This window comes from Teleopsis dalmanni, chromosome X (genome assembly GCF_002237135.1).
Source record: "Teleopsis dalmanni isolate 2A chromosome X, ASM223713v2, whole genome shotgun sequence".
NCBI classification, from domain to species: Eukaryota; Metazoa; Arthropoda; class Insecta; order Diptera; family Diopsidae; genus Teleopsis; species Teleopsis dalmanni.
The window spans coordinates 90,291,921-90,364,009 of NC_051848.1; the positions used below are offsets into that span (position 1 = coordinate 90,291,921).

A 72,089-nucleotide genomic window follows, 5' to 3' on the forward strand; every position below is an offset into this window, starting at 1 on the left:
AGCTTGCCGTAAAAGATCAAATTATGAGAAATGCCGGGATTGATAATTAGTGTATCAAAGATATTTCATATATAACTCTCACCAAATAATTTAGGATTTGCTATAATCCATATCAAAGCAAAAGTGTTCATAAACTGACTTAATAAGGACGAACTCTAGGGGAGTATCCAGTTTGAGCAAGTTTGAGCATCATATGAACATTTTTGTGGGAAACCTTAACGCAAAGATGAAAGTTATATTGGAACCCACTATAGAAAAGTTTAATCTTCAAAAAAGTTATGATAGTGTAATTAGATCGCTTGATTTCGCTACAGCTAAATGACAGTAGTTACCTGTTTAGTATAACAGCTTAGTATAAAATTTTGGAAGGGAATTTTCTGTGTCTTGGACGTGTGGTCTATTTGAAGACTTCACATTAGCTCAAATCATCACTTCATCATCAAAACCATAAGCAATGGATTTAAATATGTGTGCAAGTAAGCTAATTCTTCCATTCTGCATGTACCGCTATGGAATAGCCGCTGTGCATCACAATCGGCATAAAAAAAGATTAATGATCAAAAGTGTCGTGCTGTTGCCGTAGTGAAATATGCCTTATAACATATAACAGGTCAAACGTCAACTCCGACCCAAATTGCAAAAGAACATGCTCGGCAGGAGAAAGGGGAGGATAAGCAGGAAAAGAGAGGTGCTGTAAGACACGAAAACAAGAAGCCTGAAAACTTGGATGAAAGGAATATGACAGAAAATTCAATTGAAAATTAAGGAGCCTTTTGCATGACTTTAGAAATCGATCATACATTTCGCATTTCGGAGTAAATTGTCTAAAGCAAGTTTTTTACTTTGTCGTACATACTAAGTGATGATTGCACTCATAAAATAATCGTTTGATTTCGCCTCTATAAAGGTAAAAACTGTAACACGTCTCAAGATCAAAAGGACGTATATGGTAATGATTCACGTGCCGCATTCAAATAGATGCCATAGCTCATTTATTACACATCATCGCTCAATCCACAAAAGAAGCGATCCTGCACACTGTTCAGACTATCGCAGAAACTTCTCGTAAGCCACGTTAATGACGTTCTCTCAAATGCATTGTGTGAAAACCTACAGTCCATCCTTCTGTGCATGCCTTCAGAGTTAGCAAGTCTATTAATGATATGTAACGTGTTTCAAATCCTGGAGACATCCAAAGGAAAATAATATGAGACTCATAATTCTGTTTTCGTTTGTGCGACCGCTTTGGGTACTTGGATTATAATTGCTTTCGTACCAACAGACTTTATGCGGTTGTGTGAAATGACATTGAAATATTTTAAATGGGAGAAGCACAGAGAATGGTTGTTGCTGTAGCTTCCTTCAGTAGCTTTTTAAGGACTGGGTGTTTAGAGGCACAAGAAATCGAAGGTTATGCACTTAAAAATTTGGTGGTGGTTTGGACATTTATTGAGTTAAGTGGTTTTTATATGTCAACTGCAGTACAAAACTGAACTGGATCAGATATACACTTTGATATCCTTGCCATCCGGTGTAGTTTGTCTAATCAACTGGATTAGGAGAGGATTGTCTTGACCTGTGAAAACAGTTAAGTTAATATTTCCACTGAATTGATAATAAATGTTATCATAGCCATGTTGGCATCTCATTGGCTGTAGCGCACTTGAAATGTGTGCTCCTTTTTGGCAGATAGAACTTTAATAGTAGTCGGTACTCAGGACTAGTATTAAAATTCTCATGTAGAGAATTTTGGTTCATTTCGCTGTCCAAAACTTCAGTCCAAATTTGCAAAGCTGCAATTCATTGAAAATTTATGGGAATGTATAGCTTAGGCCTTTAATGTGAAGTGTTAGATTTGTTTCATTTGTGCTGAATGCATTGTATGCTGCGCGTGGCAGTAGCGCTGGTGCCTCGGTGCGTATGAGTATCGCATGTGCATGGTCGTGTGAGAATTGTGCAATTTGCAAATAAATGTGCAGATTTTGAGTGCCATTCAAAAGTGAAGCATTTCTCCTTTAATTTGCAGGAGTTTGTTTTTCTGTTTCGAGTTCTTTGTGATTTTTTGTATAGAAGTTTAACTCTGGCTGACAGTTTTATTATTGTTAGTCGTACAGCACATCGGGGGCTGGTAAAAGCTCCGTGTAAATGGAAAATTGTGCCCCCGGGTAGGACAAAACAGACGAGCTGCCAACGTGTGTTCGTTTCGTGTGAGTGTGAGTGTGAGTGTGAGTGCGTGTGCGAGTGCGTAGGGCATACATGTATGCATGACATGGTGAAATTGCGTACTTGCTCTGTGAATTGAGGTTAGCGTGAAATTAGGTTTGCTGTTTACTTATTTGCATATTTAAATGGGTTATTGGCTCGTTTTTCGGCGCATGTAAATACAATATTGCGAGATTTAACAAAATGTTTACCAATTCAAAACGTTGTATGAAATTTATGCATGCGCTGGTACAACTAATGCAATCGAGTGTAAGTGCGCCCATAAGTAGATTGCGAAAATGGCCGTTGAATTGTTTCTAAAATGGTTCTGTTATTATTGCAAATTGAAGATTGAACAATTTCTGAAATACGTAATGCTATAAATATTCATGATAAATAAAATCACATATTTTTTTTATTAATTTCACTGAAATGATCCTTTTATTTCAATACACCTACGTATGATATGAAAATGTTTTTTGTTGTGAAGTGCAGGATATTTTGTGCATGTGACATGCTTAGTACTAGTTGTGATTATAGACTCATACATTTAATTTAGGACACTTTGATATCCTTGCTGGCAACATTCTAGTGAGCGTTTTGTAGCCAAGTTTTATCAACTTAGCAAATAACCACAAATGTAAACCAAATTGTTAATATTGGTCAGGTGAAATGTATATGTGAGTCAGTAGAGTAGAGTTGAAAGGAGTCCTCGCTTTACACCTGATACAGTAAAATGAACGTACTTTATGCAACTTTACTTAGGATTATGCAAATAATGTAACCCTTTTTTCCATCGAAATTGACCAATTATTAGTCGATATTCCTTTGTCAATTTGCATACGATGCCTTATGAATGCTAAATTCCTAATGCTGAGTGGTTAACAGTAAACGGAGAATGTGGCTAGGTTTTTGTCAATTGTCATTTCAGCAAAGATAAGCGGTTCAATTGTGTTAGCAATTCATTTGCAAGCTAACCCATTATAGGGAATCTTCTTTTTTAAGTGGCACAACTGGTATGAATGACAGAACTGGTTATGGGTGTATCATAAACGTGCGCCTTAGTAGGGCTGGTTCTTTTAGTATCGTTTGTATATACACAGCATTACCGTTTCTTCTTTTACTTCCTCTACTTCTCCACTTTGTTAATGTTTCATTTTGTATTTACTTCATGCAGATTTGAATAAATGGCATTTCTTCAATAAAATTTGTTAATACGCAAAGGCAATTCGAAAGCCTACAAATCTTGGAACGTGCATTCGTGCGTATATCCTGGGATGTGGGATGTGGGACGTTCGCTTTGCAAACACAGCCATACACATACACACAACCCACCAACGCAAAGGGATGCCTACATATGTACGCATTTCCTTAGCCAATATGTAAACAATGGCCGCATTGATTAGGGTCCGTTCGGATATGAAAAACACAATATGTTGGCCCGTAAAATGGACTTTTCTATTAGTTTGTAATTTCGAAAACATTCACAAATTTACATTTGTAAGCATTTTATCGCACTGCGAATTTTTCATGTTAAAATTAGCATGAATTTTCCATTTGTTTGATTGCTAAGTCGGCTAAGTTTTCAACTGCCTTCAATGCCTCCAAATCCTTTTAAACTTTTCCAACTGTTCTCTAGCCTTACTTCATGTCTTCCAAATCCACTGCAGAGAAATTTTAATTTTTCGAACACAAAGCAATTGGGTATTCATTTATTTTTTTTTTCAAGGAAATGTGAAACCAAAACAAAAATCCAAAATATGTAAACAATTATTTTACGAGTATGAAAAATTTGTAAGGATTTTTGTTTGTTTGCGAAATTGTTTATTCGCCGTTGTGATTCCTAAGTTTTGGCTTCTTGCTCGCAGACAAAAGATATTGAGTTTATTTGAAGGACATGCAAATTTTTTAATAGGTTACGACGATGAGCAAAGAAGTTACTAACAAAAGTGTGCCAATAACAGACTAACCTAACTTAGGACTGACGAGTTTCATAAAAAAGAAATACATTTAAAATAAACTGACGAGTGAAAAGCAAACAAAACATTGGACAATTGGTAATATTAATGAAAGAAAATATTTGTGATGCTAAGCAGTTTTTCAGAATTCTTACAATGGTCCTTCAACGAGGCTCACCTGATTCATAGACCAGCAGGAAAAATATGTCATCGAACAGCAGCTTCGATGGCAGCTCTTGCTATTGCCAATTGCATCTTCAGGAAGTCTATCTTTCTACTGGAAGCGTTCTTAAAATGCTTTGTTTAAAGCACTTTTATCAGCACTTTTATGCAATGATGTATAGCTTTGTATACCTTAAACTGCATTTGGAATAGACAATAATAACTGATAAAGAAATTATTAGCAATTCATGAAATTTTTCTAAGGATAGATAGTTTTTCATAATTTACGTTGGCAATAATTGTAGGCAATTCGCAAAAGGAATAATGGTAAGCAGACAAGTGGGATTAACTGCCTCTCAGTCTACAACGATCACCTCGAGAATGGTTATGTGTTGCCTAAGCATCGTTAATAAAACTCATCTTATCACCCCTGTAGTATTATTAGGATGCAGGACATAAAAAAATAAAGAGACACGAAAGTAACGTTAAATGTTATTACTTAGTATACATAAAGAGGTTAGATAAGCTCATCACCAACTCTGGGCCCCTCTGCAGTTGTACCCAAATCAATTTTTTAGAAAAAAGGCGGAAAATTAAATTTGCAAATTACTTTTTTTTAACAGTGCAACTGAACTACACGCAGAACCATTCTTTATACCAGCAAAGAGGATGAAAAATACATTACTTTTGCTTAGCGGAATTAATTTAAGATTCAATCTTGTCAGTGTCACAATCCGACACTGGTGCTTATCAGTCTTGTATAATGGACAACGAAAGCTGAAGGTAAATTCTGTATAAATACCTTGCTTGCGTCAGGCGAAGTCGTTTACTATAGATGACTGTGCAGTTATATTTCCATATATACTCTGGAACAACTAAATTTTAAAGGTTGAAAGGTTGAGACATAACTGTGATAACATCGTTCGTGTGAAGCTATCTATTTTATAAATCTAATCTGGAGCTTTTGTGTCAATGGCATGGGTCAAACAGAATGACAAATCCGATTAGTCTAACTTCTGAACGTATTAAACCAATGCAACCTAACTACAATAATTTTCTTCAGTGAAGATGCTCATTTTTTACTTGGGCCAATATATCAACACATAAAACTGTAGCAAATGGGAAAGTGAAAATGCATAAGTAATTGTCCAGTACCATTGCAAGACCACAATAGGGGTCTAACTTTCCGTCTGGAAGTACATGAAAGACCTTGTCTGGAAGTATTTTGAAAGTACGATAAAAAGTGTCAATTCTTATCGCTACACTTAACCTTTATGTGCTCGGTAGTCTACATTTGTAGCATTTTGTGCGAAAAAGTCTTATAAAAACGAATTTTGCACAACGACAGGGTGCGAGATTTTTAGTAGTTTCCTAAAAATCAATTTTAAGTTAATTTTAAACTTAACAGCATCAAAACAATAATTTATTTAAGCCCTAGACCCAACTTTTCAAAATGATCACCTCCTGGCCGGTAGTCTACATTTGTAGTCACCATATAATTTATATGAAAATTCATATTAAATACCTATGTAACTCAATATTTTTTAGTTCCAACATGCAGAAACATGTTCCTTTGTAATTTATTTTATTCTCTGTTTACTTGTACATACTTGTGCTGGATATTTGTACTTATATGCATGATTTTATGGTTTAGATCGCAACAGTAGGAGGATTAGGAAGCGCAGTTCATACTGCTGTAATCAATTTTCTGCTTATGCTCAATCTGATTACAATGTAATGCTTTCGATCCGCTTTCGATTGGTTAATTTGGTAATGAAATAGTTTATTTGAAACATAGAGCAGTAAAATAAAATGATAATATTGGAAAATATAATTGAACGTGCTTCAACTCGGCCACTATGAGTTGTTAAACAGTAAGTGTGTTTGCAGGTTTTCTTTCTTTTGGAAGTGGCTTATGAAAAAAGAATGGCGACAATATATTGACAAATTACTGAGCGAGATTGATGAGGAGGAAGAGGAGCACTAGTTTTTAGCGATGAATGGTTTGATGATCATGTTCCCACTTGACCATCATACAAGTTCCAGCTCAAGCAATGTTTTTGTTGATGCTGTAAGTGTTGCGATTGGTTTATATTCTAAAGAATCTGACGCCGAGAATGAAATGATACTTGGTGAAGAAGGTGATTCAGAAATATGAGCAAGAATAAGGTGTATTATTCGAAATAAATTTTTATTATGTGATGAATGTCAAAGAGACATCGGTCGTTATGCAGCATCTTGATACATTTGTGTCAAGAGATAATACTGTCTGGTTCAAAACTATACCTAATCAAGTAGGTCGCACTACTGCTCACAATGTGTTTCATGACACTATTGTTGGTCCAATTCGAGCGACTAAAGGTCTAATTTTGTACACCGTATTCGATACTTGAATAAATTTTGAGAGGAACAAACTAAAAAGCCAGGAAAACTACGCGAAATATTTGCAGTTGGTGCATAAAAACCAGTGTGTGACGTACAAACAGTCACATATTCTTAGGGTGAATGTTGTTCCTCAAAAGCTACTTAAAACCTTTTTTACCCAAATTTTGTATAATAATTTTCATAATAAATATGTACAATTGTCTGTAAAAGTAAAATAATCTGCCTAAAAGTGTTTTTTTAATGTGTTGGTCTAGATTTCTTCATAACATACTTGCTTGCTACAAATGTAGACTTCCGACCGACAACGTAGGAAAAATATCCCGAGCACATAAAGGTTAATACAGCTTATGATAACCCATTCTTTTTGGATATATAAGATATAATATTCCTTTTATATCTTACAGAAGGTGAGAAAGTGACAAGCCACAAGCAACACAAAACATTCCATTGTATTATGGTGCAGCTATTGTCAGTTAGGCGACGACAAGTCAGGGAAAATCACATTACCAGTGAATTACGGTGCTGTAATATGTCCCATGGAGCACACTTGAATGATATTGAATTTCAAATCTAATGGCAGTATAAGTTCAAATAATATATTGAAACTAGAATCTCAATCATAAGTGCATTTTATTCAGGATTACTTTTGGAACCACAAAATGGCTGTACCTGCACACTCGTCTCATAAGGTCGAACTATGTTTCTTTCTATAGTTTATCAACTTATGTTGATGGAATATGGAGTTTTTATCAAAATGCCTTATTTTTTAAATTAACTCGAATTTTTGAATTAAGTTCATACATAAAATATTTTATTACATTTCAAAATGGATAATATTGTTATATGAAGAAAAAGTGCTTGTCAATAACACTCTGAAGCTTTCTTCTGTCAATACAATGATAATTATTATACAATACATAAAAATAAATTTATTTAATAAGTAATTGATTAAATATTAGGTTGGGTATCCCAAGTATGTTTCATATAAAATTGTTGTAACCGTGAATCATTATTTTGTTATCAATGCAAGAGATTTTGGAATAGTGTGATATAGAAAGCTACTTACTAATAGGTATAAATAAAAGTATTAGAAAAGAAGCAAACTGTTTATTGGTAGTAGTTTTGAAATATTTGAAATCTGCTGAAATAATCGAAATAGAACTTTGTTTTGTATTTCATTCAATGCCGCCATGTGAGTCACCTTATGGGCGCGTCACGTTTAACAAACATTTTAATATTTATTATTACTGATTTACTAAGTACTTACTAACTTCTATTTATAATTACAAATTTCTGGAATTAACATAATGAAAACAAAGAAAAACAAAAACCGTTCACAAAGATTTTATTTTGGGATACGGATATGAACTCTTTGAATGGTTCCTAGGATGCAAGTAAAACACATTGGGTTTAAAATTCTTCTACAGAAAAAATATTATTCCGTATGGTCTTTTGCTTTCCTATATATAATATATATATATATATATATATATATATACATAATATAGAAAGCCTAAAATCTCTGTATGGGTAGCCAATGTCTGGATCAATGTATTCAACAGCGAGGATAAATATAATGCCTTGCATCAGTTTCATGGAGTCTATTGACTTCCGTGAGAATACGAAATACTATCAACGTCTAACTAGATAAAACCGTCAGATTGTTGTAAATAAAGAGGTTTTTAAGGGAATATAATATATAGTCTGGATAAAAAATTAGATATCAGGAAGGCGGATTCGTGAAAATCCATCATATCTCGGTCTTTTTATTATGAAATATTATATGAGCGGCCAGGGGTCATGTAGCGAGGTTTTATATGTGACACAATATACACTTTTTTGTCATGATTTTTTAGTTGATCGGTAGCTTTATTAATCCATGATAGTAACTTCGATGGCTAGTCAGGTTCCAAGGATGAGATATTGCTTTAACTTTCTTGAACAAGTGTGACGACTATAATAAACAACGAAGGCGTCACAACAAAAAATTTACTATTATCAATTAGTGTTTATTAATTATTATCAATAAGTGCATGGCTGCTTGATCACAGACCACGGAACCGAGCATTTCACTACAGGTAATATTCAACAAGGTAACTAAGAAATTTATTAACATTGATTCCCAACATACCAGCGTAGTCGAGTCGGTAACGCTGATTCCAAACAACGTAGCCTAGTCGGTAACGTTGATACCCAGTCTACCAATGTAGCCTAGTAACGCTGATTCCTAAGCAACGTAGCCTAGTCGGTAACGTTGATTCCCAACCTACCAGAGTAGCCCAGCCGGTAACGCTGATTCCAAGCAACGTAGCCTTGTCCGTAACGTTGATTCCCAGTCTACCAACGTAGCCTAGTCGGAAACGCTGATTCCTAAGCAACGTAGCCTAGTTGGTAACGTTGATTCCCAACCTACCAGAGTAGCCCAGTCGGTAACCTTAGATACCCTTCCTAATACTAATCGCATTATCTTATTACAGCAATTATAGTAATTTTCAATATTTGTAATAAACTTCGTTAGTAAATAAGTGTTAAACTAAAAGCAGCCCGCTTTTAAAAATATTATACGACGAGATGGTTTAGGGTTACAAAGAAATTTTCTTGTATCGATCCTGGGATCCGGCGAGAAATTCATTACTCAATAGAATACACATATTGGCTTAAATTAACATTAATGTAGCATTGACAATTTATTCCCTAGTTAAAGATTTATGTCTTTTATTTATATTAATATTAAAAAAGGAATTAAATATGTTCTGAAAAGTAAAAGCTGTTTCTGTTTTATTTATAATGTACGTTTAATTTCCGACTTTCGATGTATTTTTGGTTCTATTGATACGATTACAAACTACCTATGTTTGTATTATAATTTGTATTTATATGCAATCAAAATTAAAAACGTCCATGTACATAAGTTTGAAGTATCGCTACTCTATTTAACAAGATAGAAATAAGGTTGCTGGTGGGTAACGTACGAAGTCTCTGCGCACTGCGTATTTTTTTCGTACTATTAGGCACAAATATTGATGGTTTAATATATTATACATATATTGGCGATAAGGTAAAATATCGTCTACACTGGCTAAAAGTGAATGAGAGTGAATAAACGTCTTATTATATTTTGAATTATTTCAAAGGCTTGGTTATGAAGTAGAACTGATCCAAGAATTGTTTTACCCTTCGGGATTGAAAATGGTTGTTGTTCAGTGAGAGACCTGTATTCAATGCAATATTAACTCATATTAGCATCTATCCGCATAGTGTATACAATTTTAATTAAAATATTTTTTTCAAGAAAAGTAATCTTGTGGTAATCATCAACTTTTCCAGTGGATAAAAAAATAATTCATTTCAGAGGTTGAAGATAGGAAAATGATGCATTATAGATGAAAAATTCATGGAGCAGATATATACCCAAAATTATAAAGAAAACTGCGTTTTGTAAAAATTTTACCGAAAATAAGGTTTTCTGCAAAAATAATTTGAAAATTTCAAAACAAATCAATTTAGAACCCGCGTACTCGTATATTCTACACAAAAACAAGTAAGAAAATAACACGTTTAATTAGCATTAAAGAACAGAACGGTGTTTAATAGATTATTTATTTTAGAGATATAGTGTTTTATATGACTGCATGCTATCTTCAGTGCATTCTTTTCTAAAATTACGATTATTTTTCGTGTCCTATACCAAGGACTTACCTCAGGCATTAATGTCGTATATGTCGGAAGTACCCTGTATACTCGTGTATATTATTTTCTGCTATATAACAGTTGCATTCTTTTACCGAAACTCATAGAATGTGAAATATTTTGTGACTCCCTCCTCACTCTGACGTCCCAAAGCAGGAAAAATCCAATTGAAACTGGAATTTTCATTTTACGATTTTTAAAAATGTTAATACTGAATTGACTGCAGGACATTGCCATTAGAAGTATTGCAGCTATTGAAATTTCCTTTGAGTGACTAAAAAAAAGTTCAAAGCTATTTACGAAATCGATTCTCTGCATTTTTTGAGTAAATCCATTCAAATGTATTCCAAAATGAACTAAGTATTTCACAAATTAGGCATTCAGCTCACCTAATGGGGCAGCATTTCGTCTCTGTTGTTATCAACTTGGTACTGGGAGATTAATGAGTTTCCTCTGCCTGGATACAAAAGCATAGTTACAAAAAAAAAATGCACGGTTGCCAAGGTTGCGGCTTCGAGGGCCATTCCATTTCGGATTCAGTAGGTAAGCCTTTACAAAAGGAAAGTTATTGTAATCCTAAATAAACTGCAAATGGATGAAGTGAGTGTGTTTGTGGCATCTACTTTGTTAGGGTCTTGCTTCATATCGAAGCGTTAAATTCAATAAAAATCAAAGAAAATTGGCAAGAATTCATGTTAATTGAGACGACAACTTCACTTTCGAATATTTGAATAAAAGTGAGCACAAAGACAAGTAACCTAATCTATGCATGGGCCTATCCATGAACGTCATTCATGCACGCATATTTATGCTCCTCCGCAGTGTGTCCCCTTCGAAAACGTTTTATGTGCTTTTTCAATTTCTTCGGTTTTTTCCTTCATTCTAGAAATTTGTCTTCTCGTCTTTTTGCATATTCCGAGACTTAAAAGAATTTTAAAATATTTTTGCTGCCCTGGAATGAGCAAAACGTTTCTGCAATTTCCGTTTATCACTCTTTTGACAGATATTTCAGCTTTTTTCTAGCTCTTGTCACCTTTTTCAATTTCGCTTTATTTTCGCAGTTGGCAATAAAAGAAATAACGAACTCAGTGAAAATATTAAGCAAATAACGGGAATTGAGAATGGAGAATGGAGCATTTAGCATAGGGAAGTTTAAATGTGAAAGGCACCAGCTTGATATTCAATTCCCGTCAAAGTTGTTAGACGGAATGTCATCATTTCCGTTTCCTTTCGGTTGCACTAAATATTGGCGTGCTTGCGGGACTTCCACGTATAATTTATGCGTATTATTTTTTTCGCCTTCACTTTATTTGCAGAAACGTACGAAAATATGGCAAACAGAAGCACAAACAAAAGCATTTGGAGTATTAAATAACGGCAGGAGGATTCCTTTTCATACTTTCTAACTGCTGAAAAGGTAATCGCAATTTTTGATTAAGCAATTGTCATCAAATTTTCGTATTCGACTGCATTTCTCACTTTTATTGAATTTCTGTAGTTTATGTCCTGCAGCTGTACTTTACCGAAATAAATTGTCGGGTCACGTTTGAAACGTTTGAGACATTTGAAAGAAGCAAAATAATTGGTCCATTGCTACAATGCTTTATGGGTAACATCAAGACAAATTCGTATTCTTACTTTGAATGAGAGTTTCTTTAAAAGTGTTATTAGGAATGATGAGTTCTATCTACTTTTCATCGGTAACATCGAAAAGAAACAATGTTGCTAACAACCACTACGTGGTTGTTAAAGAATTCAACCGAGAATAATGATTGCTCGTAGAATTTCTAAATAAAGTATAAGTCACTTCAAGTTGTGAAATATGAAATAATTTTTAAATAATAAAAGTGGCCAATGAAGAGATATAGTTAAGGAATATAATGAATGACCTCGATAAATATGGGATGTGTGGACTTGCATATTTCGTAAGTGAGTATATATTTTTTAAAACAAAATAAGTAAATTAGTGATACTTGAATAAAAAGTAAGACCTACAGAATTCCACAGAGTAAGGGCCATGTTATGCAGAGTGTTCGGGGCATGTTATGCAGAGTGTCACATCAGTATTGCCAATTCTTTATTTTTACAATGTTTTGATACTTTTTGGTTGTGCCTAAATTTAAAAGGAAATTTAGCTATGCTCACTTTCAATTTGCCACCAAAAATAATTAGCAAAAAAAACTCATAGAGGCTGTAATAATGTTAATTTATTATGACATTATCTTACAATAATTGTTTACAGTACTTAACAGTACTTACGCCTTTCTTTAAAATCGTAACAACACTGTTTTGCCTTAGTGCCAGGGCACAAATACGCCGGCTCTCATGCCGGAGTTTAAACGGCCATATTGTATTTTTTCTCATTCTCAAATTTAAAATTTACATTGAAAACAACAATAATTGTATTCATATCGTGCCCGATACACTCTGCATAACATGACCCTAAGAAAATATTTAAAAACATCCCAATAAACGCCTACATTGATAATCTTAAAATGAATTACCTCTCTATACGAATTTTTATCATCAACGCCGTAAACTTCTTCACACCACCCAAGTGAATATCAATAATGAGAAAATAATAAGCTAAAGATAAATGTGGGAAAAACTTTAAAAAACAGTAACGAAAAAAAGTAGATTTTTATGAAGAAGCGTAAAAAAGAACAAAACCATTAAAAAAGTGGAAAATAAAACAAATAAACATAATTAACAGAAGTGCCAGCTAACAACATCAAAAATGAGTCTTAAGTATTTTTGAAAAAAATTGTGGTATAAACCACTGTGTGATGTATAAACACCACTGCTGTATTGAGATATGAAATACATTATAAAACTATGGGTTGTGAATTCGAAATACTTCACATTTCGTAAGAGAAGTGATATATTAATAAAAAAATAAAAAATATAGTAATAATTTATTTATAAATATTATCTAATGTATATGTCAACTTGTTTAAAAATGATATTGAAAATAGTGCAACAAACCGAAAAAATTATATAAACTATATATTTTATATATAGAATATTAAGTTTTTTCATGATTGTCCTGATGCTCATTAATATAACATTATAAGACATGCATATATTAATATTTTCACAAAATCTGGTTACGCGATCTTAATATTTATAGAGATCATCACAAGAAGTACGCTTATAATTTAGTATAGTGTTTCGAAACAGCACTATTTTGTAATAATTGCTAGTTTTAGAAATCCAGACGTGATGCGAGTGTCTTCCAAATGTTCAATTGTACATATATTTTTAGACAGAGCATTGTTTTATATTTTCGGTATGAGAATACAATAATAATCAAATATATCAAACAATTCCAAAAAAAACATTTGTAGAATTAAAACAATATCGACAAACAATCGAATATTGCAAAGTAAGACATCAAATAACTCCAAGAATAATTGCGGTGGTGTAGTTAGGAACGTTAACAGTCTTCAGTGTTAGGTGACAGCTGATATTTTAATTTAAGGACAAAAATTTTAGAAAACAATGTTTGACAGAATGTTTTGTCATTTTAGCTTAATTAGTGTTGTTTACAGTGTCGGACCCAAAAAGATAGAGTAGTGGATATTCAAAACAACAGTGCAGCAATAGAGGTAACTTTATTTTTCATATAACAAGTTTAATTGCACAGGTCACGTAAAATCAGTTCTGCCCTCATATATGTATGATGTGCTAAGAACTTTTTATGTCATGTCATATTATGACACAATCATAAGATCTTGTAAAAGATGGCGCCATATAGATGTTTTCTATTTTGCGTTAGGCAGAATGCATCGACATACACAGTATGGAAGTTTATACCACTAAAACCAACACTGACAACAACACTGGTCACTTTAGCCCTACTTGAACAAAACAGGAAACTCAATTACCACCGAAACAAGCCAACTAAAATGTAATTAAACTTTTACCCGGTTGGCGGGTATAAATATAATTAAAGAAATTATTATTTCGGCACACAATTTTGGGTTTATATTTCTATATATATCACTGAGGGAGCTGTATTTTAATCAAAATGGCCTTGGGTAAATTGTTATCGTGAAAAACTCATGTAAACTATGCTCATTTTTCTGCCTGACATGTTTCACTGCTTCCTTGGCAACTATTAAAAACCGATTTCTTTCCATTTAGCTGAGTCAACAGTTATTAGCTGTGATATACTTGGATTGATGCGGCATAAAATTAAACTTACCTTTGACCTTCGCTCTTCTGCGAAGATATTGCCATTCACCATTAATTGTTATTTGCATACTTCAATTTTATAATAGCAGCAATTTGGGAATTAATTAATTTGGCCAAAGTTTTGGCTTCCCGAAATGCGTAATCATAACGCTTAGGCTCGTTAATGGCGAGGGGAAAACGGAATTATGGCCAACTATCTTGCATGCAAAAATCATGTTTACAAGTCTATAAAATTCAATTAAATATTTGCTTGTTGAGTAAGTTTCACTGCGCTCCGCTGTCGTTTTCTATTGAAATCCTTAATCAATTCATTTGAACGAAACTACATGAAACCGTCGGCTATTTCAACCGTTATGAGCACACCTTCACTTCCCAGTCGCTCGAAGATAGTAAAACCGTAGCCTTTGCGCCTATAAATATACTAAACATTGCAGAGTGCTCCCTTTCTTTTGCCGCACTCATTTAACAATTTTACGCTTCGTCGAATAACCGTAAGCAGAGCGACTTGCTGTTTCAATCAACTTTTTCTGGTAACTTTGAAATGAAATCAAACAAAACCAAACCAAACCAGACCGAACCGAACCGAACCAAACCAAACTTAACCAAACGCATGAAAACCTTTGGATATCCAAAAAGGATAGCCAGCCGCGAAGAGGAGCAAAAAATGGGATTTAAGTAAGCAAAAAGTTTTGACTGCAGGTTGTCTAACAATTCTATTTTCAAATCTATTTTCACTTTCATTGTTGCTTTTCATGTTGTTGTTGTTTTATTTCATCTATTTCATCTTTGTGGGTCTGTAGTGGAAGAGATATGAGTACAAGCGCACAAGCGAAACTAAACCAAACTGACAAGACAACAAAAGCGCCAAAAGAGCTTGAGTGCTGGAGTTAAAATTTAGGCCAAATACGCTACTAAAGCATAAGTGACAATGGCAGCAACACTGGAAGCACTGGCAACATTGGCAACACTGGCAACACTGGCAACAGCTGCCAACCGAGTGAATACCGAAAAGGCACGTCAAGTTCAATCAAATGTCAAGGCGATCTATGCAAATACATAAACACCATTAAGTTAGTTTTCACGTGTGCGTGTGTGTGTGTGCGCGCTTATGTGTTCATCGGTGTGTGTGCGTGTGAATATGGCAATGCAAGTGCTTACGAAAATTCCTTTTGCGTAGAATCGCTTGCCTTGTTTTGCCTCCGGCTGTATCGTTTCGACATTATAAAGCGACACAAAGACTATACGAAACGAAGAAAATGGCTGCGCGGCATCTGCGAGTGTATAATCCAGTAGAATTGAATGAACGCGTATTTTGTTGCGTGTATGTTTCCTTGTTTTTATGAGGTGTGCTCGTGGAACTAGGGAGATGTAACTAGCGAGATGGCATTGCAGGAGGAAGGAACAAATTAAAACGTAGTCTGGAAAAGAAACAAATAATGATGTCGTAGGCGCCGGATATGCTGTTTCCGTATGATTGAGATATCGTTGAAGGTGTCGCTGTTAACGAATCAACGCATCCTCTGGGAATTTGACTCTGTGAATCAGAAAATAATAGGAAGTCACAGAACCGTACGTTTAGAGATATAACAATGAAGGTACTTAACCAAGTATTTGTGATTATATATAAATGGAATTAACTAAGTACTTCATTCCGCGTTGATAATATTTATTTGTTTAAATATAAAATATTTGCGGCTGTTTCGTATATAACATATATCCATTTTTTAACCAAATTCTAGTTTAAATGTATTTGTACTTTACATATTGGCCATTATTATTTCTGGACTCTGGCCATTTCATCACCGCAGAAATTCTGTGATTTATTTAGGCAGAGCTTGGCTACTTGATATTTTGGAGGGACCGAAATAAATAGTAGTCAGATGTTGCAAGTTTCGCGCTATATGGTCGATGCATCAAATTTTTTCAACCATGTTCCATCAATTTGTTTCAAGTGGTAGTAAGGCAATACAAGGTCCGAGCTATATAGTTGATTCATCAAAATTCATTTCCAACTATTTCCATTTGTTCCATTTCATCCAAGATGTATGACTCCCTCTTTGTTTCGGGCTGAAGCAATTTGTGATAGAAAACTTGCCTCCAATCTTACCAAATGCTCAGCACGACTTTGTTTGCCGTCAACTCAGGTTTTAAAGCCATTTGTGGAAGGTCACCGGCCTTTGATCATGATTGCTTGAGATGAATATTTTCGTATTTATTCCATGTTTGATTTCATGCATTTTAGCAACTTTTGATTGATGGTAATTTGATCAATAAAATTTGTTTGCGCTTAGTCATGTGGTACCCACCCATACATCGAGCGGACTCACCTTTTTTTATAGTATTGATGCATCCAATTGCATATTTCTTTAGATATTTCATTGATATTCTACTTAATATAGGTTTCTAACGAGCGACGAATTATACAACTGTCTTTAATAGAGTTTGTAGCGGCGAATTACACAACTGTCCTTAATTGAGATTGTTGTAGATTGACGTCAATTAATGTTGTTAGATATATTGTTACTAACAGGATCTACTGATAAAAATCGTGGATTTTTTTTACATCTTTGTTATCTTTTTTAAGTAATAATTGTGTTGTTCTGGAATACGGAATACTTATTTAAAGCAATGCTCTGTTTGACACTCTAACTAGTTTTCATCGCTTCAGCAAAAACCATTTCCTTAGATATATTTCTTAAGTTTCTAATTGTTTTCATATGATTTTCTTCTGTAAAGGTTACTTCTAATTTTTTTAAACCGAGTAATAAAAGGACAGTATTATGCAATTAAGAAGATATTTTCCAAATTGATCCTTCTTTATGGGCTACTCCCATTTGTATGCAAAAGACACCCACCAAACCTGGTTTTTGAATGGATCAATGACTTCTACTGCTGACGAAGTGTATTGTCTACACAGTTTTCCTAGCAGGCGCAGAAACAATGAATATTTATTTGGCAATAAATTATGTCTGTACGACAGATAATAAATAAATTGGATAATGTTGGATATTTCAATATATAACGTGGGCTCTGTGATCACAACTTTGATATAAAATGTGTGGTATTCTCGTCGAGTGTATTATATCAACTGTCGTTATTTATTTCATTAAATTTATAAAAGTGATTAAAAGCTTATTATAGCCTGAGAAAGATAATCATATGTGTATAATGTTATTAATCTTGTGTAAAGTTTTAATTTCAACAGATAATTTTAGAGTAAATGGAAATATTTCTTTGAGTCAATGTGAGGGAGCTCGTATTATCGTGAAGACAAATTTCTTGTTTTTGGTTGTGGGGTGCTTGTATGTGTAAACAGTTGGTGGAAATAAAAAGTAGTATGCCATTCAGAATTAATCTTTCAATAAAGCTTTAATGATGCTGTTGCAACATAAACGGTTTCTCCAAAAAGATCAGCCAATTAATGGGTTACCGCCGTGTCATTTTCATTTAATATTAAATATATAACTAAATTAGAGGAATTATCTTTCATTTCAGGGAAGAAAAACGCTAGATTTTCTATAAAATAATTCTGTTGAAGATATATGTAATACTTGTGTCTGTGCATAGTTGCCATGCGTTGTCCTCAAGCAAGTACAGAAAGTGATATAGAGAAACTTTAAAGATATTGGCGATGGCAAATTATGAAGTAGTTGATAAAAATCTGGCACTAGTAGTTTTTTGTTTACTTTACTATGTATACGAAATACTCAAAATAGTTTAAATTTCAAAATTCGATCATTTTATTTGATGAAAACTTCATTCTGCTGTCAAATACGCATACTTCTTCTATTGAGTTCTAAACTGCTTTAACATGGTAATTAGTTTTTTATTTGGATTAACTTAATTTCAGAAATCAATTTCTGCGTTAGTTTGCTTTCAAAGTTTCCAATTAATTATGGTTTCCAAAGAAACTAATTCAATTGCCCAGGATATGCGGTATCAGATGCAGTTGCTCACTTAACATTCTTCTTAGAAATTCAATTATCTCTTGCTGCAATTCATTACTGTTTTTTGGGCTAACCAGATTCAAAGGCGCACAAGAAAATTTTAAGAAAAAATTAAAAAAATACGGCTCCCTGTAAAATAATTAAATTTCGCCTAAGGACACAACAACAAATTGATTTTAATTAAATGATTTTTTTCCGAAGTCCTTTCTTGAATGAAAATCAAAAAAGCGAAATTGTTCAAAAAATATGATTACTGTTAAGCCTTTTCGCAAAGGTTGGTTGCTTGTAAATGTTTACCGACTTTTCAATTTAACTCGTTGATACCTTTTCCACATCCTTTCATGAATATCCTTTATTACTGCCCATTCTTTTCCCTTTCGTTTGTTTGTTTTTATCATTTCAATTTTCTTTTTAAACCACAATTGAAGTTTTCAAATTTTACGCCTATAATTGCTTTTGTTAGAACTTCAAATTTAAAAAATATCCTTTCTTTGTTTATACTTTCGTCTTTTTTCCCAACAAATGAAATTTCACTTAAGTGTCAAATATAAAAATAACCAAGTGAAGTGCAGATATTTAGTCAGAAAAACACTTCTCTTAATTTCTACTTTTAGGAATACCACGTTTTTCTAAAATTAGAAGCCCAATAAAGTGTTTTCCGTGCGGCGGTAATATTAGTTCATGGCTCTAATTGAAATGGACTATATTCGAATATTTTCAAAAGAACTTGTATAAATATATTGAGAATTAGAGTTGGTATATGTTGAATCATTATCAGAAATCCGTTGAAGTTCATATCATTAATTATAGAATTCGTTTTCTTTCCTTTAAAAGAGAATATAATGATTTTTACGGCAGACGATTATATTAGTAATATTCATAGGTTATCCGAATGAATCAAGAACTGCTCGGAAGCCATTAGTAAAACTTTATGATAACTTAATGGATCAAACAAAGAATGATGCATGTCAAAAAAAATCTTTCTTTAATTAAAGTTAAGTAGTCAGCTAAGCTAAGTAATATTCATGCAGGTGTGAAATCTCTTGATTACGAGATATGTTGTGATTTAATAGTAATTAAAAGACAGATTAAAGTAGTAAGCATTTTGCTTGTAAGTTCCAAACCTTTTTGTAGTATTAATTTCGAATAAGGCACACCCTAGAAGACTACATTAACTTGTAGTCTTATCTGTCATTATAACTGTTTAAACCAAATGAAGAACTGTTTTTTGAATACCAGAAAGAATCAAAGAAACCTTAAGATCAATTTGCAGCACTGATCAATAAACAGAAAACATATTTTGAGGAGCAAGGCCCATCTAACATCTCAGTTGTGCTACAGGGCACAGAGCTTGGTTGTAAAATGCAACTCAACATCGAATACAAGTCAATGAATACAGTAATTCTACTTGCGCACTTAGTCACTACAATGCTCCCACTAAAGAAGCGAACTTGAATTGGTCAAAAAGCCGAAATTGTGGGTTCAAACCGTCATAGTGCCAGAATTTTACCATCGGGTGCCGCAATTGAAACTCACTCTCTATTATTCACACTCCTAACAGTAGTCCCCTCTTCGGCAGAAAAATCTTGAGAGTGTTATTTTCTATACAACAATAATAATACAAGCAATACTCATCGAAGAGCTAAAAATCATATATCTCAAGATGAATGGGCTTTAGAGAAGTCGAATAACAGTCATTTAGTACTGAGTGTTTCAGTAGAGCATAGCAATATGAAATATATCTACCAATGTTACAGAATGCAAGAGCACATCAACAAAAATCAGTCCAAAAAAATCGTTTGAAGTGCCATCAATACTTAGTTAAAAATATGGATTTATAGTGACCTCATCCATTGGGACTTTCTTGCTTAATTAGGTAGATCCTTTACTGTTGTGTTGTCATTATGTCATGACATTTAGAATACTTATCCAATTCATATTCACCATATTGTAGCATTCTAATCTTAAGTCATTCTGTCTCACACAAGATATTTGTGATATTCACTTGGCTGAATTACGTGTTACCATGTGCCTGGCTTAAGAGAACCTGTTTTTAGTATTGTTCACCTTTTTTTTTTGAACGAACCATATATACGTAACATGATGTCATCTTTTTTGTAGTTTGGTAAGTTGGTTGGTTGGGTATAGCGATCGGCTAGCAGATACCTTTCCGTTTTGACATCACATTTCTCGCAAGAGAGCTTAAGATATAGAAAGATATAGAAGATAAAGAAAGTCCATCTCGTCTCAATTTAGATAATTTGCTACATCTTTCGTCTTATTGTAATTTATTTTTTTTCAAAATAAAACAGCTAAATTGTTTTTCTGTGTTTTGTTGCATTTATGGCTTATTTTACGTGGCTCAATTATATGACTTTATGATGCCTTGAATATTTTGAGTACAAATGAAACACTTCAAACTGAATTTACCTCTTTCCTTCTTTTAGGCACCAGCCATGTTAACAATTATTCTTACATACCAAGCAGAAGTTCTCGTTTTTGTCTGTTCCAAATTGCAAATGTAGTGCACTTTAAAGTGTCGTAAAATGCGTCCATTATTTTGAAGTATTCACAAAATTTATTTAATAGGCAAACCGAATGAGACTTCTCACGAGAAAAGTTTTTCAAGTTTAAGCACAGTTAGTTGCGGAAGAAGTCCTTTCATTTTGTCGTTCCTAGTTTCTTCATTTTCTTTTGTTTCTTCACATCCTTAACTTTCTTTTTGCTCTTCATCAAATGCCAAAATAATTCTTTTCGGTGGGTTGGTTTTAATATCTCTTTTCTTTGATTATTTCTCGGCTTTTCTTTCATCCTTAATGTTATTGTTTTAATATTTCTTCGTCGTTTTGTTTTTGAAATTTTGAATTTAACTTCAAAGCAGCAATAATCTTTTTTCACTTCAAACAATCCCCGCCGTTTTCCGTACTGTACTTTTGCCTTTGTGTGCCACATTTAAGTTAATTGCTATCAAGGGTTCAAAAATATGGTTTAGGTCAGTTGTTGTTATTATTTTTACTGTTTTTAATGTTGGCCACTTTGGGGTTTACTTGCCAGTTTTTCAGTTTTTTAATTGCAAACTAAGTCATAGCGAACCTCTTTGGCTTGTGTATAAAATTTCTTTTTTTAATTTTATGAACATTTTTGCTGTAAAGCTTCATTTCACCAACCATTTTAGTGCTAATTTTTAAAAAAACCGCTTTGATATTTTATTGCTTCATTAGCATTTTTTAGACTGCATAACTACTTGCCTTAATAAAGTTGTAATTGAGAATGTAAAGAACGTAACCACACCGCAGTACTGCAGTTAAAGTAAATGTATCTCAACAGTTATTACAACACTTGCCCACTCGATATAAGCCATGATTGTGAAACTTAATAAGTTAATTTACAAATCGAATGGACTTCTTCTGTATATTCGTCTGAGATGGGCATGTGGGCTAGCCCAACGAAATCAATAATTAAATTGCACAGAATGCCCTGGAATAACGACCACTACTGGGTACTTAGCAACCACTTGCCTCTTAATTTTTGTGTTCGAGTGGTAGATACACTAAACTAAGCCGTAATCGTAAATCATTTTTAATGTTTTGTGCAAGTAAACATTGCACAGCGATAGCCCAAAACTATGCAATAAATATTTGCTTTCGTTATGATTCGTTTGCTTACTCATAACTTGTGCGATTTTTAAATGAAATTTTTAAAAGAATTTTGCATAAATATTTAATAAAAATTCATTTAAAATTTTTGCCACAGAAAATCATCAAATATTTGTTACAGCAAAAACATTTTAACGGATAATCAGCAACTTCCGTTTCCGTTTAATGCGTACACATGACATACTTGTCTTGTGTGCTAGCGCTGCTTGCCATGACACATCGTTGCATGGAATGTCATTTTATATGTCGACACGATGTCGAAGCCTGCATTTGCGTTTGTATTTGTGTTTCTGTAGACAGTGATAGCGATAGCGTTGCTAATGTTGACGTTGGCGTTGGCGTTGGCGTTGGCGTTGACGTTGACTATGAAATTGAAGCAGACATAGCCAACGAAGCTATTTGCACACATATGAATGTTTATTTCATATATATTTAAATAATTGCTCTGCTTGTTGTTGGTGCCGATGCCGATGCTGTTGTTGTAGTTGTTGTTGTTATTATTATTGTTGGCGCTATTGTTGTTATGATTATTGTGTAGTTATTGATATGAATTTGTTGATGTCATTGTGAAGGCAGTAGAGCAGCGCTACCAACACAACTGCAACACCAACAAATATTTAATATGTGATTTCACTGGTAGTTGTTGTTGGTGTTTTGCTTTTGTTATTATTGACAATATAGTTGTTGTTTGTAGTGGTGTTTTTGTTGTTGCTGACATTAATCCTGTTTGCAATGATATTGTGCGTACGTGTGCACTAGGTGTTGGAACATTAAATAAATACACATGGATCATGTACGAGGGTTACTCCCTAAAATGTTTTTCTAATAAATAAATAAATAATAGTTAACTTAATAAGAGATTAAATTTCACTACATTTGGATTGGGAGTGAAATAATGGTACTATTTATATTAATATAAGATGAGAATTGTCAATTTATATTTTAGTTTATTTTGTTTGTAAAAGATAGTAAAGAGAAAATATATGTATTCAACAGGATAACAATAAGTTAAACGGGTTGGCGATTATGCATAAAACACAATGATAAGTACATAGTATATGTTATTATATAATATATTTTCGGTGCAACATATAACGAGAAAATTAGAGAGGAATTAACATAACAACCAAAGTAAAGTTTATTCTTTGTTTTTTTGCCGAAGGTGGAAAGCATTAAACCCCATAGTGAGAGACTTGAAAGCACTAGAATCACTTATCAGGAATGCACAAAGAACAAATGCAAAGTAAATGTTCTTAGTGGACCAGAAAGGGACCCAAACTGGTGTTCAACCTTAAAATAAAACATATAAGTTTTTTGGAAATATGTCTCTTCTTTTGTTGCCAATGAGATTTGGAGTTATTACAAAAATTGTAGAGCATATCATTCTCCATAGATTTAATCCTAGACAGTAGCAACAATTAACTTACGACAGTTCTACGTTATTACCTTTGGTACTAAATACTAAACTATAAGCGCCATGAACATGAATGTACTTCTACTACTTATAATAAATTACTCACTTTTGTACAGTCAAAATATTCGAAATACCTTCTTACATTCTCTGTATTGTTTCAATTACAATATATTATCAGCAAAATCAAGAACTATTTATGCCCTTTTTTTTCTCAAAAATCCTGAACTCGTTTGTCTTACGATATATGTTTGCTTTATGCGCATGACTGAAATCTGAACATGGGATAATTCAAAGCTTTCAAATGATTCCACTGCTTTAAAGTAATTCATACGGCTATTAAGTAGAAGGACCTTGCGATAATAGATGCCTTCTCATATCATAATAGCTCGACGTTTAGTTCTCATATTACAATGACTTTAAAAAAGCTGCTTTCGCCATTTTCTAGAAAACAAAAAATTCGAAATTCTTGTATTTAGAGCCTTTAAATTAAAAGAAAAAACAGTTCCTAAAATCTTGTTAAATTTTCTATCATAATTGATTAGAAAAATTTAAAAGTTGTTGTGCAAATACTAATGAAGCATTATATGAAGCATCAAAGCATGATTTGAAAGTTATTCAAATCTACCATTGTTCCAAAAAACATAAAAAGAAGAGAATAATTTTGGATAAAATTCAAATAAAATTGGTTAAAGTAGTTGCCACCTTAATAATATTAAAAAACTGTGTACTTGTCAATATATATATGAACTTTCACGTCACAAAGCGCTTTATGCAATTGGACGTCATTTGGTTGTAGTGAACTATAAGCAATAACATGGTGAGGATTTAAAGTGTAGCTATTCCAGAGCAAGAAATAGGTACCTTATAATGGATGGTAAGGTAAAAGGTGTGTTACAGTCGACGAATATATCTCCATTACAATACTTCATTAACTAAATCGATTGTCAGCCACGTTTTGACTTTAATACTCGTATCTCGTATAGATGCGAGTTTAGTAGGAAGCTTTGCTCGTCATTGTGGTAATAGACCATGCTACAATTACACAAATTTCAAAACAAAGCCAAAATCAATGCAATTTTATTATACACTGCTCATTCACTGATTTCTCATTATTTTGTTCTGAGTGATTGTTACCTGTTCTAAACAAACAGAAAAAGGATCTAAAAATATTGCTTCCGGAAATAGAGTTGATATTATCAAAGATTTGTTACCAAATTCAAAACCCAATTTACTGAATTATCCAAATGTAAGAGTATTGTATTAGTAGTATTATTCTTTATTAATAATTTAAAAAGCAAACAATAATTATTCACACATTATATATTATTTACTTAGGTCTTAGATCATAGACCTAATGTCGTCAGCTTAACCTAGCGATTGCGTTCTCTTTTTATAGCTCTAGTATTGTAGAGAGTTTGATATTATAATTAGTGACTATTGTTGTTATCCATACATAAGTGCGTCTTAAAGATTTCGTCTATAATTTTTTGTCTACATTTTAAGACTTGGTTAAGACATGCTCACAAAATCAGCCAGTCTATTCCGTTAAAGACACTGTGCAGTTCCGTTCGGCATAAGATCGATTTTATAAAATAATTGCATTTTTAAATACTTTTCCGTTTCCTGTTTATTGCACACAGAACAAACCGATAGGGTACAACTTACATAGGATATGTAATTGAGTTTTAAGAATTCGGTATGAGATTTGAATATTTTTCACTGTATATTTATTATTAAAATATTTCGATGTCCTCAAGGTAACTGCAAGGTAATTCTTTGTATTTTTGTCTGCAGTAGCTTGTTTTGGTCTTGTAAACAAATCGGTCTCTATCAGCTTGATCTTGTTTTAGGAGGATGCACTATCCAAGTCTTCTAAATTCAGATCTTCTTCATTAGCAAAAAAAATGAACTCCTTCTACCTAAAAAGCATGTCGCAAGTCGTTTAGAGAGTATGGTATCTAGTTGGTTTATAACAGCGTTAATATATTGAAAGTGGGATTTTAGAGTGCCGATATGTAGTGTGTGTTGGCGTGTTGGACGGTAGACGAAAAAAACGTTTGATAAAATAAGTCGGCAGTTTTTCTCGTCTTCATATCTTTCAAAACGCCAAACTTGGGAAGCATAATTGATAATTCACCGCAGCTTGAAAAACTTTGTATTTAAGTAAAAATGCTTCCGTATTATTTCCACAATTTAAAAAGTTAACCAGATCATCTAAAAATAAAGTAAATAAATATGGACTTAAAGCACAATCTTGCTTAACACTAGACAGGGTAAGAAACCAATCTGAAACAATATTTTCATCCCATACTGCTGCTTTACTACCATGATGCAAGCTCCAAATAATCCGTATCATTTTTGTTAGCAATCATAAGTTCCCGAGTTTATAGAAGAGCGCATTTGTTTGTATTGAATCGAACGTCGCCTTGAAAAAGACGTCGCCACCAAAAAGACATAGAGTTTTTTGTTTTAGCCAATATACATTTTTGCAATATTGGTTAAAAGAAACATGTTATCCATAGTGGAATACCTTTTTCTCGAAACCATATTGAAATGAACTTAACAATGCTCGGTTTTCCACCGAGTCCACCGAGTCTACCCCTATAATTTACTGGATTTTTCGTGTCGACTTTTTTGTGCAATGGGAAGATAATCGACTTGCGGAAAAAATCAGGTTCATTGTCACTGTTGTAGATATAATTAAATGATGCTGTCAAATTTTCAATAAATATATCCGAATCATATTTAAGGAATTCCATGGGTATTCCATCCTCTCCAAGAGGTATATTATTTTCACACTTGTGAAATATTTTTTTAACTTTTGCTACTGTGATCGAGTTGTCAAGTTCACTCATTTCAAGTATGAACATCTCATAACTTAAACTATCAAAGTGCTTGAAAAGTTTTAGTGCGTCTAGCTCTACATTGTTTGTATAACTCGTCCCGTTTGAATTTTAGCGCTTGCTATTAACACAGTTACCTCATTATAGTGCATCACTCTTTTATGTTGAAGAAGTTCTTTAAATCGTTGTTTTGGTTGACTGTAGTTTGTCAGACCTTCCTTTAATCCTGTTTTCTTAACTATTGTAAGTAGTCGAAATGATATGTTTCTTAACATCATTTACATTCAGAATCAAAGCATTGTTTTTTGCTTTATGATAGTTTTTTGCTTCTGCTGTAGAGACTTTGCTTCATTCTTTATACAATCCATTAAAATCTGAATTCCGTTTGTTGAGCCTATGGTCTCTCTTTTACTATTTTTTATTTATTGATTAAGTGCTAAATTACATGTTTTCTCAAAACTTTTATTCCAGTATAGTTTAGGTAAAAACTAAAGGCCTGTATTTGCCTCAAATATAATTTTCTAACGCGGACACATACTGTTATCAGCTGATGACCTGAGTAAATAAAGTCTTGCACTTTAAAGTTTTTGATTTTGTTAAACCAGATTCCCGCTCGTAAAGCATAGTCAATCGTGGTGGCGATAGTAGCTCTGTGATTTGTATGTTTGCCTTCTTTGTCGCCCTCACTTCTTCCATTCAGCACAGTACAGTATACAGTATTGCAGATCTCTAGTAGTCTGCTGTCATTTCTATCTACTTTGTCATCCATGGATCTGCATTGTGCACTCAGTCTATGGGCTTGTAAAGTTGGGTTAAATTGCAAGCATTGCTTCTTTCCAACTCTGGCATTACAGTCATCTACGACTAGTTGTTACAATTAGTATATGCGGAAATTATGAACGCCACTGTCTCTTCTAATTTTAGCTCAACTTATGATGATCATATTTAATATTTGTGTAAATAGCATTGTATTAGTATTAAAGTAGGCTTCGAATGAATCACTACCCAATTATGATAAAAATTACATTCCTGAACAAAATCGAATTTTGCTCAAAAAAGTTCTTGTAGTCATTCTACGAACCTATTAAGCATTGACTTATAATACATTTAGAAAAAGTTTAAAGAGAGCTCTGATATGGTTTTAGTGGAGTAAAACCTATTTATAAAAATTAAGTATCTTTCCCCGTTTGAACATATTTGCAGGAGTAAAATGCATTTCCTGTTAAGCTGCGTAAAACTGAAATAATTGTGGAGTTACAGTGGAGAATGCAAAGCGTTTTGTCACTGACACTCTCATTGAGGTTCTTTTTGAGTTATTTGTGATGCATTAAAAATTCCAGTTCAAAATCCTGGAATACAGCAAACGTCCTTTGAAATTCATTAAACCATCATTGTTCACTTATTATCACATTTTTCATTGTTTATCATTATTTCTTTTACATCGGTTTATTTTCCAAGTAATACAATTTGCTTAAAAATTGTGGCTACTCTTCGTAGTAGAAAAGGACAATGGGGGTCCATTTCTGACCAGTTTTGAGTTTCAAAATGATTTTTCAACATTTGATTACATTAGCCTTCAAGGAAATGACAACAGTTCGGGCCCTACTTTGATTTTGATAACATGTTTAAAGATACATAATGTAAATAAAAACTACAATAATGTCTTGTCTTGTTTTCCCAGTTTTCCTGTCAAAAAAGAGGATATTTTAAATAAAAATGAGGAAAGAAGAAGAATTTGCGGGAGAAAATACCTAATTCGTGTATTTGAATATAACAATCGTTTCATTAATCCTTTAAAATCTCAATTTTTGAGTTTTAACCCGTTACATATATATGAATTTATATGTTTCGTTGATTGAATCTCCAGATGTTGTTCAGTATGTCGAAAATGGAATTAGCCATATTGATTCATGGTTGGACATATTATTCCATCTCTTTTGTTGGAACGCTGTAGAGCTGAGAAAAGGACTGTGCTACTCCGTTTTTGACTACTCCGTGGTATTTGAATGTGTTATTTGCGATGCAACAGTCGCGTGAATTTATATTAAGATTGCTCATATTGTACTAGAAATCTTTGACAATATATTAGTAAGTTTTCTATTGAAATATTTGAAATATCAATATTATATGATATTTGTTTGAGGACGAACGAATGTAAATAAATAATCTAGATAGGAGTTTCATCTTCTACTTCAGTAAATGAAATATTCATTACTGCATATAATTTGTTGCTCTTTCACAGCACTTTTTTCGAGTTAATAAAATAATGTATATATTTAACAATGTGGTGCTAATGATAGTTATTGGTTTTATTCTTCTAGAAACAATTTAATATATAAGGTGCATTATCCTGATGGTTATAATTAGAAAATTTTTCTTTCACATTGCTCTACTTAATATGTTAGTGCATTTAAACAACAGTTCTATTAGTTTTTTATTAAATCGAACAATTATTTCTTTATTAAATGAAATATTGTTTTCGTAAATATATTTTTACTTCAAAATTGTCGTTATCTAATATTTTATAAGAAAATTTGATTACCATAAAAAATTATTGTCATTTGACTTAATTCTAGGCATAATATAATAAGAATAATTATTAAAGAGTCTCATATATCAAATAAATGCAGAAGGCGATATTAAGTATTAAAAACTTAATTATTAATCCGCAAATCATTCCGCAGGTTAACAATCAATCACACAGTTATCAAAACCCAACTCAAAATCACTGGAAATGCCAAATGCCATAGTGGGGATTAAAGTTTTTAAATTAAATAAAATTTAACTAATGGAAGCACATCGTTATCTGTGCTTATCACTTATTCAGTAAAATATTATCTTCTATGTTTACGAAAAGTTATTAAATCACTCGTTATAAAATTAAACAATATTTAATTAGTTTATAAATATTAAAATAATTTAATGAAGTTTTGTGCTGGCAACAGTCATGAATTAGAAGTCCTTGTCCCAACCACTGGTTTCGTCAGGCGGATCATGATCGTTATCAACACCTGGTGGCCCAAAGTACTGCAAATCTGTATTGCTTTTAATTGGTCGTTTTATGGGTGAAACAAGTTGTTTTGCCTTCAGCTTGTTCCAATCGAAGTTATCGAACCAACTGTAAATTGTAGTAACAAAAAAAACTGCTATTTCACATTTATTGCATGGATGTACTATGCCTCTTACCTGTGTTTTTTAATATCCAAAATGCCTTTACGTTGGTATCCCAAACGCTCTGCTGGAAGCTGCTTACACAAATGTTTTATTAGGCCCTGTGCAGATTTCGGTATTTTCGAGGGCATTTGGATGACGTCGATTCCTCCCAAAATTTGTTGGTAGATTTTTATTTGATTTTGTCCGCGAAAAGGTGTTTTACCAACAAGTAATTCGAATATAAGTATGCCTAAGGCCCAATAGTCTACGGATCTGTCATGGCCACGATCTAGAATAATTTCGGGTGCTACGTACTCCGGTGTACCAGCAAAAGTATTTGTTTTTTGGTTTAGAGGTATATGCTTTGCAAATCCAAAATCAACCTTCAAAATATATATATAATATATATAATATATAATATATATATAGTTTATATATTATATTACATAAAATATGCTTCATAAATTATCCAGTGTTTATATATTTTTAATGATGTTTTTTAAGAACAAATAAGTTATTTGCATACCATTATAAATTGAGGAATCTTTTTTTAAGGTGAAATTTTAAAGTTCCTACCAATAAGTTGCCACAAAAATAATCTTAAAAATTAATCTAAAAAATTATTCTCTTTGTTGGTTAATAGAATACTTTGTGAGTGTTAAACATAAAGTAATATATAGATATTTTGGATGTATAAATAGTACTAAACTGAAAGAGCTTTTGAATCTTATAAAAATGCTTAAAATCTCTGTCTAATATTGTGAGTCATAGAATAGCTCTTTTCGTTAAGGGTTCAAATCATTCGTTCTTGACACTAATAATAATATCAATAATAATCCATCGAATGGATGTATAAGTAATGCATCAATATGTGTTATGGAAATAAGGAGATCGGAAATATTTAAATAAATGTCAGACTTTAAACTTTAATTTGACCGCATTATTGTAGAACAAATGTTACAGAAAAATAATTCATATTCATTTATGCCATTTCGCTTACTTAGAAGCATTTGACATAATATTTAAGGTGATCTGGTTTTAGAGCAGGCTAATTTTTAATATTGTACTATTTGGTTAGGTTTTTCCATCTTCCACACATTTTTCAAGAAAATACCTAATAACACAATTGCATACAGAAAGAGTAACTGGGCCCGGGACAACATTACAAAAACCAGAACTGCCCTGCTAATATCAAATCTACTTGGACGGTCAATTACATATTTTAAAAATAAATTAGGAATATCATCCACCGTTAAGACGTTATCCTTTACGAATGATAAAATTTTGCAAAAACTTAAGAATTCTTTGGAATATATTATAAAAACGGAATGCCTTTCCGTTCTCTTAAGACAAATGGAAAACGCATAAACAGGATATATGGTCACTTTAAGTTTTGAAGTTTTTGTATGAACGGCATTCATTCAATAGTTGTTGATTTTCTGGTATTTAACCAGTTTCTCACCACCCTTTAAATTTAATTTCCCTTTAAAATCAGAATATAATATATTGATATTAAAAGAGCGATCTTTGGATCTTTGAAGACGATTGTTTTTAGAGCAATATCTTAAGAAAATCATAGTATGGTATTCAAATCAAAGATATTCGGGAAAAAAAGAATAAATCACCAGATATATATGGATAATAGGATCAAGGGAAACTCTAAAGCAGTATATTCTTTTAAGAAAACCTAATTGGTTTTTTGGAGTAACAACTACATACCAGTTTGCAGTAACCATCTGTGGTTAACATTAAATTCTCTGGTTTTAAGTCCCTGTAGATAATGTTGTGAGAATGCAGAAAGTCAAATGCTTCAACCACACATCCAGCAACGAAACGTGCAGTTTTCTCATCAAAGAAACGTCGTTGCGACATAATTGTCCAGACGTCACCACCCATGCAAGCCTCCATTAGAAAGTAAACAAATTTCTCGTTACGAAATGTCTTATATAATCTAAAAATAGTATTAGGATACTTTTGAAATATTCCGGCACAGATTTTACCATTTTAAGCTTACTCGATTATGAAAAGTGAACTACGACATTTCATCATGACATGTTTCTCATTGTAGACATGCTCAATTTGGTCCTGTTTCACAACATCGATTTTCTTAATTATTTTCAATGCAAAGGTTTTACTGCCATATGAAACCAAATCAACGCGTCCAAATGCGCCAGCACCTAAAGTGGCGACCTTCTTTAGCTCGGTAAGTTGAATGTTGGCATATTCATTATCGAACTCCGATTTGCGATTACTTTCTCTAGTTTCGACACCCTTATTGCTGGGTTTCTCACGCAATTGCGGTATTGTCCCCAAATAACTGATAAAAGCTCTGCAATGAAATAGATTATATGATTGAAAAGTGAACTTAGACTATGTCATATAAATCTTTTTGCATCATACTCTCGATCCAAAACAAGCACTTCCGTGCCGGGGGCATCAGCAAAGACGCTAGCTTGGCGGCGGTCTGCATTGAGCAATGCTTGCTCTCCAAAATAATCTCCGCGCTTTCTGCGATCCACAACACGTTCAACGTTCTGCGCGTTCTTCTTCTTAATGGTAACAGTTCCGCCGCGTATAATGAAGAACTCGTTACCGACTTCCCCTTCACATACAATGCAAGCATTTGTACTGTAAAATTTCTGAAACAATGTAAGGACTCATATAATTTGGAGGTGCTATATTTCACAATTGAACAAACCCTTTGCAATAAGTCAACAACTTTGTTGAGCACATCAGGCTCGAGATCTCTAAGAAGTGGCGCAGATTTTAAGAAATTTAAGTTCTCTTCTCGTTCTTTTGAGCCAGATATGACCATTATCTTGCGGAATGTTTCACGATGTATTTTCCAAACTGAGGCCTTCGAGGTTGCTGTAGCGTTAGTAAGAAAAAAATAAATTAAAATTTTGTTAAAGATGTAATACTAGAACGAAATATGAATGTTGAATCTTGAAAAATTACCTTTAACAGAAGCTAACCGTTTAGCATTATAAAGTATTGCCAGTTCACCAAAAACGGTGGGTTCATTGAATGTACCCAAGACTTTACTGTCCTTTGTCACTTGATATGAACCTGACTCTGAAACAAAAATTTCAGCACCTTCGTCACCTTCTTTAATAATGCAACAATTTTCCTGAAAAGTTTCCGGTTCCATTGCGTCAATGACCATTTCTTTTCGCTCCTTGTCCATGTAATTATTAAGAAATTCATTTTTCTCAATGGCAGTTCGTATAAGATTTCTTGTTCTAATTTTTGTTTATTTAGTAAAGTAGAGTAGTTCAGTAAGTAGAAAGAGAGTTCAAAAAATACTCTAGCATTAAAAAGAAATTTACTTACGCTTCGTCCTTTTCAATAAACACTAGTTCCACATCTTTGTTTTTTATTGGAAACTTAGGTCGCGCAAAAATTAACCCACCTTCTATGCGATGTGACTTCAGAGACTCACTCGAGTCACTGTCTTTCGGCGAAGATGATTGATCCTGATATATAAGAAGTGTGTATTAATGTTGTAAGATTTGTTCAGTTAATTGTCTAAAAGCTTAAATGAGCTTTACTTGAAAGTTGCAGACTGAAGACCTAACAAGTTTAATATATTTTAATAATAAATGTTTTGTATATTTTTTTTTATTTTTTCTTGTTTAGTAAAAACGTTGACTTTTAATATTTCTATAAAAGAAATTATCTCTAATCCAAACGAATGAAATTTCTTTCTAAGAAAAACAATATATTAAAGCTATTGATAAACTTGATAATACCTCTTGATTCAAGAACCAGAAAATATATACATTTAGGTTGTTAAGAACAATGTGCTCTTTACTAATATCTGAAAAAGAGCTACTATGAAGCACTACTACTTTGTTGTGCCGATATTATTGGGTGCATTTTAATGATTATATTATTCCTGCGTTGTGAGCAAATGACGAATTAAGCTATTTTCGAATTTCTGACTTTAATACCTTATCGATAAATATATATTCTAATTACAAAGAGTCATTCAATATAATTTAATTTATTTAATGAGACAAGCGCAGTGTTAAATTCTCTCAATAGAAAGCAATAAAAAAGGAACCATTTAAAAAAATCATATGCAGTGGAAAGAGTTTGGAGATTTTGAGTAGGTTAAGTGAATAGAAATAAGTCAGTGGAATTTCGGGTATTTACATTTTACTTGACTGAGACTGAGTTTTAAGACTGAGTTTTCTTGTAATTTACAAAACTGAATATCCAGTTAGGGAACAATATGATGCACATAGACCTCGCAGTATTCGGCGATAGCAGTGAAAATATAGTAAATAGAATAGCATTTCTGTCAAACACTGAGTGTCCTATCTGTGATCGGATTCCTTAACTGTCAATAAGGTTCCAAAGCTCCTTTCTCTCAACACTAGTACGACTTGAATTTAATATCTAATAATATCTAATTCTCAATAAAAGAAACAATAAAAATATCAACAGTTTCTTAAAATAGAACTACTTTCATCGATAACATTTTGGCTGCATATAGTGTTTTTGGTAAAGTGGGAAGATCAAATACCTTTACTAGGTACTTTACTCTTGTGTCTGCAACTGTCAATACTAAAAAATTTATATTATTGTTGTTGCTGTGCTTTAGAAAATATTGTGACATCTCTTTACTAGTTGAAGACGAAGTAAGCAGTTACCTCGATTTGCACTCCCGAGTCACGTCCGGTGAAACCATTTTGCGTAGGTAAGACGGAGTCGCTGTTCTTCAGCACTTCGATTAAAGTACACGAAGTCGTTCCTAAATTAGACTACAAGTACAGAAGAAAAGAATAAAAGTGTGAAGAAACAAAAAAAATTTTTGATTAATTGTAGCCAAAATATATGTAGCTAGCATTTTGGAATAAGCCGAAACATGAGCTTTTTGCAGTAATCCTTAAGTATTAGAAAGCAGTGGAAAACGTTTATATATTAGACTAAATACAAGACGACATAAAAAGTGTTAGTATGGAAAACACTGAAAGAACTGTAAGAGTTTTCGGACGAATGGAATAAGAGAAACATTCTCTCGTCCTTAAGTAGTTTAAAATTACTTGAAAGTGAGTACGGAACTGTTTGAGGCACTTAATAGATATGTGGATAGTTAACTTCGTGCAGTGCTACGAGAATCATTTGAGTTCTATTGCAGAATTAGCGTAAGGTACGGCGGATAAATGTTGAAATCGCATTTGCATGATAATTAGTGACAAGTTCATGATCTTCTCTGCTCCTCTTTAATAGCCCAACTATATGTAAATAAGATACTTAAGCTTACTTTAACATTTGTGGCAGCAGTTTCCATAGCGGATTTCCGCTCCACATCGCTTGGTAGCTGATTACTGCTAGCGTCTGTACTTGTATCATGTAGTGCATTAGAACTCCGCCTTGATTTATTGCTTTTGTGTGATACCAGCGAGGCCGAAGATGAGGCAGTAGTAAGTGGTTGCGGCGGCATAGGCGGTGGCGGTGGTATATGTAAATCGTCAACGAGCTGTTCATGTGAACGTCGAGCACCTTTCCGTGTCTTGTTGCTGGAATTACTAAGATTACTGGGAAATTTAAGTTTCATTGTCGTCGACTTCGGTGTGGTTTGTGTGCTTTCTGCACTTAATTTAGCTGCCGCTTTCGACATAGTTTCTGTGGTGGCGGAAATATCACTGGACATAGCATCCTCTTCATCGTGACGAACGCCAATGAAAAATTTTGCATTCGATGTGGCAGATCCAGATGGAGTTGTTGGAGTTGTAGGCGCAGTGCTGCTGCCATTACAGTTCACTTCTATGCTGCTTTTGGACGTGCCGTCAGTGTCATCCTGTTCAAATCCTGGTGCTTCGGTAGGCAAGGCAGTTGGTCGTCGTTCTTTGACCGGCTTCAGCTTTATGTGGGCATGATTGTTGCTTCCGCTTTTATTGTTGCTATAACTATGAGGGGTTGCATATAGATTCACATTGCTGACATGATTACTGCTGCTGCCTTGATTGTTATTGTTGTGCTTAGTTTTGTTAGAAATGAATTTTTTGCTGTTGGAATCATTATAACTACTATTGCTATTGCTATTGGTGTTGCTGTTGTTGTTGCTTTTATAGTTACTGCTAATGATGTTGTTATTACTTGTAATGCTGTTATTGTTACTTAAGGTGTTACTATGTATGTCAGATTTATTTTGTTGTTGAAGTCTCGAGCGCTAAATTTACGATATTTTATATGCGTTATCGGTGTTATCGGTGTTAGCAGTATTATTGTGTTATTTTAAATCAGAAGAGAAGAGAAGAGAGAGATATGTAAAGATAGTTAGTAGATTAAACTAAACAAAGTACAAAATAAGATATTAATTTATTAGTAAAGCAAATTACAGAAAGCAGCAGATCAGAAGTAAACCTTTCCATAAGCACTCACCTCGCTTGATTTAGGAGTAAAAACTGGTGTTTCTTCACGTCTTATATAGAGTCCAATTTGCTAAAGAAAGAAAAGATTAATATGCATTATTTCATGGAAAAATAATTAAAAAATATTTTTAAATAAATATGAATATAAAAATTTTATAAAAGAGTTTTTATTTAATTAAAACCGCTTTTGAAGGCGATACTTCGATATCAAAATTTCAAGAAGAAATATTTTAATACTCATAAAAGATAGACCTGAAAGACGGAATGAGCTGAAAAATTATGAGCATTTTGCTTTCCAGAATTTTATGCGTTATCTCTTTAATCAGCATTTTTCCAATTTTCACATGATTCTGGTTGATGAATATATTTGCTTTATTTTGTTCTATTTTTACAGAAATCCAGGAGCTATTTTCACTGAATTCTTAGAATATTTCGCTTGCTTTTAATTTGTTAAACGCTTTTATTATTTAAACAGAAATAATTTAAATGAGATGACATTTTAATCTTCCAATTCCGCAAACACATGTCATTTCGTTAAGCAAATTTACTTTTGAAATGCAAATCAAGTGTAAAGAATGTTTTCTGTCTGTCAGATGATTGCCACCCCTCCATTTTCCCATCGGCTTGAATTGCTTGGTATTTGACTTTCTATATCCTTCGTTTCTTTCATATAAACGAGCATAAGGTAAACACATAAATGTATAAATAAAAAGAAAAGCCGAAAGCTTAGCGCCATCAATATATTACATTAAATTAAGTGATTTAATCAATGACATGATAAAGACACAGTCAAAGCAAATATTTCACACACAAAAATGTTGTACCCTCTCAACAGTCATTCAAAGGCGCTACAAACTTTCTCTTCCCATATGTATATAACATAAAGTAGGTAAGTTATTTTGTCTAAATGGTTCTTATTAGAACCAATCTGAAAAGATGCACAAGTGCCGCAAAAGCTTCAAGAACCATATCACATCCAGTATAGATAATATGTACTTAGTTATAATTCGGTAATACCAAATGGTTTGTAATGAAATAATTCTGGAAAGGAATTACACCTTTTCCAAAATGTGGTCAAAATACGTAAGAACATATGTATATACGATATTGGACAGTCAGTTGCGATTAAGTAATATAGAACATCTTAGCACCTGTTATAAAGAACATGAACCCACTTATCTAATGTAATTAAAATGGAGTCTCAACAAACATGGCAATAAATTGCAAGATCACCTCTATTACTCCAACTACTGCTCATGCTAAAACTTATTCTTAGCATCTAGAGGAAAGTTTCAAGATCAGAAAGATCGACGATTTTTTGGATAAGTCTATGGAACTGGATGGGTGTAACGATCATTTTTTTTGATGCCCAATAGAATGAATATGAAACTCAGTTATTATGCAAAATTGAAACACATGGATATTCCCATGAATATGCGCAAACGTATGTTAAAACTACATTGAGGAGAGTTAGTACCATTTTTTTGTTTTAAAACACGGTAGGCAAAATAAAATATTTGAAAACATGTCAATTTTTAGACGGATTCGAATCTTTCCAATTAAAATACTTAATTATGACATATGCAAAGCCACCAATAGACGTACTATATTTGGAAATTCTGATCATTTTATGTGCATTACTCATTTCTTTTGAATATTTCATTCATAAAAGTTTTCATTCAAAGTTTTTAAACTGATTTTTCCTATTTTAGATGTTTTTCTCGCTAAATATCATATAGAAAAGATTTTAAATACACAATGGAATAAGTGTTTATTGATTTCGTTGTACATATATTATATTACTTTTATTTGGTTTTCACATAGAGCAGGGTTGTCCAAAGCCAAACACCAAACACCGTACAGGTTGGAGGGCCGCAAAAATAAATATATACGTTCATAGTTGTTTTATTAATTTATCAATTTGAATTCATTTACTAGATATACCATAAACATAAAATAATGTAGTTTTACAAGTACACCAAAAGAAAATTCGCATAATTTCAGTTGACTCAGTTGACGGCATGAATAAGAGAAAACATAAATATATACAAATGTAAAATGGAATGGTCCTCTGTGTCTTAAAGCAAAACAACACACAGAGCTGATATCATACAATTCCATTATTAGAGTCAATTCAATAAATTAATGTTTGAACGACCGAAAGTAGCGGGCTTCTGCTACATTCGATAGGTGAGTTTTCCGTGTTCTTGTGGCGAAAAAAAGAAGCAAAGCAGTGCGAATTATTTGCGTTTTGTCAGTCTCCGCCTTTTATATTAAAAAGATTCTGATCTCATTTTGCCGCTACATAATTTCTTTGCTTTATATACCGGCTGTCAATTTTTTCTGTACTGTTTGTCTTCCTTAAGAAAATAATTTCCAATACAACAGTAAATGACATTTTGCCGCTGAGGCTGTCATTTCATATACAAGTATTGGCGTAATTCAAGTGACATTGCCACATTGCCAACGTATACACCTCCCTCGAGGTTATCCGCTTATGTGGGGAGTCGCAGGGTGACAACTTAAAGTTTGATACATTTTTTGTACTTAAATTTTGGAGGAGAAATGCTGTAAAACGTTTTAGCCTAAAGCAAAAATTAAGCGTAAGCAAAAAAAAATCGGCTAGAAAGAATGAATGTAGAAAAAACAGGAAGAAACCCTATCTCGGAATGAAAAAATGTACGTTTTGACAAAACATGATGAAGCGTTTCCTCTTAGCGATTTTTGGAGAACTTCTTTTTTTTGAAGGATAATCAAATGCGAGGCAGTTACCTACATTTTGTGTGAAAATTGTACGCGTTTATAAATGCGAGTACGTGTTCCAGCTTTTACCTGGGTATTAGCGTAGCTTTTGATTTGGCGAAATAAACAAGATTTGCATGAGAAAATATGTGCTTATCGTGAAACTGCTACTTCCTTACTACAAAAATAGGTTTAACATACATCAACATTTGTGGGTTAAGCTACTTTCCGTCGCTACCAGAGGAAATAAAAGTCCATATTAAAATATTAAAATCTAACTCAAAACGAAACAAAACCAGGGTGTTCTTTACGACTTTTGGAAATATCAAGGTTCATATAAATTTCAGGTTGAATAGTCATTACTTAAACAAATTTGAACAGTTCAGTAAACATGCAAATGTGAAACTGGCGTAATTTTGTTTTTTATCATTTGGGTGTGTACGTATTACATACATTTAAATATCACCATCTCGGTTGAATGGTTATACTCGTATTTACAGTTATACATGTATTTACCCAGAACATCGCGTACGGAGTCCTAGAATAATTGTCGACCATTGTGTCTTTATCATAAAGCAAAGACAATCATTGACTATATGACAGCAGTCAGTCTGCTTTTTAGGCCCCATTTTCTCTGCATTGCGTTAGTTCTTCAAGTTGATATATGCAGCTTATGTAGTTTGATGCATGTGTTTTACGCTATGTTTAGCTTGGTTTATTGAACAATTAGTGAAAATACCATAGTGTGCTAGATAAGAAAATGGTCTTGTTAGCTTGTTTGTTTGAAAATATGATGAGAGCCCATCTTGCGATATTTCCTTTTTTGTGAAAAGTTTAAGCTAGAATGTTTTTGCTACTCGAACCATTTAGCTTCATTGACTGCATAAGTCAGCATATCGGGGATTATTTGATGGTATTTTTGACTAGATAAATACTTTTTTGTATTAAATGTATGAAAAAAACTAAAGAAAAAAGGGCACTGAAGCCATAGTGCATTGCTATTTAATGTACTTCCAGTTTTTCGAATTAATATTCCTCATTTTGTGATGGATTGATTCCAACTTTTATTTTTTAATATGTTTCTAACAGTTATGTAGTATATTGACCTGTACTATATAGTGTGTATTATAATTGAGTTATACTTAAGGTTTACATATAAGTCAGAAGAAAAGTTCCTATTGAAAATGTCTTCAAAGGATACAATTAATAGTATTCAAATAATTTGACAAGCTTAAAATATTAATTCACGATTAAAATAAAGCCAAATCCGAAGCCGAGGCTGAAGCTGAAGCTAAAATCGAAGCGTATTCGCAAATTTGTAATATTATTACAAACTGAGTTATTGAAAATAAATCATTTTACTAGGCGTCTACACCAGCAAGATTTGGACAAGATTTTTATGTTTTTTTATGTTTTTCATATTGGAAACAAAAATTTTCATGTACAGGCTTATGGACCGAGTCCGGCTCGTCTAAGACTTCAGTAAGCACAGTAAAGTCAAGGTTATTAAACATACCAAGGTGGATAATGTGACCGACTCCTCTTCCATAGTGTGTTGTTTCATTAGGCACGTGTAGCTGCAGTGTTTATACCCATTATTTAATTTTTTTTTCATCTGTTTTATTTTTTCAAGTTATTAAAATTATTTTTGTTTATTAGTTTTAGTTGTCAATTATTAGTTGTGCTTCATACCAGATTTCATTTACTTACTCTATTTGGTTTTTGATATTTTTGTTATTTTGTTTAATAACTAATAGTGTATAGCTAAGAGACTTGTTTTCAAAAATCAATAAAAAAATTTTCATGCATTCATCGGAATTCTCTTGAGTAAAGTATTTTAGTTGCGATTTCAGTCTTTGCCTCAGCTTCAAATTGGGTTTCGTTCAAATTTCAATCTAAGCAGTTTTTCTTGATGAATGAAAAACGGAGTAAAATTTTCAGAAAACCTTTATGATTAAAAATTCTTCAAATATTTAAAGTAAAACTTTTTCAAGCTTGGTTTTTTATGGTTGCCAGAGTAAATATTTTTGTAAACTTTTCCTTCCAGCTTTATCAATTTCATTATTATTAACAACGCATATTTTACTCCTTCTATCTCTACATATTTCTTCCGAATTTGACAATTTGATCAGTTAATAGGAGTTTAATATAATTATTTTTTTCTTTTAAGGCGCTGTACAACTCTGGTCAAACGGTTGATATATCCTGCTTTCTTTTGATTGTTGAAGCTATAACATAAATAATCAGGTATGTAGTATTAATATTGCTATCTTGCCGATCTTTAATCGGATTTTCATTTCCTTTGTTAAGTTTAATATTCGAGCATGTCGTTGTACGATTCTGTCATTAGTTGTTTTCACTTAGAACCGTATATTTTATTAAAAAGTCTATAAAAGAGCCATATTACCTTATCTTGTTAGCTCGTTTGTATCAAAGCATCCATGAACTACCCACCAGGTGCGAACGCTGTGTTCATAAATTACTTCATTGTGGCAGTTGATGACTTACTATGTAGGTATTTAAAGTCATTGCTTCTCAGTGGTTCTGCGAAACCTCTTTGCGTTCTGAGACATCTTTTTGCGGTTTTTTTTGATTTTCTAATTAAAAATCAGAAATATTTACAATATCTTTGTTATTTTCCAAACTGTATTATTTTATTTTATAAATTTATTTGTAAAAATGTAGAATTCACTTCATTTTCCACCATCCTCGTCAGACTTAACAAATGGACTTAAAAATCCATTTATTTGCTTCAACATCTGACGGACAAAATATGTTACGCACATTCAGGATAACGAAACCCCCGTCTTTCTTTTGTTCTTGCAAAGCTTCTGCGCCGTCAAATGCTTAAGATATTTCAGTCTGTCAGATGAAATGTGTTATGTGCAATCAGAAATTATATCAGAGTTATATATAAAATATATGGCTAATGAACATTGACTCTGAGCTTCAAATTTGGCTGGGGACGACTCAATCCTTGGTACTTGCAGTCTCAAAAAATATTTACGAATAATTAAATACGAGAAATAAGTTCAGAAAACAATGATCGATATGGGATGCTGGGTCAGACTAAAATTCAATTTGTTGATAAATAATAAAATTATATTGCTATGATTTAGTACCATTCAAAATACCGCTCTATTGAAAACAATAGTTCATAGTAAGAATTTAGTTTCTTTCGTCGAAAAAAGTCAATTTAATACGAATTATTTATGTAATTCCTTGCTTCATGTGTTGTTTAGAATTTATTAGTTGAATCTCGCACATAATAATTCATATATTTTTAGAAGTTTAAATATTCTAAGACTTCGCACTGCCATCAAAACATCTTTTTTTTGAGGATGTCTCTGCATTCTTCTTTTTTAAAGATTTTGTATACGTTGATCGGCGTTCGGTCTGTGAGTCCAATTAGTGCTTTTGCACCTTTTATATAATGCGAAGACGGTAATTGCTTTAGAGGGCTTTTTCTTATATATGATGATTCCTTATTAATTAGGGAAAGAAAAACTTTATGCATTTATTTAGCGGATATAGGAGGTGGTATGGTGTTTCTAGTGGGGTTAAGTAAGAATAAAACTTCAATAAAACGTTGATAAATCCGCAAATCAAATTGGGATATTCTACATATAAGGAGCCTTCTATATTTTTATGTAGCTACTATAATAATATGCAGAATTTTGTTTCTTCTGAAATTTTTGATAGTAAGAAGACTGCGTTCGAACGTGATTAGTGGACAAATCAAATTAAGGCCGTATATAGTTGCTTCGTGGTAAAAAATACATTCAAAAATATAGATTTTGAGATGCATTGAACTGCGAACCAGCCAGCATAGCGGCAGTATTTCGAAAAAACTATTTTATTGACTGAAATCATAAATTTCTAAAAAATCGATATAGTTTATTTGTCTTCGCATTTGGCAAGAATGTGTTTTAACAACGTTTATGGTTGACATGTGAGCTTATTAAAATCAAAGTTCCTATGGTGCTTTTTCATTTCTCCCAACGAAAGTGATATCTTATCGTTCAATATTTTAGAAAATTTAAAAGTTGAAGCGAGAATAATTATTCACGTATCGACAGAGTACGGCGTTGAGCAACAGTTGCAGGTACGAGTCAAAGCGGCTGCATAGAGCGTTCGAAAATAAACAGCAGGAGAATTTTACTTCGGCAGCTCCGTTGGTGCGGACGTTTCGCTTGAGAATGTTATTGATTCTTATCAGTGTGAAAAGTGTTGCGGAAGAAAGAAAAATCACATTATCGGCTAATGTAATTTTTATCTTTTAACATGAGATGAAGGCATACAGGGGGCGTAAACATTGCTGGCGGAACGCATCAGTTCCCTTTGATTGTAAACATGAAATGTATTTGCCAGTAAGAAAGAAAAATACCGGCAAGGCCGTTCAGTTTCAAGTGTATGCAAACAAACAAATATGTATTGTATATGTGCCGTATAACCGAAAAACCGTATGGATAGAGCAGCAAACCATTCCATACAAGTATCGTACGTATCATCTCACACATGTAGTTTAGTATATGTATATTTGACATTTACTACAAGACATTTAAGAAATGTTTATCGAATTTTTTATACGAAATCAAAATGTTTTTATGATTGATTACGGCAAATTTTGTTATGCTCAACAGACTGATAAGCGATAAGTCAGCGAAGGTTTTCCATTGCAGTTCAATGTATGTAGTTCAATATCAAGAAGCCAATCAATTTATTAGCACACCTAATGCGATTTATGTGTTTTCGATATTCTTTCCAAAATATAATCCACTACATAGAGATGATTTCCATAAATCTTGGATTTGAAAGTGAAGTATCTTTAATTTGTTAATAAAAAATAGATATTTCGTAGTTACCACGGAGAAGAGCTGGATCTGTAGTGGAGTAACTAAAATTGGTTGATATGTAAACCAAAACAAAAATGGATGTTTCGCTTAACATCTATTATTACATCATTCAATAAATATTCAAGAAAGGGATTTTTCATTTGAATCGGAGATCTGTTTTTATGTGTTGCATGACAGAACTTGGACGTATACATTCCACGCTCATAATTGTCACAATACCTACGGACATGTTCACCAATTCCTTGGAACCATTTTCAGAGAAAATGAGCTTTTAATTGAATTTCATTTTTATAGTATGTATCATTCAGGGTGTGAGCATTCTTGTGTATAGCTTGTACATAAAATCTTAGATGAATCCGAATTTATTATTCCAATAAAGTTAACTAATTCCAAAAATATAGAATTTTCGATTGAAATGCGATATACAGCACTTTTTCTTTTCTAACCAAGCTGACAGAGCTCATTTGTTAATGAGTAAGTATTACGTAGATTTATCATTTAGTCATGTCGTCTATATTAAAACAGAAATAATTATATTAAAACTAAATAAATAAAAGTCGAAAATGTATGGAAAAGCTTTATTAAACAACATTGAAATGATTCTTGTGGCTCAAGCGTTGGTGCGAACACTTTTGTGAAATCGTTAGCACTTAAGATAAAAAACACAAGTGCTCGGTAATTAAATGTTCACTTTTCTTTGCCGTATATTACTTACATAATCTTTTCTAATTTTCTAATTAAACACAAATAAATACGACAACAACACGCACCGGAACACTGCAGCAGATAGTATCTGCCAGATACTCGTACGTAGACAGGCCGGCTATTTTTATATCAAAAAAAAAATGTTCTGTGTTTTCTTTAACTTCTGGAAATTCTTTGATTTTCCACGAATTCTTAAACACATTTCTAAAATATAAACTTAAGCAGTTTATGCTAGTATAAGAGATCAAAGTTAAGGTTATATATTCCGTCGGTAGTTTTAGTTGTGTTGAAAGTAAAGAAAATATCTAACCTTTTATCAAGTAATTAAAAATATATATTCTCAGTGCATGTATTTCTCTAGAATGATTCAATATTTATATCATTTTATATATATTGAGATTCGAAATTCGACCATTTCCATATCAAATAAATAAGTTTTTAGAACTTCATTCACAGTACCTCAATCGGTCAAATATTAAATCTTAAATCTTAACCCAATAATATTCAAATAGACACTCCAATATGAAATCTCTCCAATGTCATTATCAAATAGATTACTGAAGCTGTATCAATCTTTAAATTTCACTTTAATAAACTGTTTGTAGGATAAACCGAATGGTAATGAACTCAAAACAGGCACACCATAATGTGACACTCATTGGTTTTAACAGAGATGCAATTCTTTCTAAAGAAATCAAAAAAGAACAATCGATTTCAAAAAATAATCATCACCGTACATTGCCTTATTTGTGAGTGCGGCGTTGTTACAATTTTGACGTGTTTGATGAGATTACTGTAAAAAAATATTCTTTGGCTTCAATCCGGGCACTATATTCCTAAATATATCAGTTGGTCTCTTCTTTCAGATATATCGGCAGTATATATAATATTAAAATCATTTTTGATTTATTAATCTTATTTACATCCTGGTATCTTTATAGACATCAATGCATTTGATATCTTCTGATGAATAATTCATACATGATGTTACGATATATATACATATACTTTCGATCTGCTCACTTGATCGCTATATTATATATCGCTATATTATAGCAACGCAGTGCTGTTATCAAAATTAACTCAGAAAGCACATGTCTGAGCACTTGTTCATATCATTGTTCCCCTGGTAAGAACACTAACCAGTACAAAGGCAATCCTGGCAGGTGTGGCTCTTACTGACGTCTTGTCGTATATTATCATGGCTTTCCTCTGCCAGGGTAAAAGAATGACACAAAATAGATTTATTACATTAGACAAAATTAGATTTATTAAATATTACTGATATTCTTTATATTGCTATTGCTATTGCTATTGCTATTGCTATTGCTATTGCTATTGCTATTGCTATTGCTATTGCTATTGCTATTGCTATTGCTATTGCTATTGCTATTGCTATTGCTATTGCTATTGCTATTGCTATTGCTATTGCTACTTGCTATTGCTATTGCTATTGCTATTGCTATTCTATTGCTATTGCTATTGCTAGTTGCTATTGCTATTGCTAGTGCTATTGCTATTGCCATTGCTATTGCTATTGCTATTGCTATTGCTATTGCTATTGCTATTGCTATTGCTATTGCTATTGCTATTGCTATTGCTATTGCTATTGCTATTGCTATTGCTATTGCTATTGCTATTGCTATTGCTATTGCTATTGCTATTGCTATTGCTATTGCTAGTGCTATTGCTATTGCTATTGCTATTTGCTATTGCTATTGCTATTGCTATTCCTATTGCTATTGCTATTGCTATTGCTATTGCTATTGCTATTGCTATTGCTATTGCTATTGCTATTGCTATTGCTATTGCTATTGCTATTGCTATTGCTATTAATTAAATTAACGGACTAAGATGATGACAATAGACTATGGTCACAATTTTGGCGACTGCAATATATATTTTTTAAAAATAGTTTCAAAAAAAAAAGTTTTGTATTATTTAACATTGACTAGTTAGCCCGTTCAGAAATATATAAATTAAGTGATATTATAGCACCAGTTCAGTAGCATAGCTACGATTGTGGCCAGAATTGTTTAGATGGGTATATAATAGAAGTCTTTTTTTGTCGAAGTTCTTCATAAAATGAATTATAATAAAAGTTCGATAATTATGCTGGAGTTGGGGGATATTCTAGTATATATAATTTTGTCGAATATTATTTGCAGTATAGTAAAGTAGTTAGATTAACATTCAGCAGCAATTATATATATACACCCATAGGCATATCAATGCTTATATATTTAAAATAATATTCTTATTGGTGATATTTTCCAGGCTTAATGAATGAAGTCTTACTAAAAACACTTTCGGCTCAAAAACTCAGACTATTTCTTTTATATTTCTTTTTCTTGATAGTCGATTTTTAAAGTCGATAGCTTCCTCCAGCCTTCTAATATTTGTATTGAAATATAAGAAGGAAACTATATCAGAATTTTATTGTTTTTCTTATTATTAGATTATAATGTCACTGAAGCAGACGAGCTATGAGGAGAGAGCTGTAAATATTATTAAGGTCATCGTAGTTTTTGCAGATTTCAATGTTCCAGTAGCTAATGTTGAAACAATACATTCTGTGCGAGAACTTGCTTTATTACATATATTTGTATAAAAGCATAAGAAGGTGAAATAATATGCAGAGCAGTAGAACTGCCCGACTAGCTTGGATACTATGGAGCTCTCCAAACATTTAGAGTTCGATCGAAATGTTTATACTCAAATAAGTGCGATCAATTCGAACATAGTGATGTTCGACCGTCGAACACTTTAAATCACTAAATTTAATTAATTGCTGTTCGAAAATTGCAAAAATAAAATATTAGCCAAAAAACATCAATTTTCGATATTACTAGTTCTTATCGATTCTACTAGTTGAAGGAAGATGAGGAATGCTATAAATTATTTTTATCAGAAAATAGTAGTTATCATCATATCTGGTTCGTATCGAACTAGTTCGTACTAGGTGAAGGGAAAATTCTCAAGTTACAATAGATTCTTCTCTAACAAATAGTTCACTACTTGTTATAGTGAATGTGTGGTGAATGAAAAATAGCTCACTATACTCCTACTCATTATTCATGTCCATCAGAATCAATGGGTCATTCATTGAAGAATTAGCTCTACCATGCTAATTTATTTATAGTTTGGAATTACAGAAACTTTTTCGAATATTTGGAGTAGTTAATTTAGTTGAAAAAATTTCACGGCAAAAAGTGGTTTTTTTTCCGTTCCGAGTATTTTTTACTGTTTTATTGCGGAAAATGTTTAACTCAATTGTGATAAGCTAACAAAATCGGTTTGATACGTCACTTTTGCTGGCATTTGTTGTTGTTATCTTTGTCAGCAGTAGCGGTAGAAGCAACTGTTGTTGTTTCTATTGTTTTCTTTTTTCTGTTTTTTTTTTTTTAACTAATACTTTTGGGAAATTGTCTAAATGCAAGTATTTATGGCTGTCTTTTTGTGATGTTTATTAACTGAATTAAGCAGTCAATAAATTTTATTACTCAATTTCTGCTTTTTGTTTATAAATAATTTTTATCGCTCAGCGTTGTTGTTGTTGCGTTCTATACGGTAGCACACATATGCTTTTATTTGGATTCATTTGTGTGTCAGTGTATATCAGCGAAGGCAAATGGTTTTAAAGTGAAATTCACCATATGTTGAGTTTGTAATTTTGCAGTGTGAAATGCTGTGGGAAATGCTGTGTGAAATGCTGTGAAATGCAGTGCTGTACTTACCACTGGGCTGTCACTGTTGTTGAGTACTGTATCGTCATTGTCGTCGATGGCGGGATTAAAGCTGCTTTTACTGCGGTGAAATAAACGTGGAAAACAAGACATGTTGCATTTAAAGATTCGTGTGGATGGTTGGTTGGTTTTCTTATCACTCGGCTAGATTATCACACTTTATAGTTTATAGTTGTTGTTGTTATAATAAAGTATATTAATAATTTTTGCGCTGCTACTGTGGCGCAAACTATTAACCGATAGTCAAGAATAAATCGCTATTTAACCAGTTGGTTAGTTATTGAAATATACGTTTATTGGACGGACGGACATGGTTTGTCATGTGGTTGCATTTGTTTGTTTGAGTGTGTGTGCACGAGTGCGTGAGAGTAAGCGTGTGTATTGTGTGTTTGCTTAACTTATCAGACTGAATGCTTTTAATTTAATTTATAAAAATTCACTATACATACAATGTGTATTTTAGTATTTAGCCTAGAGAAAGAATCAAATGGGTTATATGTAATTAACATTAGCGGCAACTCTTGCCGCTCTTTGGTAATTCACCACAAGTGTACTTGAAGTTGTGTTGTTATTGCCTCGCCTATTACCGAGTATTTAACACGATATTGATACGTTAATTTAGTTTATCTTGGCGCTTGCCGTTATCAGTACGTCACTTGCTTTTGCTTTGTGTCGATTAGATTTATTAAGATTTATGCTTTATTTAAGAGCATATTTTATATTTTGCATTTATGTAACAAATACAAACACCACATCAATAATTCTATTTTGTTTTTTCAATTTTGTACTAACATACTTTAGTGCCTTCCTAACACTTCACTAGATTTCAATTCCTGTACTATATTTTGTTTTCGAAAAACTTCACGACATTATCGCGTTCTTCGAACCAGCGAGTAATAAAAAACTAATTTTCTGAAGTCTAAATACAAACGATGACTGTTTTTTATCCAATATTTCTTTCGCTGCAAACATTCTTATCGCTCTATTTACATTACAGTTGCGTTATGTGGAATTTACTTTGTTTATAAAGTATTAAATTTAATTCTTTGTATGGCTTATAAACTCATTTTATTAGAGGAACTCAATCAGTTGTTAAGAAATATGTCTTTGGAGGTTTTATTCAGTTGAAGTACACAATTTCATGGAAAATATGAAAAGTATATATGGGGGTGTATTATTAAGAATATCTACACCAAACTTATTGATACATATATTCTATCACTGGACAATGAATCTCACTTTCAATTTAAAAACGTCAAATTCATTTTGCCATTTATTATATTATATAAGTGGGTGAGGTGGCGACCAGTGGATGGAACAAAAAGGTGGGTGAGGAAGTTTAAAAGTAGACGTTAGGTATGATACCTTTTTGGGGTAATGAGACTCGGAAACAACAGATGTACAACTTTATAAAGAAGTTTGGACGGTGTTGAGTCTGGAACAAAGTAAAACGATCGTACTATCTTAATGGGATAGACTTTACTCTATACTAAATCAATAGAGCACAAATTCGTGTATGTTATGAGAATTGAAAATAGATGGGCTACTTTATACGGAGTTCAACAGCAATGGGGCCACACATTGGAAAGAGATATGTGTAATATTTAAAATAATATATATAAAAAACTAAAGATTATCATCGACAGTTACTTTGTTTGAGTTTTACATGATGTGATTAGTCAAATTCATTCATTTGGTAGCTTAATCAAAGTTTTCAATAACCACTTGTATTTGAAGGTCTTATATTGCCTATTTGGAGGCTTGTCAATCATTCATTTATTTAGTTAAACTTTATTGGTAGTTTATTCCATTACAAAACAACAGCTAAAAAACTTGTGGTTTTAAACTGAAAAACCTAAAATAACATTAAATTAAATGTATTTAAGTGTAGCCCCTCTAAATTTAGTTTTCTTTCGTTGTTGTCATTATTATTAGGACATCGAATTCAAGTTTTACATACCTTTAGCTCAAATATTGCTTAAAATTAGTGTCTTGACTAGCAATAAAATAGAGAAGAAGTGTTGAAATGAACTTGTACAATATTGTCGGGATTTTGATTTAGGAGTTCCCGAGATTCGACAACGGGCTTTAATAATTTTAAATATTCAAAATAAATGTTTTAACTACGCTATACATATATAAATGCGTATGATATAGCATAGTTCTTAAAGTATATAGCATCAGAAATCCAAACTGATTTAATGAGATCACATGCATTTAAAATATAACTCACATATCGGTATAATAAAACAATAAATGCCAGATTGGAATTCAATGGAATTCCGCCGATACCAATTAAAGCTATGCGTTTGGAGAAGCGTTTGCTTCTTGGTGGGGAGTTTTTGAGATATAGGACATCCAAACTTGTAGGCTGGGACACGAAAAATATCAGCAACAACTAAAAATTATAATTATATGTTAGTTACCGGTAAATAGCGTAAATGCAGTTACTTGTTAGTCTAATCAATATTTAAGTTTTGAAATTCAAAGAACGATATGTCGAGAATCTAGCTATAAACACCTATATACACATGCAATGTAATGAAAATAGTTATACAAAATTTCAAAACTTTTTAAAATCTTTACCTATATTAAATGGTGGAGTGTGAGAAATCGGAATCTCTAATTAGATGTCTTACTTTAATACTTTTAGTTTTAATGAATTTATTCTTCCATTTGATTAGAGCATGAGAAGCTTTCAATCTAAAGATTTATTACTTTTGAGACGTATTTATGTTCTAAACTTAAAACTTGAGGAAAAGTTATAAAATAAGACTTCTAACTGGAGATTCCGGCGATTGTAAGCAGCATAATTAAGTAATAAATTTTCCAGAGCGTTGAAAGGAAGAGATGATGTTTCTTACATCACTTCTTGAGCATAGAGGTACACACATGTTTCAATAACAATAAAAATAATTACAATAAAAGAACAAGTAATGAAAACGACAAACAAACAAAAAATCTGTCGTTAAGATTATAGAGGGCTTATTTTATGTGATGAACCTCCAATATATGTAATTTTCAGTTGCTTATAATAAAATAATAATTTATTACTCCAAGATGGTCATATCACGGTTTTTAAGTACAGTTTTAAATTCAGTTTTTTTTTTCACATTTGAAGATTCCGCACAATGTGAAACACAAGATGCACTATAACTTGTCCACTTTAACTTATGCATAATATTTATATAGTCCAATTTATTAAATGGAATGCTTACTATTATGGAACGAATAGTGCTGGATGTCAAAAATGTAAAAGAAATTGTGATGCCCTTTGAGAAGTTCTTCTCGTTTTACGTATAGTAGTAACTTGGCTCATGATAAAAGTTAATCTCAATCTTTGAATATAGATAAAGTTGTCATTTACACGACATCTTTGCTGAGTTAATCAATAGTTTAATCAACTAAAAAAGGAGGCATTTTAGGCATTTTTAAAATGTTTACCTATCCTAATCAATTTGAAAATAAGAAATACTTTGGCAATAAACTTGACTCAATCCAATATTAAGTTAATGAATATTAATAATAGTCACGAATATATGGGATAAGATTACGCGAAAACCTTATATCACTATTGTTGTTGTTGTTGTTGATTTTAGTGATCTATAAAACAAGTAACATGAAAGGATAACAATTTTCGAGTTCTCCGTTTTGAACCTAGTTGACTTCGATTTAAATCCTATTCGTCTCCCAATTCACTCTCATTCACAAATAATCTATTAACCACTAATATAATCAATAACAATCCACATCCTAACCCATGCCAACGTCTTGTAATTCCATGTCTGTCATCTGCTTTACAAATACCTGCAGGTCACAGCAACAACCACAACAAAAGAGTAATAAAATCGTATACATGGATTAGAATATGAATAGGTAATCGTAGTATAAGAGAGGAGTGGCAAAATTCTTATAAAATCCATTATGTAAATGAAAATTCAAATAAAGAAAATATTTTAAATACGAGAAAAATTTGTTATTGACGGTGCTGCAAACGTATAAAGATGCATTCTAGCCAATTATAGGACCTTTAGTTTAAGATATTATATTATATAACATAAAAATGTCCTTAAATGGTTTTTTTAACGTTTTATGAATATCTAATAACTTCCACAATTGAATTAATGACATCAGGATCATTTTTCTTTGAAATGGAGATTAATATGGCACCACTTATTAAGTGTGGGTTAATTGGGCGTAGATTTTAGATGAATAAATATTGGACAAGTTTACTAAGGAAATGGTTTAATTCCAATTAATGGAAGATAAAATCTGTGTTAGTCAGAGCGAATTTCATTAAGTGTATAATTTCCATACTGTTTTCTATTCACTTTGGTTTAGATAGATTTTATTTTAATTTTTACTTTTTACTTTTTATTTCCAATTCCAGAAATACACTTTCCAAAAAGAACACTTCACATTTAACAATTTTAATCGAATTATCTTGACACTTTTTTATTTAATACACAAAATACACAGAGTTTTGTCGACTGTTTTGCTAAGCGGAAAGCATCCAGTCAACGTTTAAGTAATTTGATTATCAGTTTTTCGAGGAATTTTAATTCTATTTGCCAATTACCAGGTACCGACATCCACTGAAAGACAACTTCAACCGCGCGCTGTCATCACATCTACGCGTTCGATAATACGGAACGGAAATGATCAAAAACGATAAACAAAACAAATCGAAAGCGAGGTGGGTGAGCCTATTAGAATGCGCGCAAAGGTGAGTAGCGACATCTGCCACCGTGGAAGTTGATAACTGACTACCTTAATGCCTTCAATTAAAATTGCTAATTTGTCGGTAGTCGGTGTGTCGGTGTGTCGGTGTGTAGCATTGAGCATTAAGCGAAATGAAGAGAGGCTGAGAGAAATTTCTTTTTTAATTTAATTACAAAAATGTGTTGAGTCTCAACGCCAACGAAAACAATATCAGCAGCTAAAAAAACAAACAAAAGGCGCTCTTAATTTAAACATGGGTAAAGTATAACTGAATTAACATAGTATATTTTGTCCCATAGTAAGTAGTACGGGCAGCAACGACAATCACAACAACACCTCCAATGCGAAATCAGAAGTGACAACAACAACTCCGTCCGCACTGATTTTGTTGGTAGTTTCGATTTGTTTAATCTTATTAGCTTCGATATGATAGCGAACACAAAAGCATGAAGCAAAAACAATGTAAGAAAATGTGAGTTCTTTTTGCTCGACGAACTCTAACGGATGACAGCGAGCAAGTGTGTGAACATATGTTTGTGTTAGTCACCATCGACGCCAGTGACGGCTTCGATAGAACCAACAACCAACCACTCTATGAATAATAAATAATGATAAGATTCCTGGGATTTGTGAAGTAGACATGTATTGGCCATTATGTCGAACAGAAGTTATTGTTTTTGCTGGTATTAAAATTTATTTCCAACAGTTTTCCAACAGAAAAAAAAATGTTTTCTATCTGCAAATTTTTAAAAACGATTTTCAGCTGGTTTTGTGACAGAGGATGGCACGGTCATCTTCTGATAAGTAAAAAATTTTAAAATAAATTGACTACAATAGTTTTATTAATAATTATATTACTGAAATGATTCACAATTCATAGAACCGAATAAGGATGGATAGGCACACCAAAATCGGTTAGTTTTTTGAAATTGATTTACAAGACATGATGGGTCCTATCCAGCCTCATTAAACATCATTATACATCAATAAAGTCGACACTGAATATTTCGATTTTGTACTTATCGGTAAAATCATATGTTCTGTAAAAGCATTATGGACATAACATCGCCCTTTACGTGACTGTCGTACTGTGAAGTTAAACAGTTTTTGTTGGCCTGTCACAACAAGTTATAGTTATAATTCTATATCTGTAGCTGGTAGGAGTAGGATCTCTTAATTTAGGTCATATCCTTCCCCGAGTTTTGATAACTCGTTGGCGTGCTACCTATAACTATTTTTATACATTTACTGATTGCGTTAATATGACTTCCTTACCCATGAACTGTCTTGAAGAATATGTTGACCACTGGAATTGTTTCACTAATTTACTAAGAATTGTGTGAGAACATAGTGTTTTTAAGATCTGTTTATTGCAAGAAAGTAAATTCCTACGACGGTAAATATATTTATTTAAAAAAGTCTTATGGAGTTTGAACATTTTTTGGATTCCTGTATTGCAAAATTCATAGAATAGACTTTGTCTTCTATGCCTCTATCTGTCATGTCAGTGGTAATTGGTTATGAATTTGCTTTCATTCGAATAGTACTAAACACTATGTCTAGTTTATAGAAAAGTTATTGATTCTCAAATCCTTGGATACACTAAAAAGACTATAGTTCATGTCAGTGAAATCATGTAGAATTTAACACTGAAAAGCTAAAGAACATTGATTATAATCAATGTAAATTGTACTTTCGTTGATTTACTTGTAATTGGAAGTTCACAGGTTTTCTTATGACTTCATTTAGCAAAAAATGAATGTAGACTACTAATTGATGGATCACGGATCACTGTGTCTGTTCTAAATTTTTTTACAGTGTGCCAAAATAAAGATCAGGAATTAGCTGACGACTTCGGCATAGTAATAAAAGGATATAAAATTGATTGCAGTTATGTCCAGCATATTATTAGGAAACCATAAAATTGTTTGAGTTTTAGATGTTACATAGGCAGATCTACAATTGAAAAATATTTATTTGTAAGCAAACCTTATTCAGTTCAGGAAACTAAGAGAAATTTTTTGTGAAAGAAATTACAAAGTTTATTTTTTTATTATTCATACATAGTAAAGGATTAAATCGAGTTCATGAAATTCTTAAATGTATATAGAGTACATACAAGCATTTTAAATGTTATCAATATTCTGATCCACTGTAACTCTTAACTGATTTATAATAATCGTATACTTAAAGTGGAAGCCATAATAAGTAGGTAGGAAAATATTTAATTTATTGGCCTGAAGTGTCGAAATAAAGGCAAACATTAATTAAGACAGAGTTTGCATATCAAATATTTGAACTATTTTCATCGAAAACTTAGGATTTTCTGCATTGCCAAGATACTTTCGTGCTTTTCGCTATCGAGAAGAACAACAAATAGCAGAGAATGTAAACATTAAAAATCAATTAAACGAAATTTAAAAATTATCAAAGTTAAAAAGAAAAGCGTGAATTTATCTAATTTTAGAAAATAAGCGAGCACATAACCCACAGCCGCTCATAGCCCCGTTCCTGGAGACGTCATTCCCATGCTCTTAAGTTTCGTAGTCTTATCATTTTACCGATTCAATTACTTCTTTTATTTGTGCAATTTTGCTTGTTTTCTTTGGTTTCTTCTCTTTTCATTTGTCTTTATTTATATACATTTTTTCCTCTAGTTTGTTTTGTTTTGTTATCTATGTTCACTTATTTCTTTGTAGTGTTTTGTACGCGGTACGAGTACACGTTTCCATTGATTCTTATCTTCACGCTTCGCTGGTGTTAGGCACAATTGAATTCGCTGGCGTTAATTTTGTTGTTGTAGTTTCATTTTTTACTTAACAGTTAACAGTTTAAATTCAGATACTTCCATTGCTTCAGATACTTTCAACAATTTTTCCGCCTGGCGGGATAATTTATGCTTACAACTGCAGAATACTTTGCGGAACCGCGAAAGGCAGTCTTTGATTTATTGCCGAAGCAATGGCGAAGTCAGCTGGAAGTGTTCATCTCGTTTGAAGATGGCGTGGTGGTTCTTCAATGTTAATACAAGCAATTAATCTAAGACCACAAAAAAAGGAATTCGGAATTCAGGTGGAACATTGAAATTTAAGAGAAAAACATCGCTTTGAAGAGGTAGAACGAGCCTTTACGATTTCTCTATATCTATACCATTCAGTAAGAGTCTTTTAGTTGATATGCTTGCATTATTCATAAAAGAAGCTTTTGGGGTAGAAAAAGGAAAAAAAATTAAATAAATTTAACATATATTAGTTAAAGAAATCAAAAAAGCTTTAATTCTCTTACTTCAATAGATTGAATTAATTTTTGCAAAAAACATCTATTCTGATCGAAGAGGATTCTAGCATCTAACTACTAAATATAGCCTGATGAATCTTTTTAATTTCGATTTGTGAATTCATGCAACAGCTTATTTCTCACATATTCGGACTAGATATTTAATAAATACTAAACAAGAGCAAAATAGCAAAAATTTGTTGACCATAATACTAGATTATGAAAATGGTTGATTAAAAACTAAAGCAAGAAACTCCAGAATTTCTGTTTCATCATATCCCCGATGAGAGAATACTGGATGAGATGAAATTGTATTATTATTTACTTTAAAGAGCCGATATTTTACTGCCAATAGCATTGCTCAGAATTTCCATAAATATCTGTTCCTTTAGACATTACTATCTATCTATCTATCTATCTATGCTATCTCCTTGTTCATTTTATCTTCCTAAATAATGGTTAAACAATAAATCAATCAAATGTTAAAATTGAATTCGTTAACAATACATGATAATTGGTGTTCTTCTTCTAAAGCTAAAGCAAAAAGAACTCGCATGTGAATTAGGTATCATCAAATTTATTGCTCCGACCACGGCATCAGAAGCTCCATGGAACAGATCATAGAACTGAATACTTTTGAGTTGATTTCCGATAACTTGTCGCCATATTGCTGTTGACATAAAACCAAACTGGATAATCTTGGTCACGAATAAAATACTTTAAAACGATAAATTGCACATCCAGATATTTTTTAGGCAACAAAGTCAAAACAGAACATGTTACATTGGAAACGTAAATTGGAAATGTATATCAAATTTGACATAACCATGAAGATGTTGACATGATGGCATAGAATAAACGACAAAATAAAATTGCAGACTAAACTCCTTAGAATAGCCCAAATTACAACAAAATATTGATAGTGTCAGCAGATTATTCATCAGGAAATAAATAAGGAAATAGAGATGAACCTAATTAATAAATTATGATCATATACGTGTAGTATCATACATATAGTATAGTAATAAATTACTTGATTTTAAATAAGTGAAATTGTTTTTGAAAGACATTCCTTTACATCTGTAGCCATGATTTTTTCTTTCAGAGTAGCAAAAAAATACTCGTAACTTACGAAAGCAACAACAAACTCTTAAAATCTTCAGAGTTAGATTCTACTCGCAAAAAATTATCAGCTTTAAGTTTTAGTGCAACCGAATTCAAAAATTTGTCTGTTGAGAATGTTCACTGGAAATATGTTGCAAAATTGTCATCTGTTAAAACCATATGAGCATTTCATTAAGAATAGATTTAAATTCATAAATAAATAAATTAATCTAAATATATAAGATAAAAATGCTTACCTTCAAATATTCATTTTGTTTTCTTTTATTTAAATTAATTAATTTTTGGTATTTATAATTTTTATATTTTCTATTGTACACAACACAAAAAGCATATATTAAAAAAAACACTTTGAACACGTTTTAAAAGTTAAAAATTTATTTTAACCAGACTTAATGCTGTCTTTTTACAACTCTGAAAGGAAAAACTACGGTTTATATTATATGATGACTGGTTACTGGTTAATTTATTTTGTGGTGATAAGAGCAAACGGAAATAAAATGCACCAATGATTGAGGTTTCAATCAATTTTTTTTTTGCATCATTGCTTAACAATGGTCGAGATAATTTAGTGATTTTCTATGGGACATCTTATAATACTGGATGGTTTTGAGCTTATTTCCGATGACTTGATACATAATTGGTCATAGCTGTAACATAATTTGACGGATGGCAAGTTTAAAACCATTTAAAGTTTCAGAAACAAAAACAGACCTAGTGGTGACAAATCTTATCTAATCTGACGTGATTTATCGCATTACCATGTAGAAATTATCACTATCGAGATATTTCTCTTGCGATAAAATCAAATAGGATGTGTTATATTGCATGTGGCTTATGCTAACGTTGTATATATTTCATAACTTCCTTTTGGTGCCAAAAACATTACGTTAACATATATTGATTATACTCATTGGAATTTATAGTACACAGCTTCGTTATTTTTAAGAAGTATGGATCTGTTATACTTCCAGCTGATATGCCAACTCGTACAGTGATTTTATGTGGGAGCAGTAATCTTTTGACTACTGATTATAATAACCAGATTCTATAATTATGTTTATTGATAATTTGATGCGAAAATTTATGACTGTTCTTTGAAAATTATCAGTAATGTAGATTAGTGAGCCTGAACTAAACATCCAATGTTTTGAATGATAGTGCTGTTTGACATATGCACTTAAACAGTACTACCAAATTAAGAGCACGAAATAGATAACATTTAGAATACTTGACTGTTTCCAATTAATATCCAATGTTATTATTGTTGGCTAAATGTTTTAAATCGTTTGCAAGAATTTATGTTTCTATATAACATATTAGGTATATTTATCAAATTCATAAAACAAATATGGTTTTTGTTTTTATTTTTCCCTCGAAAACTTATAACGATTTGTGAACCCAACCTGTTGCAAATGAATATGTAATACAGTTCGCATCAGTTGTTTAGTATTTTACACTAATTCAATCTGCTTTTCTATCAGGACTTCATATAAATTAGTTATAATTGCTGGAAAAGTAGAGAGCTTCCTCTATTATGATCCACAACATCCTTTCGTAAAACAAACACATTCTCATACAAAAACTAAACTGAGTGAGAAACTTCAAACAGGAATTTCGTTACTTAAAAAGTCCCAAAGGATCCATAAACTACATGGTTGCAAATTTATGTGCATCACAATACAGCACTCGCCTGATGCACGGATACAGCTTCAATAACACCCACATTACCTTGCATGCTGATACCACTGTAACAGAGAAGACAAGAGGCCTGAATGCATGCTTGAGTGTGTAAATCAGTTTAATATATTCTCCTTGCCAAAATATTCATAGCAACCCAACAGCGTCAGTGAAATAATTTTATTTATGAAGATTTAGCGTAATTCCTTTGGGTACGGACAGACACATTGGTGAGTGGAAGGAGCATTCATTTCTGGTTAGTGTGAATAAGGTTAAGTCATGTAAAGAAAAGTGAACTGAAAAATGGAAGCAGCTACTTTGTGCCGGCAGCAAAACATGTTGGATTCAGAAATTTGTTGCATATTCATTCAGCAAAGTTGATTAAAAATGCTAACACAGGAAATTGAACGCATTTCGAAACAAATTCACAAACAAACACATATGAAACTACAAATGCACATTTGTGCAAGAGCAATATTTATTCAAATATGCTGTTGCATACAAGATCTGGTCCTTCTTGTTGCTGTCGTTCCTCCTATTGATCCCGTTGCTCCCGTTGCTGCTATTGTTTTCGTTATTTGTTGAGAGTTTAGCACAACTCTGAAATATGCACGTACTTGAGCCCCAATGAAACTTACTTTTATATTGCCGTGTTCCACGACAAGATACATTCACGCAGATAGATGTGCACAAGCGACCACACAAGTCGACACAACACACAACACAACACACAACACACCTACACGCAGGCAGTCGCAGTCAAGCCAGTGAAGGCAGAATGTATACATAGCAAGGCCGCAGGTAATAAGGAATGCATTTCAAGCCAAGTCGGATATCCTGCGATATTCAAAACATCCTTAATAGGGAGCCTGCGTGAAAATCGATGTGCATATGTGCAAGTGTGAGCAGACGCTGTTGCATGCCGTAGCTTACAAGCAAGGACAGACAATGTGTTAGCTTGAGCGCTACAAATTTATTAAATTTAAATTGCTTATTGCATTAGTTTTCGATGATGATGTGCACAACTGCTTAACTAACTTCTTATCGTACTATGCACAGTGCAACAGTGCAGCAGTGCAGCAGTGCAGCAATTTGTGTCCTCGGTGGCGGTTGGTCTGCCGTATGCTGTTTTGACCATCACACACAGAAACATTGACTTATGAGCCCATATTGCTTAATCGTTGTTTAGTGGACAATAATTTTGAATTCAAACATGATTTCAATCTTCGATTATTACTGAATAGCCCACATGTGCGACTTTCCAACTTGTAATCGTCACATTAATGAATTGTTAATACCCTGTTGAATGATGTGTTATACCTAATGGTATCATAATCATGTTATCATAATTAATTATCATGATTGAGAAAAAACAAATTTTAAGCTTTCATAATAAAAATAGTGTGAGACCTCTCCAAAACCAATGCCTGTATTATATTCGGAACTAGCAAGTCTACACTGCTCTTGTCCGTTGAAAAAAAAAACGTAATTTGTGCTTATCCCCTGTATGAAAACAGAGGCTAAGCAATATTTTAATCTTAATAAAGATATTCATTTAAAAGCGTATAGTGTTTTCACTATAGTAAAAATAATTAACAATTTGTAATGTAACAATAAATTACTGATATAATTATAATTATATATAGTAATAATTCCATTTTTTAACATTTTTCCTTCTGATATGTAAAAACGGTCTATGAAAAATTCATTCGTGAGACTCACTGCCATTACTTTCTCCTTCAAACAATTATTGGATCATTTAGATAATAATATAATAGCTTTATAATGTCTTTTTGGTTATGATCTCGTGTATAATATATATAAGACGCTATTTTTTGGTTTGATTTGAAATTGTACATACTAAGTCAAAAATTTTTAAATCTAATGGTAATTTGTCTTGTTATATTCCCGATATTAAGTGCTGTTAACTTGCACTACTGCTGTTTTTGGCAGTAAGCAATTTTGCCAATGTTTGATCTACTAGTATTTTCTTGTATCTTTGAAGGTTGGTATCAGAGATATAGGCTTTTTCATTTATTGTATAAATTGATTTTTTAACCTTTTTTTGTACGAAAATGGTTGTGAAGTAAATTAAAAAAACTAATATGTAATGGACTAATGTAAAATGGGCATGGCGCCATGGTCATAGTCTGCTGTCATGAAAGTGATTTCCGAAATATATGCTATGGCGACTACGTGTCTTCAGGGCCTTCTAGGAGGAGCTTAGTACGAACAGAGCTGTTTGTTGAGTAAGTTTTACGTTCGCTTTGATGGGATGGCAACGCTTCTTTTCTGCGCTGGAACGCAGTGCATAAAAAATTGTAAAAATTCGTAAAACCTATAAAAAAAAATTTGAATTTCTGACATAGTCTTGATCAATTTTGGATTGTGTTGATATGCATTCGGCACTTTTCTGTATTCATTGCGCATTTCAATGTTGCCGAACGGAAGGAACACATGCTTGCGTCCTGATGACTTCCCGTTTCACTTGCAATATTTATAAGGTCAAATTTGTACAAAAATTCCCATGTTCATTGATTGCATTGATGTGAGTGTGACGAGCGCAACTCGCATTGGTCAACGAATTTCGCGCATTTAGCGGAATGCGTTATTGTTTTTGAGATGTCCTTCCTTTCAGTGTTTGTTCAGTTTCCTCTTGTGACGCTGTCAAGGTCCGTTCTATATCAATTTTTCAACTAAAATAGCTTTTGCATTCATTTAGGAAATTCAATGTTAAAAAAACTCACTTTAAGGTATTTTATTTTATCCATTGAATGTGCGCCATAAATGCGCACGACTGCGGGGCTATTCTTGATTTGCACGCAGTATAGTTTGTAATCCGTGTTAGATTTGTTTAAAATTTGGTGTCTTATCACAATTGAAACGAATTTTTTTATTAAGATATTTTATACTTAAAAAATGTGATTTAAAAACTGTTTGTCTTTTTTTACTTTCTTGCAGTTATAATATAAAAATGTATAACGAACTTATAAGGACACACACTTATCCTCAAGTTCGGAGTCATTCGTAGACGATGCGGACTACATACTTAGTAGAATCATATCAGTAAATGTGTAAGAAGAATATCAAGACCAAATAAAAAACCACACTTCATATCAGCGATTTCGGAACTCAAACTTAGTGGCAATTGTTTAAGTCAATGTCGATGACGACATTTTCATCAAATCCGCTGCTGTACGTGCTCTTAGTGGCCACTATTTTCTCACCATCTGCGCTTCTCGTCATCAAAGCAGAAAACACTATATTTCACAAAAATCAAACTGTTAATATCACTATAGTGCCATATCTATCCAAGGAACAGGAATCTAGAACACTAAAACTATTTGAACTAGCAAAAATATCTCTGCAACCATGGTCAGGCATTGAAACAAAGATTGAGCCGGCGATTCTTACAGAACTCGGCAATCATGGAAAAACAAAAACGAAAGCGGAAAAAGTTTCCAAGGACTTAGGTGCTGACACGATTAGGTTGCTAAATAATTTTGACCAAAATAACGTTTTCGCGCATACATATCAGCAAAATGAACTCGTGCGGAGTAGTAAGAAACTTCACTCTACTAAAAATGTTAAGAGAAATTCCAGTACAGAATATACGACGCTTCGTTATGACAACTTAATTTCCACCAAAAGTAAATGGCAACGTTTCAAACGACAACAAGTCACTGAACACGCCCAAACATATGATTTTGAACATAAACTAAGCTTCGGCGCTGTACCCTTACCACCGCCGCCACCGTTGCCATCTAATTTTGCAATATCACCATTTACTGGGAATTCGAATCAATCGGCGTTGCCGCAGTTTATGAATGCATTTAGCTCTTCTTCGAATGTGCCCTACGCCCAGCGCTCATGTGGTGGGGTTTTCAAATCAGCTTTTGGTGTCATACAAACACCCAACTTCCCACACAGATATCAGACACCAATTGAGTGTGTTTGGGTGATTGACGCCTCTGAATTGCCAGGCACAGGTGGTGCGGGTGGTGCCACTGCTAACGTGTCCATAGTTGTTTACTTAACGCAGCTTTATGTGCTTGGTGGTCTTAAATTCACCGAGTACATGTACTACTCAGATGATTACAAAGTTCCAGCGCATAGAGTTTTCACGTTAACTGAGGATGATGTAACACAAGTTGCATGGGTGCAGTTCAACAGTCAATATCTGGAAATACGATTTGTAATGCCGTCACTTGATGGCACCCATCTACGTGCTTTGGACCGTTTATTAGATGTGTATGGCTTTAATATCACGTATGAAGTGCAGGGTAAAGTGAAACCATATCAGTGCAATACACTCCAGTGCCGCTTTTTGGGTCACTGTTACGCGAAATCAGACTTCAGGTAAGTGGCAATAAATTTTATATATAATCATTAGAGATGTATATGTCTGTTAATTTAATATGGAAGTTACCTTCGTTCATGTGTGTGCCTCAATAATTTGTGTTTAAATACACAAAATATGATTCAAAATATAAAAACGTAAAAGCAAGTTCCTGTTGCCTCAGTTATGCATCGCTAAGGAAGATTATAGTGAATTTCGCGGTTACCAATGTTAACAATATGATTATTCAGTTCAAACAAGTCGGCATGTCTCAATAAAATTTTCGAAATAATGGCTAAAAGAACTGAGCAGATAATTACAAATCTTGAATATAAGATATAATTATTATAGTCGCTGCCCAATTTTCTGTCAAAATATTGCTTGTATCCTTAAAGACAGCGCAATAAAGCTCCACTGTACAGAATTGTATTGCTGATTGTCGTCAATATAACTACGACCAGACCAGACCAAAGTACTATCCAGATTTCGTTTGTCAGTAGTTGCAACGTTTTATAGATGATGCTTTGATTGTTACTTAACTATCTGTGTAGATATGAATATGAGAGCTTGTTAAATATTTACTAAGATTATGTCAATCTGTAGTGTATGTGTTGGAATTAATGCTTTCTGAACCAATTTTTTCTTGAATCTTGGAGTAATTCAGTCAATTGTAGGATTACTTTTTAACTCCAAACTAGGAGTGCTATATTCGCAATCTTCATTGAAAGCTTATTGGAATATACTTTACATTGGATTAGTTTTCGGTCCCAAACAAGGAGTGTTATATTCCCAATACTCTTTTATGTGAGCTGTACTGTCTAAAGATACCGTTTACACTGTTGGTACACCGTCTTAGTAATTATTAAAATTGATCAAATTTTTGTTGCTTCTATTTAAGCATGAGAATATGAGTCCATTTAATTGTTAACTATGAATACAGAACTACTGAATAAATATATGCAATATCCTGTTGCGAAACAGAAGATAAGAAATATTTACCATCTACAAGTAACTGCTAAAGAAATGCCTTGTGGTAGATAAATTGATAAAAATCTAGTGAAAACCAAGATAACGTAAACAGATAACGACATCAGTCACATAAATATTATGGAGTTGTAAAAACTGTTTTTCACATTTTTGTTTCCTCTAAGATATGAGACATTTTATGGATTGCTTATCAATCTCCCACAAAAAGGAAAGTTGAAATTCTGATAGTACCAATAAAAGCCATTGATTATTTCGTAACCAGTAGTGAGGAGAGGTAAGTTTATTTCTGTTTGGTGATAGCCAACGCAACAGGACCACAACCGAACAATTCGTTTATATTTGAAAATGCAGTTGTACGGTATTGTTTTGTACCTCGGATATCTACAGAGAACTGCACAGATTGCCAAACAATGGAAGGAAGGATGCAATGGAAGTAAAAGCAAACATTACAGTTTGCATGAATTGAAATATTTTTGCCTCTTTTGATGCATAAGGATTCACAACATAAAGACAGAAACGCAGGCACCGGCTTAGACAATGGAACTGGCATTGATAGCGGTGGAATATGGAAGGAATGTACTATCTTTTTTGATAATAATTTCATCCAGTTTGATGTTTGCTCATAAATTTAATGAATAATGTAGTACTTTTTGCAGTTTGATACTGAAAAACGTTACCACGTATCCTGATAGAGTAGCAGCTGTGCAAGCAACAGTTTTACGAGTGAAGTCAATGATTTTTTATCTCTGGTTGCAATCGTTAACTTCTACAGTAGAGTATTTCCTTCATTATTTAAGGAAATATTTCTTTACCTTTCTTAATGAATAAATTTTTGAATTTATTTTGGATTGAATTGTAAATAATATCTAAAATACATGCAAATCAAATTTTGCGTATCATGTATTAATAATGAACTCCTAACTTGGATTTGTTATACAGCGACATCTAATTTTATTCCTATATTTCATAATAATTTTTTTTGTGAAACATGACAGTTTATCATTTTTGATGTGAATATCAGTTAAATATTATCACCAATTAAGTATCAATAGTCATTAGGGGTCATTTGCTTAAAAATTAAAAGCACAATTAGTGGTATCCACTTTAAAGGTAGAATAATGCGACTTAAAAAGGTTATTGCTCTTTAAGTAAACCCAGTGAAAACAATCATTAAATTATTAGGAAGTAACAATAGAAGCTGCCATATTGAAGAGGAGTAGGAATCAATCAAACACTGTCTGTCTTTTTCCAGGATTACTAAGGCAGCGATTTCAATGTCTTGAGGTATCGTTTTTTCACTAACCAAGTAGAGATGGCGAGTAAAGATTTACGAGGCATTTTATCCTAATTTTAACTGAATCACAAAACAATGAAACAAAGATGGTGCAGTAATAAACACATCTTAGTGAGTAAAAGTGATATATTTCAGAAAGATTATAACTTTATTAATTATGAAGTAAGATATCAGATGCTGCTTTCATCATTAGTATTACGCAGATGCCACTATACGTATTCTTTCAATGGTGCAATTCGAACGAATAAAGTTTTAATGCAAACCACAATAAAACTCCTATTAATATATATATATATCTCGCTTCGATCAGTAGAAGATCTATATCGGGAGTGCTCTATGAGTACAATTTATTTACTCGATATTATCGCAGCGACATATGATTTAATGATCAGTTTTGAGAAAAACTTCGATGTTTATTTCCTTTTGAAAACCCCATTTTCTTTTAATCTCTGTAAAACCGTATTAAATTATGAAGCTGAGCAAGTTTTTTTAATAGCAAAATTTGAACTATTTATTAGGTGTAAAATTTATGCTTAAAAAATGTTTTGATTTTTCTGTTAAATACTGAAATTTTGGGCTGTGAAACTTAAGATTTAAAAAATCGCACCTAAAAAAATATTATTGAAAACATTGAAAATTTTGAATTTGTAGTGACATGGAGGTTTTCGAAGATTCAACAAACTTGTATTGCAAAGTCCAGCTCAATCGGTAGTTATCTTGCGAATCTTGCGTAGTGCAGCAACAAATTTATTAATGGTGTTGCGCTCTTGAATGATTCTCTCTCTAATCTCTGGTGAAATAGTCATGTCATCAATATCCTCTTCCAAATCCAAATTATAGGCGGAAAAGAAGGCACTATCCTCATCGTCAAAGTTATCAATTGGGTCAGATGAGTGTTGGGACAAGGAAACGTGATCGTCAAAATTGGAACCATTTAAGCTGCAACATGAAATACTTTTAGACAAGGAATTGTACGGTCTTAGAGAGACCACGGCAGATTTAGACGGAACTAACGACATGGAAGAAATTATAGCATCAGTGTTTGATGTAACTGAGTTAACCCTTGCCTCAATCTCTAATAAGGATCCCTAAAAACGAATTAAGTATTTACTTTGACTATGTATTAGTATATACAATGTATATATATATATATATATATATATATATATATATAAATATATAATTGCTTACCGCAATGGATACTTTGGACCTTACTTCCTTTTTGGACGCTGTTTTTTTGGTACTACCTTCCATTTTGCCTTTTGGTTGACCGCTCGACATGATTCAAGCACCGATTAGCGGAAATGGACTAAAAGCAAAAAATAAAAAAACTCTTATAATTCAAAAATCACATTTGGAATACCAAATGTCATAATGCCAAATAGTATGATACAATAATATATATAATATATATAAAATAATATAAAACTTTTTTGTCGTAACTTTGAATTATTATATCAAACCATTAAAAATAACTAAATGTTTCATATAGCTTTAATGATTAATGTATTGCCTTTCCCTCATATTATTTACTTTATTTAATTTGGCATTATCAAGGACATGCATAACGTAGGTTAAAGATAGTTAAGGACACTCAGCAGTATGTCCTTGCTAGTAAAGGAATTACCATTTGACAAGTTGCTGAAGAATGAAGATTGACCTATTGCTTTGCAAATCGAATTTTACGAATGATTTGAGAATAAAATCACTGACTGTAATGTTTATTTCAAAGACTTTTTGTGTATCCAAGATCTTGTAATGAAGCATAACATCACAGTAATGGATACCACGTCTACGTACTTCTAAAACTTAGCATTCCAGACTTAAGATTCATTTATATGTTACAACAACGTTTTCTTGCAACAGAGAAGATAAGCATATAGTCTGAGAGTACGAAACCACATCAATAAATTTTTTGTAACGGTGGCCCAAATGCATGATGAAATCAATATTGGAGATTAATTTCAGATGTTGTGAACTTTTCCACCGACAAAAACTTTATAATACCCATATATTCACAAGTTAAAATTGATTATATTGTAAATATCATCTATTTAAACTGGATTTAATATGTACGACTTTATTTATAATTTAAAGAATGTTTCATGATGAGTCTTATTTAATAATGTTATAGATCTTTATTTTGTGCTTTCAACACTTTTTTTGTTAAAAAGTTTGGTTAATATACGTATTAGTCAGACTATTTTAAATAACATAAATATTTTCTTGCTTTGGATATAGTGAAAATAATATTAGGGATTATATGAACATATCACATTGGGTTGGAAAAGGAACATAATTTGTTTAAATTGTTTATATAAATTTTAAAATTTAGGTAAGGGCTTCTTAATTATATTTATTTCCTAAAGCTGAATAAAACTTGATCTCTGCTCGAATTTCGTTTGTAATTATTGTCATGTAATAAAATTCCATAAATAATTGCAAGTCATCACCTAAAGGATCTGCTTAATCCACTTTCTTGCATATTTAAATTTCAAGTTGCTAACACCTTGAAGTTCAGATTAAATTTTTTTACATATTATAGAAACATATTATATTGCATTAATGTTGGTCAAAAACCAACGAGGATACCCTCAGTATCCATTTCATCCTGTTTCACCCGTAGTTAACAGTTTAAAAAACACCTTTCTACCAAGTGGTGAGCAGTCTAGACACCCTGATCTTGTAGCACATATGACAATATTCTATGGAATAGAATGAAGCTGGACATGTAATATCAAGTACAGAATTGATAACAAGTCATATGATATTAGATTAGAAAGATTAGTAGATTAGTAAGATAAGATCGGTTAGTAAGATTGTAAAGGTATCAAAGGTATTATTGTAATTATATGAGGGAAGTCTTTTTATAATTAATATTTTGCTTTGGAATATTTTATATTATTTTAAATAGATATTTAAATTATCAAATTTATTACGTGAATCATGACAAAGTTTTACTATCACTGATGAGATTTCATGGCAAATTAAGAACATATTAGTTTCTATCATATTTTGCATTTTCTGTCTAAGCAGTTCTCTTAATATCGCAATTGGGTCCTGTTGAAAGATACCTGAAAGGTAATGAAAGACACATGCTTCATACCATGCTAATTTGGTTGGATTAAATTTCAGCTTTAAGCATTAATTTAAATAAATAAAAAGACTGTACTCTATAACTTTTCTAAATACTTTAAAAATCAATTAATGTAAAAGGGACGACATATTCACAAACAAAAAAGCGGTCTTCATGACTTATGACCAACAGTATCTAGAGTTAAATAGACCGTCATCTTTGCAAACGTCTGGCCAATATGTTAAATGCCAAGGCAAACATTTTTTTATATTCCAAAAGTTTCATGCTAATTTGGTTGGACTAAATTTCAGGTTTAAGCATGAGTGTCGCAGAATCTTTGATGATTTGGACTCAACTCAATATTGTATTATAACATATGGAGAGCTTTTTAATAATTTATTTTGCTGTTAAAATAATACACAATTAACGTTAATTATATAAAAAGTAACTTACCAGATAACTATTTGATTACTGCCTTTTCCAATTATTTTTCTCCAATAACCAAAGTATTTCGGATACTAACTCAACAATTTTATAGTTTAAAAAAATCTAAATCGTACAAAAATAATTTTTACTATAACATTAACTGAAAGAAAAAAATGCACATTTTATTTAATTTTTTTGACATTTAATTAAATTGATTTTATTGATAATTCATATTTCTGCTGATTATTTCTTTACTTACGTTTAATAATACTCCACAGGAAATACTTTCCTTTCCAAAATTTATTTATTTTAATAATCAACAAAAAATTTAGAACACTGAAAATTTTGTCCGAAAGACCCAAGTAACACAAAGGCACCAACTCTTGATCTTGCGATTTCCCTTTAAATACTCAATAAAACGACATCTGATAAAGGTATTTAAAAGGAAACGCAATTTAGGCTAAAGATTTTAAAGTCGAAAAGAAGATCTGAAACACGGCTTACTTATATTATTGATATTAAAATTATTTACTTTATATAGACATATAATTCAATGATTGCTACTCATTCAAAAATTTCCAAATTTTTAAAAAGTTTCTATATTGCAAATTTTTTGATTTTGTTACTCCATGAAATCAATCGTTTAGGAATTCCTTTTAGAATATGAATCCATTGAGACCACATTACCTACGACTCTCTAACTATTAGAAATAGCCTATGGAACAATTCATAGGCGAATAATGTTTTTTATGCTTTCCACAATTGCAATGTAAGTTATAACTATCTTTAGTAGAACTACTCTCAGTAGAAGTACCCTCAGAACGAGATATTTGAAGTACGTGGGCACTAGCTTTCATTCCTATAAATGTTATTTTCCATCTATATATCCTTTTAGTAATACACCTTCAAACAAAAAACTGATGTTTCAGAATGGGTTTAAGGGTATTGTATCTACGATAGTCGTCGTAGTTACCCAACATACTTAGCAATAAGCTTTTAACCTTAGCACTCGACATCTCTGAGTGAAAGTAAGTGATTTATTTGGTCAGGGCGTTCGTACTTCTTTTAGTGAATATGTTTTATATTGTTTCCCTCTTCTCCTCATTTTCACATCTTCTGTAAAATTTACAGGATACAGGAGGGAATTCATAAGAGTGGGACTGACAATTAGCGAGTAACCGGTTATACAAGTCACTACCTTAAAGTTGTCCTTTCTTACTACGTTAAGCATATCCATTAATTTTTTCCAATTTTGTTTTTAAATATTAGCCACATAATCTTAGAAATCATACAAGAATTTTTTTAACTCAAGATCTGTTTGTCTCTGAACCACTGTTATGGTTCAACAATTGCAGTAATGAACAATTACATGAATGACAGGTGTTTCAATATTTGTTTGAGCTCAAAGGAGATAAGTAGTTAGGCAAAGGCAATCATTTAGCATTAACTGTAACTGGCTTCAGTGTTTTTTGAATGCTTTCATCTCTATCATCTTTCATCTATCTCTACCGTAAAGACTTAACTAAATGACGGTTTTCACATGTACTCTAAACCACAAACATCATACTTTTTTATGTTATCATGAGTGATCATTTTGAATTAAAGGAATCCTACATATTTAAAAGTGTCATCATTTTATAGGTGTTGAACTATGATTGTTTTCATAAATTTACCAACCTTCACTTCAGCCATAAATGTAAATCAATTAATAATTTTCAATGTAAAAATAAATTTGAATGTCAAAACTCGAACTTTTAGCAGTTTTTATTATTTTATTGAGTTTCTCTAAAGTAGATGATTAAGTGTGTTTAGAATAGAAATAAACAGGGCACCAGCTGCTACCGGAGCTGAGCACCATGACAATAGTTGACCTATTATGCTACTACAGACCCTAACCCAACAGAAGATATTCCGTCTTTCAAAAGAAAGTCAAAATGTCAGTCGTTGAGGACCTCCTAATGTCAGAAGGGGAAAGTAGTTCTTGACCCAGTGCCCCCTTCTGACCCAGGTCAGGCTGGGCAGTCCAGGAGAATGTGACTGGAAGACTCGTCTGCTTCCAAGCAGAGTCGACAATCTATCTCTTCGGACATACCCATTTTGTTAAGGTGATAATGCAGTTTATGATGAGCCTGTTAAATATCCCATCAGCAACCTCAATTCTGTTCTGCTGAGAAAGGATACCTTACCGTAGCTGTAGCGATGAACCAACTCTTTAACGTGACGGTTACCTGGATTCTCGTGCTAGTAGCGACTTGTCATGATTGAAAACAGAGACCTAGTTGTAGACCAACTTAATCCACAACATGACTTCGGTCCACAGAGTTGAATGGCAGATTAAATCAGTCATATGAATGCGTTTAAACATTTCTGTTTTGATTATAAATTCAGAGTTATGTCTGTTTTGAATTTGCTAAATGGATTCAGTCCAATACAGAATTAGAGAGCATAGAAAGAGTAACCGTAAATAATTTATTCCCTTGTGAAAATTGATTTACTAAGCAAACCTTCTTCGTATTGTTGTATATTTTAGCTTATGACCAAGTTTTTATTGATATGTGACTATAAGTGTGGTTTTGGTTGAAAAAAATCTACACTGAAATTTATTTCCATTCTAAAAACCAGGCCTATCATACATTAAGACTGAAAAGTTTTCGGAAATTCTCATTTAAAATTCGCGCGCTGTATATTTTTCGATATTTTAAGTTTATGTAGTTTGGCAGCACTGTCCTTAATTACTATGCCAAAAATGAGCTCGATCTGTCAGACAGTTCGTTTACGGCAGCTGTTGAAACCAGTTCACCTCAGTAGTGCGTTGCGAAATGTCTTCGACGGTCGTACGACCGTCCTGGAAGGCTTTGTACCACTCATAAACTTGAGTTTTCGATAAAACTGATTCCCCATAAGCCTTTTGTAGCATTCGCAACGATTCTGCACACGAAATTTCGTTCGAAACACAAAATTTGATGCAAACTCTTTGTTCAATATTTTTTTCCATTGTTTTTTTCGCAACGCCCTACTGAGGTGAACTGGTTTCAACAGCTGCCGTAAACGAACTGTCTGACAGATCGCGCTCATTTTTGGCATAGTAATTAAGGACAGTGCTGCCAAACTACATAAACTTAAAATAT

The 72,089-nt window shown here is 32.5% G+C and overlaps 2 protein-coding genes across 4 annotated transcripts; both read right to left on the reverse strand.

Annotated features, from left to right (window-relative positions):
• Positions 1-29,068: 29,068 nt before the first annotated feature.
• Positions 29,069-49,829, reverse strand: LOC119687868 (cGMP-dependent protein kinase 1). Of its 2 annotated transcripts, XM_038102393.1 has the most exons (12): positions 48,031-49,829; positions 36,001-36,060; positions 34,880-35,788; positions 34,266-34,376; positions 32,941-33,083; positions 32,566-32,849; positions 32,306-32,475; positions 32,008-32,246; positions 31,622-31,936; positions 31,327-31,558; positions 29,641-29,990; positions 29,069-29,572 (listed from the first exon to the last, which is right to left on the reverse strand). In XM_038102393.1, exons 1-12 carry the CDS (start codon positions 48,130-48,132, stop codon positions 29,407-29,409), a joined length of 3,081 nt encoding a protein of 1,026 aa, XP_037958321.1. In that variant the 5' UTR covers positions 48,133-49,829; the 3' UTR covers positions 29,069-29,406. The 2 variants fall into 2 exon arrangements, with proteins under 2 accessions (XP_037958321.1, XP_037958322.1); XM_038102394.1 differs by lacking the exon at positions 34,266-34,376 and having other exon boundaries at positions 48,031-49,828.
• Positions 49,830-65,943: 16,114 nt separating this feature from the next.
• LOC119662710 lies at positions 65,944-69,454 on the reverse strand. 2 transcript variants are annotated; one of them, XM_038072403.1, is made up of 4 exons: positions 69,221-69,454; positions 68,989-69,084; positions 66,675-66,768; positions 65,944-66,547 (listed from the first exon to the last, which is right to left on the reverse strand). In XM_038072403.1, exons 3-4 carry the CDS (start codon positions 66,738-66,740, stop codon positions 66,161-66,163), a joined length of 453 nt encoding a protein of 150 aa, XP_037928331.1. In that variant the 5' UTR covers positions 66,741-66,768; positions 68,989-69,084; positions 69,221-69,454; the 3' UTR covers positions 65,944-66,160. The 2 variants fall into 2 exon arrangements, with proteins under 2 accessions (XP_037928331.1, XP_037928330.1); XM_038072402.1 differs by having other exon boundaries at positions 66,651-66,768; positions 69,221-69,453.
• Positions 69,455-72,089: the final 2,635 nt, after the last annotated feature.

What these genes read in the sequence shown, in the direction of transcription:
- LOC119687868 (XM_038102393.1), bottom strand. Translation starts at nt 48,132, where the DNA reads ATGTCTTGTTTTCCACGTTTATTTCACCGCAGTAAAAGCAGCTTTAAT. An exon ending in AGTTCACTTTTCATAATCGA is followed by an intron (nt 31,559 to 31,621) that starts GTAAGCTTAAAA and finishes TACTATTTTTAG; the next exon opens with ATTATATAAGACATTTCGTA. An exon ending in TTGGATATTAAAAAACACAG is followed by an intron (nt 29,573 to 29,640) that starts GTAAGAGGCATA and finishes TACAATTTACAG; the next exon opens with TTGGTTCGATAACTTCGATT.
- LOC119662710 (XM_038072402.1), bottom strand. Translation starts at nt 66,740, where the DNA reads ATGTCGAGCGGTCAACCAAAAGGCAAAATGGAAGGTAGTACCAAAAAA. An exon ending in GGTCCAAAGTATCCATTGCG is followed by an intron (nt 66,548 to 66,650) that starts GTAAGCAATTAT and finishes ATTCGTTTTTAG; the next exon opens with GGATCCTTATTAGAGATTGA.